Source organism: Poromitra crassiceps (assembly GCF_964638095.1).
Source record: "Poromitra crassiceps genome assembly, chromosome: 28".
Taxonomy (NCBI): Eukaryota; Metazoa; Chordata; class Actinopteri; order Beryciformes; family Melamphaidae; genus Poromitra; species Poromitra crassiceps.
The window spans coordinates 19,574,696-19,646,784 of NC_139651.1; the positions used below are offsets into that span (position 1 = coordinate 19,574,696).

The 72,089-nt window shown below is 43.1% G+C and overlaps 4 protein-coding genes and 1 long non-coding RNA gene across 6 annotated transcripts in view; 3 read left to right on the top strand and 2 right to left on the bottom strand.

The window, feature by feature from the left end:
• gas2b (growth arrest-specific 2b) overlaps window positions 1–1,243 on the top strand; it is a gene marked incomplete at both ends in the record, with an annotated part of 15,160 nt that extends 13,917 nt beyond the window's left edge. Inside the window, one exon of the mRNA XM_083662190.1 lies at window positions 1,037–1,243. Within this exon, the coding sequence (XP_083518316.1) occupies window positions 1,037–1,243 (207 nt within the window). The remainder of the gene's footprint in view (window positions 1–1,036) is intronic.
• Window positions 1,244–6,232: 4,989 nt separating this feature from the next.
• On the bottom strand, window positions 6,233–27,526 carry tmem276b (transmembrane protein 276b; the record flags this gene model as incomplete). Its single annotated transcript, XM_083662329.1, has 4 exons — window positions 6,233–6,480; window positions 9,485–9,622; window positions 12,223–12,336; window positions 27,127–27,526. 4 exons carry the CDS (start codon window positions 27,524–27,526, stop codon window positions 6,233–6,235), a joined length of 900 nt encoding a protein of 299 aa, XP_083518455.1.
• Window positions 27,527–30,770: 3,244 nt separating this feature from the next.
• Window positions 30,771–44,635, bottom strand: slc39a13 (solute carrier family 39 member 13). Of its 2 annotated transcripts, none has more exons than XM_083662326.1 (10): window positions 44,431–44,635; window positions 41,659–42,018; window positions 39,749–39,856; window positions 38,265–38,374; window positions 36,972–37,094; window positions 36,397–36,486; window positions 33,955–34,005; window positions 33,582–33,714; window positions 32,923–33,028; window positions 30,771–32,789 (listed from the first exon to the last, which is right to left on the bottom strand). In XM_083662326.1, exons 2-10 carry the CDS (start codon window positions 41,972–41,974, stop codon window positions 32,711–32,713), a joined length of 1,116 nt encoding a protein of 371 aa, XP_083518452.1. In that variant the 5' UTR covers window positions 41,975–42,018; window positions 44,431–44,635; the 3' UTR covers window positions 30,771–32,710. The 2 variants fall into 2 exon arrangements, with proteins under 2 accessions (XP_083518452.1, XP_083518451.1); XM_083662325.1 differs by having other exon boundaries at window positions 41,659–42,056; window positions 44,431–44,532.
• Window positions 44,636–51,916: 7,281 nt separating this feature from the next.
• LOC310799736 lies at window positions 51,917–54,426 on the top strand. The gene is made up of 3 exons (XR_014553828.1): window positions 51,917–52,020; window positions 53,181–53,274; window positions 54,274–54,426. It is a non-coding gene; the product is annotated as an uncharacterized lncRNA (long non-coding RNA).
• Window positions 54,427–62,854: 8,428 nt separating this feature from the next.
• Window positions 62,855–69,849, top strand: spi1b (Spi-1 proto-oncogene b). The gene is made up of 5 exons (XM_083662330.1): window positions 62,855–63,205; window positions 63,888–63,975; window positions 65,127–65,335; window positions 67,266–67,422; window positions 68,940–69,849. Exons 1-5 carry the CDS (start codon window positions 63,164–63,166, stop codon window positions 69,251–69,253), a joined length of 810 nt encoding a protein of 269 aa, XP_083518456.1. The 5' UTR covers window positions 62,855–63,163; the 3' UTR covers window positions 69,254–69,849.
• The last annotated feature ends 2,240 nt before the right edge of the window (window positions 69,850–72,089 follow it).

The window sequence follows — 72,089 nt, forward strand, 5'->3', positions numbered from 1 at the left end:
ACTGCCCTACCACACAGGCATGCTGATTCTACTGTGCCCTTACTGCCCTACCACACAGGCATGCTGATTCTACTGTGCCTTTACTGCCCTACCACACAGGCATGCTGATTCTACTGTGCCCTTACTGCCCTACCACACAGGCATGCTGATTCTACTGTGCCTTTACTGCCCTACCACACAGGCATGCTGATTTTACTGTGCCTTTACTGCCCTACCACACAGGCATGCTGATTTGATTCAAAAGAACACATATTGGCTGGCTGGTTTGTGCGTTTATACCTGCGTGTGTGTGTGTGTGTGTGTGTGTGTGTGTGTGCGTGCGTGCGTGCATGCTTGCGTGCATGTGCATGTGTGTGTGTGTGTGCGTGCTTGTGCGTGCTTGTGCGTGCATGTGTGTGTGTGTGCGTGCTTGTGCGTGTGTGTGCGTGCATGTGCGTGTGCGTGCATGTGCGTATGTGTGCGTGCGTGCATGTGCGTGTGTGTGTGTGTGTGTGCGTGCTTGTGCGTGCTTGTGCGTGCTTGTGCGTGCATGTGTGTGTGTGTGCGTGCTTGTGCGTGCGTGCGTGCATGTGTGTGTGTGTGCGTGCATGCACATATGTGGATTAGGCCTGCATGTGTGCTCAGCTGGTGCCGTGAGAGGCGTCGTTTCATTTGGCTTAATGAGATTTGGACAAAGCTATCCTAGAGATCATTTGCCATTCATAGCCACTGCTACACAGGCGGGGGAGGAGCTTGTAAATATTTGATCAGAGGGGGCGGGTACCTCTCCTCGGGGGGGGGGGGGGGGGGGGGGTCATACAAGTAAATTGAGTCTTTGGAGGGGTGGGATGGAGGAGGGGGAGGAGGGAGGACTCAATCACCAAGTCTCCTCCTTGATGTTTACATTATTTAGATTTCATCAACATTTGTCCAATAAGTCAGTCAGGATGTGATGTATATGTTTACAGCGGCTTCGTTTCACGGTGAGCACATTGACTCTGGGGTTAGGGTTTGACCTCTGACCTCTGTGCTGTCTCTCTGCTCTGGTCTTTTGCAGATGCTGAATGAGCGTCATGTGATGGTGCGTGTGGGCGGCGGCTGGGAGACCTTTCTGAGTTACCTCCAGAAACACGACCCGTGTCGAGGAGGAGCGCCGGGCAGAACCGAGCTCAGGCTGTGTCGGGCCAAAGCCAAGCCTCTCACTTTGAACATCTCTCCTGACAGCTACATGGTGGTCGGTGCCCATTACCGCGGCAAGAAGTAGCACACTGCTTCTTCAACTCGCCTCTCTTTCTCCTCGGCTACGGGAGACAGCAGTGAACATTCACTTAACCAGACCAGACTGTACAGAGTCAATGATATCACATCGTTCAAATCAGCGCTACAGACGAGACAAATATTGAAATATATGACTCTGATACCTACCTGCCTATTATCTGAATGGAGTCTCCACTGCAACAAGCCTTCTGTGAAGTTCTAGTATGTCTTCATGTATGTTTTGAGATTCACATTCTTGTCCTTATCGTGAAGCGGTTTGAAGGAAAGGTTTTGTGTTGTAAGCAGTCCTGTGATTGGGGATAAACGATACTATTGGGTGATTATTACTGTTAGAGTACAGTTAGTAAAGATATAGCTTTATATGTTTGTGTACTATAGTCGTTTTAGGGTCTGAAAATGTCGGTATATATGTGAAAATCTGCTTGAATGTAGACAGATATTTAGAATTTTGAGCTTGAGCTTTTATATTTTGGATGCCAAAGCTTCATAAGGGAATATCTCTGCATACAGTGACTTTGAGATGTATCATAATATTTCTGTATTTTATTGGATAATGCCATGATTTGATTTCTATTTGACGTGAACTTGATTATTTTTTCACAAAACTATTTTTGATAGCAGTTTGAAATAATGATGGTAAAACTCGCAGCCTTCAAGACAGATGAAGACATTTTGTGTTTAATAGTAGCGGCGGTATGTAAACAATATACGAATATTGATTGATTTAAAACCCTGCAATACATTATGAATGCAAAAAGGCACTTTTCTACGTGTTGTTCCACATTTGCATCGTGAGCTTCTAGCAGAGTGAAGTGACTCGTCTCGGGCTGAAAGGACAAAAGCCACAAAGCATCACGTCCTCCCTCTAGATGGCACCATGTCCTAAGTGACTAAAGGCCAGGTCTGCCTCACTGGGTGTTTGGAGGACAGAGCTCTCACTCTGTTTTAATCACCTCGTCCCTCTTCTTGGACATATTTTGGAAATGTGCTTTTGGTACAAACTGCCTACTTGGACAAGTGCACATTTCAATCCAATAAAACATTTATTTACCACGTACTGATGTCTGCTCTACTTCAACCTCTATATTATTATTATTATTTACAATGACTGTCCTAAAGTTAATGTTGTACATTAAGTCTGACAGAGGCTTTTATTTCTGTATTTATCAACAGATTAGTTTGCAATATTCTGCAGAAAATAGGAGGATCACATGTGAGCCTCATTGACTCTTTCATGTTTTGTTTCTCACCTCACCTATATCGAATTAAAAACAATTTTTCAACTCAAAATTCGACTGCAATAAAAGGACCATGTCCCTCCAGCGCCCCCTCTGGCGAGTTTAGATAACATTAAAGTGAGAAAGCACAAGTGAATGATGGGAGTACAGCTTTGAAAAACACAGACATTGGAAGCACCAATACAATAGTAATTACATATTTTATTTCAGTAAAATAAATTAATTAAAAATGGACACAAGTTTTTGTATATTGAAAGAAACTAACTGTAATGATATCATGCAAGACTATAATGTCTTTTTTTTTTAGCCCCCACATAACATCCGCAGTGGATTGAACCAGTAGAAATGACTTGTAGAAAATAATAGCTGTGCTACTTCAACAAGCGCCACTTGAAATGGTGCCATTTTGACATGTGGCATCTCTCGTTGCACAGAGCACATTTCACTGGACCATCTGAGAAGATCTTACTACACGTTTGCATACATGATTACATTGTGCTGACTTCATTCGCTCAATTCTCTCTCTCTCTAATGTACATTATATATATATATATATATATATATATATATATATATATATATATATATATATATATATATATATATATATATACTGTATGCTTCATTTGTTCAGTAATCGTGCTACTGTTTGCTACTGTACCAAGGTATTGAACCTCCCTCCAATAAATAAGAAGTCATTGTTTATTATCTGAGCGTTGTCACATATTGGGGCAAAGTCCCATGCGTCCAATTAAATGTACTATTTGAACCAGGGATCGAAATCTGTGCTTTATCATTTGAACAAATACCTTTTTGACCAAGTTCTGCACATGTGCAGTGGGTGGCACTTTATTCGTTTGTTACGACTGTCTGGAGATGATGTTGGATTATCCCACCAACGATACACGACAAAACCTTGAGTAAATTGTGCTTTCAATCCAAATAATACATGTTTCACTTGGAAGGTTCGCACCTTACAGTAATACCTATCTTTACTGTGTATCATATATCACTCTGCGTGTTAGAATCACTTAATCGATGTACAGTATAAAACCAAAACACTAGATAGCATTGCATTTTGTGAGTTGTAGGATATCAGATAATACAGTGACTCAGTTGTCAATGTAATAATTACTTAATTCATTCAAGACCAAAGTTGCTGGCACAGATCTGTTCACATGATGGACTTATCCCAAAGCCACAGCCTGGTCTGAACCCAAACCCAATCCCTTCTTTGTAAAAGACACAACATGCTCTTCTCATCCGTTTCGCTCCTCGTATGTAGTCTCACGACACATACAGAAGAACTACACAAATGATGATCTGCTCACACCTCCATTTTCATGGACTTCAACGAGACCCAGCAAAGACTCAACAAGACATTGAAGATAAAGATGACAGAAGGTTGCCTTTGTTTACTTCCTTCTCTTCTGAAAGAGGAACCCTCACAGGAGGAGCTGATGGTGATGGTGGAGGGACAGATCATCACATACAGTGCAGTGTTGTTGTCAGCACACATCATAACACTTTCATTCACATAGCTGATGACATCTTTCATGACTCATTCCCAAATGGACAAATTACAATTTGTAATAGTTTCATCACACATGTACTGTATGTCATATTGATGTATTATGCAGTCGATTTGGAAATATCCGACAGAGTGAAAAAAGATCCTATTTGCCGTCAGTAATAAGAAACAGCAGATATGAGTCATCATTATCCAAGCAAGCACAATTGCTCCGCCTCTTCTACTCTCTGTCCTCTCTCTCCATTCACTTCTCCAAACCGTGTGAGGGAATACTGAGCAGCTGCAGTGGAGAGCTGTTGTCTAACTGCAGTGGAGAGCTGTTGTCTAACTGCAGTGCAGAGCTGTTGTCTAACTGCAGTGCAGAGCTGTTGTCTAACTGCTATTTCTGTTGTTTCTGTGATGAGATTTAGAGGCTTTTGCAATCTCTCAAATTGAATGGCACAAGTACAAAAGAAGGGAATAGCCTGTCAGCGGTGCTACTGTAGCATCTGTCCAGTCAGTCTACTGGTACATGTGAGTGCTGTCTCCATTTCAAAACGGGCTCTGTGGTCGTGCTGCACACGCGTGTAAGCTGTAAACCTCTCGCATAGCACCGACGTGTTATATCACTATACAGTACCAGCATCCTCCACACGGGAGTTCCTTTTCACTAGACCTGTGCTGATTCTTTCCACAGCTGGGTTATTATGGTGGAGACAGGATGACTTTGGCCTTCTACCGTTGCGCGATGTCCGTGTTACTTAAAGAGATGATGATTCTGAACGCAGCTTGTGCTTCCGTTTTGAGTGGCGTCGCTGAAGTTGTGAAAACGGATTTTTTTTTTTTTAGTTGCTTGTTTTCTGAATATCACACAAAAAGGCGGAGCAACATTAAGGGTAAACAATGGAGCAGGCAAACATTCTCCTTCCTGTTCTCCTCTCACCAGGTTTACGAAACGCTCGTCAGCAAACAACGCCAGGTCTTTCGCTGCTGCAGTCACAGCACATTAATAAAACATTCTCACAGCTCAGCAGTTACTGTATAACGCTTTCTTTTACTCATCAGTTGCTTTCATTTACTACTATACCGTATATACCTGCTAAATACCTTCCTGTTACGGAATCCAAGATTCAACAAATCTGTTAAAGCTCAACTCTGCACACATCTCCACACACCCATACTGGCAGCCATGGTTACCCCTAAACAAACGGAAAACAAACATTCTTATTCAAGATCTACTTTACACAAACAAAGACCTGAATCTACGAGATGCATTTGTACATATAGAATCTTTAAAGAAGCATCAAAAGATTTGCTTTTCAACGCAAATTGAGTTCTCTTTATTTTTATCGTATACTGTCCACCACCCCTGCTAGTTCCGTGTTGTGCTCTGCAGAAGTCTCTCCAGGGGCTAATGCCTGATATCAGCAGTGTGCTACTCTAAAGATAAACAATGGGCAGTTAATGCCATATTCTTTTATAGATATATTTTTTGGGATTACGAACAATAACACAGCACAGACCACTCGACTGAAAGAGGAATGCTGACACGACGCTCTGCTGACACAACGCTCTGCTGACACGACGCTCTGGCCTGATGTCTTGTTTGTGTGCTTGTTCCTTTTGGAGAATTTTTCTCTTGATTCATTGAGAGTTTTTTGGGGGGGCATGTGTGGGAGTTCATGTGCTGGTGTGTGTGTGTGCGTGTGCGTGTGTGTGTGTGTGTGTGTGCGCCTGCATGTGTATCTGTGTGTGTGTGTGTGTGTGTGTGTGTGTGTGTGTGTGTGTGTGTGTGTATGCATTTAAGAGAGCACCATTTTAAGACAAATTCTCTTCAGAGAAAACAGTCGCCTTTAGGACGCCATCAAGTTCGCACATAAAGTCAGGAGTTGGAACAAAAAGAAGAAGAAGGAGTCTTGTTTGTGCTAAGAGAGCCATGCCCCACTTGCCCCAGTCATACAGTAGCTGTTATTCTTTGTGTTCCTTCAGGAACATAGGTCATAGGTCATAGGTCAGGAATAGGTCAATGAAGTTTTGTCATTACTTTGCTTCCTTCCGTCACAACTCAGGCACACTGAACACTGAAAGGGATGGCGATGTGAGAGACGGTGATTTAGACAAAGGTTGTTTTTAGAGTTAAACATCAAGGTTGGAGGGGGTGTGGCTTGTGCGTTCCGTGGGGTGCCGCCAATCACTCGATGATGATGACGGACGCCTCCGGGTCCGATCACACGGTTCCGTTCTCTTGCCTGGGCTTGTGGGCCGTTGTGCGAGTGGGCGTGCTCAGGGAGGGGGCCAAGGTGCAGAGGAAGCCGGCCAGCAAGGTGAGACCCAGCCCCCCCCAGGCACAAAACATGGACCAGCCATAGCCATGGCTGATGTCCTCGGGGAGGCCGTACATGTAGCGCGGGTAGCGGGACAACTCAAAGTTGATGCCGGCCACACACGTGCAGAGGGAGATGATGCAGCAAGTTCCTGTCGGCACAAGAGACAACTGGTCATTTCAATGTAGGATTCTTGCCGCTTAATTATTCAGTTCCAGGCCCGATACTGTACATGTTATGTCATTCCCCTGCAAGACATTCATGCACTCTCTCATGATGGGAACACAGCTAGCTAAATGCTAGCTAGATGCTAGCTAGATGTCTGTAGCTATGGCCAACTTAGAGAAATTGGACTTTTATGTTTGTTTGTGGATGTGGGCATGTGTATGTGTATGTGCAAGGGTGGAAGTAACTAATTACATTTACTCATGTTAATGTAATTGATTAACTTTTGTGCGAATGAGTACAGTCATAAGCAACAGAAACAGTTGTGGAGCCGTTCACAGTAAGAAGAGTAATCGTTAGGGTTGTGCTACAACCCAGGTTTTATGAGTGAAGAATGATAGTTCATACTCATGCCACTCAGCTGGCATCGGCAGCCCTGCTGAATACATTTTATTAGCCAAATTTAAATTTAAAACCACACAAGTCACGTCTTGATTGGCGCTCAGCCTATGATGCGCCTCCCGTGGCCGTAAATGGGTGTGACGCACCTGCCAGCATCATGTTATAGGATGAATCAGCATGTTTATAAAAATACGGATTGGCTATACTTCCGGGGTGCAAATGCCGTTGGTTTTAGACAGCAGTTTATGGTGAAACCATGCTCTCTTTGAACTCTAACTACTCCTTCTTACTTTAAGCTAGGCATTCCATTTCAACTTTAAACGAGTCACCACTTTTAGGACTCAATCTCCTTAATTCAGTTTTAATTTATCTTTTGTACTGTTTGAGAAATCGCAGTTTATGTTTTATACTTTTTTCGACATAATGGGACCCTATGAAGCAGGAACTTAGTGGGCTGTTCTTCTCCTAAATTCACACATTTTAAAAAGGAGACACTTCACACAACTTTAACACTACATACATAAATAATATATATGATATATATATATTATATAATATTATATATATACTAATATATTAATATTATACAGACACTTGAGCTACTTCTGGTTTCACACACACTTTCAAAATATAAGCGATGTGATATAGTTTTTGAGATATTATTGTTTGTTTGGCACACGCACAGAAATTAGTTTCTGCTGCAGTGGTACCCGGAAGCTTTTTTTTCTTCTTTTTATGTCACGCTGATTCACCCTATAGCATATTCAGCCCGCCACTATGCAGTGGACACCAAGGCTGAAATGGTAAGCACTCTTGTTCTTCACTCGTAGAACCTGGGTTGTAGCACAACCCCAACGTTTTACTCCATTTCAAACTCAAGTTCTTTCTCATGCTACGACGCAGACCACCTTCCTTGCTGGCCGTAAAGGGGGCCCCTGAGTGCAACCCTTCTGATCCTCTGCTTCCCTCACTGGGTGGACTGGACGCCACCTTTTCTAGAAGGGAGCACATCTCCCATTCCAGATTTATCTGGAACCCTCCAAATCCTCCAGGTGTGGAGGATAATTGACTTATCCTCCACACCTGGTACAATCACACCTCCACACCTGGTACAATCACACCACTGAAACATAGTGGATGACAAGCAAACTGAAAGACATAACCCTTTTTCGAGACATTGAGGACCGGGGGGGTGTTGGCTGGGGTTGCTTAGTGATTGTGTGGAGCGGTTTTTCACCCTGTTTTTTTGTTAAGAGCACAGAGGCCATGGAGGCCACAGTGGAGGCCACAGTGGAGGCCAGTCCTGGCCGGGCAAACCTCCATGTGCTTGGGTCCTTCCTGCACATTTTCAAGTGTCCAGGAGAAGTCCATAGCTTTTCTCAGCTGTGTAGGTCTCCATGGTGGCTTTGCCCTCCAGATCACGCTGGAGGCAATCCTGGTAGGCCTGCAGATGCTAAAAGCCTCTAGGTAGCATAACCATTAGCTTGACACTAACTAAACTAGTTAACTGAGAAAGCTGTTAAGCTAACTCAATAACTCGCAATTAGCTTTTTTATGCTAAAGCTGAGCATTGCTACTTTAACCAAGAAAGCTGTTAAGCTAACTTAATGATTTGAGGCTATTAGCTGCCGCCAATGCCTCTAACTGGCAAAGCAATTAGCTGATGCTAAAGCTGAGCGTTGCTAGTATAATCGAGAAAGTTGTTGAGCTAACTTGGTGATTTAGGCTATTAGCTGAGATTGAAGTTACCCGGGAAGCCAATAGGCTAGCTCCGTCACACTCGTAGCGTCCGTGAGGAAAGCAGTCGAGTGTGAATGTCGCAGAGTCCGATTCCAATAGCTGTAGCTACTGTAAGGAAGCGGAGAAGCTAGCTAGCTAGCGCCTGCAGACAATAGAGGGTTTCGCTGTCCATCTAATCTTCGCCCTCACCCTTACTGACACCATTTTCATCCTCGTCCTCGACCAAACAGAGGAAGGGGAGGGAAGTTGCACTCCATCCACCGCCTAGCAAGCTCAGGTAGAGCTTTGCTGCGGGAGGTTGCGAGAACCATTTACTACCATTCATTGTGCTAAGCTAATTAGCGGGAGGGCTCATATCATGTTGTCTTTTCTAAAAAGTCACTCATGCAGTAACTCTAACTCAGGAGTACATTTCAAACTAGCTACTTGTTTTTATTTACCTTTACTGAAGTCGATTTTGACAGCAGTATATTTACTTCCACAGAATATCAGCAAAGTAACAGTCGTTCTACTTGAGTCTGACATTCTACTGCTCTTTCCACCATCACTGTGTGTGTGTGTGTGTGTGTGTGTGTGTGTGTGTGTGTGTGTGTGTGTGTGTGTGTGTGTGTGTGTGTGTGTGTCACTCTCTTCTCACTCATGGAGAGAATTGAGTCCCAGTGCAATTGACTATTAACCCTACCATCTCACACATGTTAGCACACATGCTTACACATACAGTGTATATATACACACACACACACACACACACACACAGACACACACACACACACACACACACACACACACACACACACACACACACACACACACACAGCAAACATAGAGTAAGTATGATGTCACAGTACCTCCCATAAGGAAGAGTAGCCCAGCTACATACTGCATGAGGTCATGCTGCTGGCAGCATCCCAGCACTCCAATGACCCAGCCAAAAAGAATGATGGATACGGCCATGCCCACAAAGCCGGCCGTCATTCTTCTTAGATCTACACAGAGAGGTGAACATGTGAACTCACAAAGATCTACACAGAGAGGTGAACACGATCTACACAGAGAGGTGAACATGTGAACTCACAAAGATCTACACAGAGAGGTGAACATGTGAACTCACAAAGATCTACACAGAGAGGTGAACATGTTAACTCACAAATATCTACACAGAGAGGTGAACATGTTAACTCACAAAGATCTACACAGAGAGGTGAACCTGTTAACTCACAAAGATCTACACAGAGAGGTGAACATGTTAACTCACAAAGATCTACACAGAGAGGCGAACATGTTAACTCACAAAGATCTACACAGAGAGGTGAACATGTTAACTCACAAATATCTACACAGAGAGGTGAACATGTTAACTCACAAAGATCTACACAGAGAGGTGAACCTGTTAACTCACAAAGATCTACACAGAGAGGTGAACATGTTAACTCACAAAGATCTACACAGAGAGGCGAACATGTTAACTCACAAAGATCTACACAGAGAGGCGAACATGTTAACTCACAAAGATCTACACAGAGAGGTGAACCTGTTAACTCACAAAGATCTACACAGAGAGGTGAACCTGTTAACTCACAAAGATCTACACAGAGAGGTGAACATGTTAACTCACAAAGATCTACACAGAGAGGTGAACATGTTAACTCACAAAGATCTACACAGAGAGGTGAACATGTTAACTCACAAAGATCTACACAGAGAGGTGAACATGTTAACTCACAAAGATCTACACAGAGAGGTGAACATGTTAACTCACAAAGATCTACACAGAGAGGTGAACATGTTAACTTACAAAGATCTACACAGAGAGGTGAACATGTTAACTCACAAAGATCTACACAGAGAGGTGAACATGTTAACTCACACGTATTGAACACTGAAAATAGCCATAGACAGCTAAAGGCAGGGCCGCGGGAAGTGGGGGTACTGCAGGTGCTGCAGCACCCTCTGGTGTTTTGAATTGGAATTGCAATGTCAATTAAAAAAAAATGATTAAAATGTGTTTTATATGTTTTATACTGCGATATTTAGAGTTTAGTTGAAGACTATGAGCAAAGCAAAGAGGGTGGAGATGTTATTTTTGATGTTTGGTTAAAAATAATAAGATAATAAAATGCTGTCTGTTGTCGTGTAAAATGACCTAAAGGGAGAGCAGTGAGTGAGAAAAGGAGAAAATACTGAATAATGACATCACAACAGTATAATCCTAATGTTAATTTAAAATGAGATATTCCTCTAAATATGGCAAAAAAAACATCCAAACGTCCAAAAAACGTTAAAAAAAATCCCGCCCTTCCTTGCAGCATCCCTTACTTAAAAAGACTTCCAGCAGCCCTGGCTAAAGGCTAATATAACGAACAAAGGCAGCCACTGAAGAAGTCCCAATGGCCACACCCTCCTGTCTATGCCTATTCTGTTATACTATAGCCTACTATCCTGAAGCAACTTCTGAATAGGCTAAAAGAGAGGCAAAAATTGTACGGATGCTAGTTAAAGCTGGAGTGCGTCACTTTGATATATAAATGAATGCCTGTTACAAGCCAAACAAGTTGCCTGGCCGCCTAATTTCCAGTAACCCAGAGTCAGTCTGACGACTAAGGCCTTGGCCACACTGATCCGTCAGAAAATGGACAGAACGGATAGACAGATAGATTTATGTCCGTTGCATGTACAAGTAACCTACTTGTACAGCAGGTGGCGGTAAGCACCTTGAAGGTGTCAGCGACCCGCCTATAAACCGAGAGAAGAAGAAAGCTGGCGTCAGCTAGCTGTTAGCTCTGTGCGCTACGTTACTTATGTGGCAATAAAATGCCACCGAATGACCAGATTAGATGCTGAAATCAGAGGGTGACACTGACTATCACGTTGTACAACAGCGGGATGGTGTACACAGCATTAATTATAGCCTCCTTCACTGCCTCGGCCGCCATCTTTGAAAAGTTGAAACAAATCTCGGAACGCCTCCTCTCGAGACCTCGACTCTGATTGGCTAAACGGACAGTGACTATCTGACCATCCGACCATCCGATACGTCCATCCAGAAAAAGTTCATCCCTCTTCAACTTTCTGTCCATCAAAACGTATGCAAATCTTCTGGATACGTACGCTTCTGAGTACTCCACGGACAGTCGGACAGCTGTCATTGAAAATGAATGGAAGTGAACAGAGAAATGAACGCACACGGACAGACACCACGGATCAGTGTGGCCAAGGCCTAAGAAGACTCTGAGACAGACAGAGGATATTTCAAAGAGCAAAGGAAACGGTCAGGATCTCATTTTCCTGACACCACATGAATATAGCGCACGTACTCTCGCTGCCAGAACCGCCAGAAGGGGGAGACAAAGGCTCTGCACTACAAAAGTTACACACTCCAGCTTTAGCAAAGAACTACTATGAAAGCAGTGAGTGATCACTGATCAGTATACAAGTAGAGAGAGACCAATTGATAGACAGACAGACATACATACATACATACAGACAGACAGATATACATACTGTACATACATACATACAGACAGACAGACAGATATACATACTGTACATACAGACAGACTAAATAAAGATGGAGCACGAGACTTACGGAGTGCATGCCACTCATCCTGTCGTATGGTCTTGGTGATGTTGACGGGTAAATTGCGTGGCAGGATGGAGGAAGAGTAGTGATACTTGACTGGGGTGCATCTCTGGATGATTCCTAGTAAGGCAATGATAGAAAAAGCACAATTATGACAAGAAGAAAGTACTTTGTAGGCTAGAACCATGGCAACCAGGACTTCCAAGCCGGAGGTGCCGCTGCCAGGAATAGAACCCGGGTCTCCGTGTTGAAACGCAAGTGCTTTTACCTCTACAATACCTAGACGCCCATGTCTTTATGTTTTCATGAAAACTTTGTTTGAAGATGAGACAACACAATATACAATTCAATACAATTTCCAGATCTTTGGTGTCAAAGCCTCAACGTCACCAGTGTTTCCCATACATAAAGGAATTTGTGGCGCACCGCCACAAAAGGATTTTGACCGCCACAAAAAGATGTTGACAAAAAAAAAAATATATATATATACTGTATATATATATATATATATTTTTTTACAGTGCACCTGAACGCAACATGCAAGATACCCGCTGAATAAGTGTCCAAATGTTCATGTCATTCTGGCCAAACTTCTGTTATAGCATTTCAGTCTGGAATATGGAATATCTTTCAATAATCTATGATTTAGCTGCTAAATTGTCAAATACCGCCATCTGCTCGCTACCCAGGCACTTATGTATGTACTTAACCTAACTAACTTAACCTAACTAACTATCCGGTGTGCACAACATTGTCAGCCTAAACTCCAGCTGACACCCCAAAAACCTACAATCCGCTACAGAAAAATGTATATTGTTTGTTTATTAACTGGCCCCTCGCCTTCTATCATTTCATGAAAGTGGCCCCCGGGCAAAGCAAGTTGAGTATCCCTGACCTATAGGGAGAAATTTTGTTTGTCATTGTAAACCCACAGCACAGTAATGATGACATGTTCTTCATAGATCTAGCCTTTTAATTTTGCTCTTACGCTTTCTCAAAGTACACCAAATTCATGCATTTTACTTTAAAATGTTTTTAAAAAATCTCACGGGGGGGCATGCCCCCGCACCCCCCTAAGGGGGTCTGCGGTCCCCCACCACAAATACTCCAAATCCTGTGGGAAACACTGCATCACTCTGTGATTTTAGGGCTCTTTCACTCTGAGAGTGAAGCTCGTCTTCTTCTAGCCTTTAACGGCCTTTGGGAGCAATGCTACTGGAGTGTTTCTTCACCAGGGTGCTGATTAGAATCGTCCATGATTCCAACGTGTCTTGAATGCAACATATGGACACAACTTGCTAGCATTGCAAAGTCAGAAACTAACACCAGATTGCAGCTAGCAAGCAGGTTTTTGCATCAGTGGTAATAAAGTCTTCATCAAGTCCAACATCTGAAGCTAACAGCCAGAGGAGGTGGATTACATTCTGATTCTCTGATCACACCCAAAACAAAGATTTTTGGAAGTGTGGTTACAGATATCATACAGTCTTTTTAGTTAACATGACATCAGCACATCATAACTGAAGAATATCACCACTCTGGAACTCCCATCTGAATGTCTTGGTTTCATAATTTGGCAGGCCAAACGTCCCATTCCAAGTTGTCTTGAATGCAGTAGTGTCGTATCTCGCGAGGTAGACGGAAGCCAACAGTTTTGTTTGTTGGCTGTTCTTCACGAAATCACACATCTAAATCACAATCCAAATTGAAATGTTGCACATAATGCACAGGCTTCATACTCTGCCCCTTAACTCCCACAACAACGAGACATAGCTGGTCACTGAAACGGCCTGAATGAACACTGATGTGTATGCAAATACGTTTGTCATTCTAGAATATCAAAGCCGGGGCCAAGCGGAAAAGATACATTTCCCCAGTGGGCTCCGTTCGGGCATCACCACCCACAAACAGCATCACCACCCACCACAAACAGTTTGTCGAGAGGCAAAAACATGTCAAAGCAGCAGTTAACGCTGCCAGCTCAGAGAGTCGAACCCTTTATCAAACTAAAACTACAAAAATAAATAGTCCGATATAGAGGTTGACGCCAAGAAGCGCATTGGACTGTTGTGTCAGCAGACTCAGCAGCACCACCGGTGGAGCTCTCTCTTCTTGAATGTTACACCTCGATAACGGGGGAAGACCCTGGGGGGGGGAGGGGGGGCCAGGTGTGTGACCAGGGTGACTCGGGGATTTAGACACTGTGTGACCAGGGTGACTCGGGGATTTAGACACTGTGTGACCGGGTGACTCTGGGGATTTAGACACTGTGTGACCGGGTGACTCGGAGATTTAGACACTGTGTGACCGGGTGACTCTGGGGATTTAGACACTGTGTGACCGGGTGACTCTGGGGATTTAGACACTGTGTGACCGGGTGACTCGGGGGATTTAGACACTGTGTGACCGGGTGACTCGGGGGATTTAGACACTGTGTGACCGGGTGACTTGGGGGATTTAGACACTGTGTGACGGGGTGACTCGGAGATTTAGACACTGTGTGACCGGGTGACTCTGGGGATTTAGACACTGTGTGACCGGGTGACTCGGGGGATTTAGACACTGTGTGACCGGGTGACTCGGGGGATTTAGACACTGTGTGACCGGGTGACTTGGGGGATTTAGACACTGTGTGACGGGGTAACTCGGGGGATTTAGACACTGTGTGACCAGGTGACTCGGGGGATTTAGACACTGTGTGACGGGGTAACTCGGGGGATTTAGACACTGCGTGACCAGGTGACTCGGGGGATTTAGACACTGCGTGACCGGGTGACTCGGGGGATTTAGACACTGCGTGACCGGGTGACTCGGGGGATTTAGACACTGTGTGACCGGGTGACTTGGGGGATTTAGACACTGTGTGACCGGGTGACTCGGGGGATTTAGACACTGCGTGACCGGGTGACTCGGGGGATTTAGACACTGTGTGACCGGGTGACTCGGGGGATTTAGACACTGCGTGACCGGGTGACTTGGGGGATTTAGACACTGTGTGACCGGGTGACTTGGGGGATTTAGACACTGTGTGACCGGGTGACTCGGGGGATTTAGACACTGTGTGACCGGGTGACTCGGGGGATTTAGACACTGTGTGACCGGGTGACTCTGGGGATTTAGACACTGTGTGACCGGGTGACTCTGGGGATTTAGACACTGTGTGACCGGGTGACTCTGGGGATTTAGACACTGTGTGACCGGGTGACTCGGGGGATTTAGACACTGTGTGACCAGGTGACTCGGAGATTTAGACACTGTGTGACCGGGTGACTCTGGGGATTTAGACACTGTGTGACCAGGTGACTCTGGGGATTTAGACACTGTGTGACCGGGTGACTCGGGGGATTTAGACACTGTGTGACCGGGTGACTCTGGGGATTTAGACACTGTGTGACCAGGTGACTCGGGGGATTTAGACACTGTGTGACCAGGTGACTCGGGGGATTTAGACATTGTGTGACCGGGTGACTCGGGGGATTTAGACATTGTGTGACCGGGGTGAACAAGACGATTACTACACCAGCGTCTACAATGCGCCCCGTGCGTTATCATAACGCATCATTATTTATTACCTTCAGACATCCAGTCCAATTGTTGCCAAACACCTTGAATTTGTCGGATTTAATTGTGACAAATTTGGACAAACAACAAAGACGGTTCAGTTGTAGCCAAGAGGAGATATTCTACCTACAAGGACTGTTATTATTAGAGGGCTTTCTAAGTTGATTAACTGGAAATGAATCTGATCTGAGTGTAAAGGAAGTTTTTTGCTTTATTTGACCACTTTGTCGTCTCAGTGGCCGTTTCCCATTGTTTCCTAAATGTTTGTATCATGGGTCAGAGCTGACGTACAGGTGTGCAGACTGTGACGTACAGGTGTGCAGACTGTGACGTACAGGTGTGCAGACTGTGACGTACAGGTGTGCAGACTGTGACGTACAGGTGTGCAGACTGTGACGTACAGGTGTGCAGACTGTGACGTACAGGTGTGCAGACTGTGACGTACAGGTGTGCAGACTGTGACGTACAGGTGTGCAGACTGTGACGTACAGGTGTGCAGACTGTGACGTACAGGTGTGCAGACTGTGACGTACAGGTGTGCAGACTGTGACGCACAGGTGTGCAGACTGTGACGTACAGGTGTGCAGACTGTGACGTACAGGTGTGCAGACTGTGATGTACAGGTGTGCAGACTGTGATGCACAGGTGTGCAGACTGTGATGTACAGGTGTGCAGACTGTGATGTACAGGTGTGCAGACTGTGATGCACAGGTGTGCAGACTGTGACGTACAGGTGTGCAGACTGTGCTGACGTACAGGTGTGCAGACTGTGCTGATGCACAGGTGTGCAGACTGTGACGTACAGGTGTGCAGACTGTGCTGACGTACAGGTGTGCAGACTGTGACGTACAGGTGTGCAGACTGTGACGTACAGGTGTGCAGACTGTGACGTACAGGTGTGCAGACTGTGATGTACAGGTGTGCAGACTGTGCACATTCTTCCATCAAGTTTGTTTTTATCCACCTTATTTCTAGCTGCCATGATGCCTTATGGGTGCTTCTTCCGGTGTAAAATCCTCCCAGCCTTGTTGCTGACAGCTTGACACCCGTCTGTAATGTTTCAAAGCTGCAGGCGAACGGAGCAAATCACTAATCAGGTCCAGCTTGGCAAAAATCTCCTCGATAAATATCCAGAGTTGCTCAAAGAGCAACAGAAATAGCGGATGTGATAGATACAATTATTACATTCCCTCAAATAATCGTCAAACCAGTCTTATTTATTGTGACAAGCAACCCCCCCCCCCCCCCCCCTCCCTCCCAGCGTCGGAGTTTTAACGAGGAAATGGGCAAGCTGCAACAATCAAGTCAGGTTAAAACGGACCTTGTACCCATAATTATTTTTACAAACATTTTTACATTCAAAAATAAGGTGGATAGACACCATTTTTGCATGGGAAGTGGCATACGCCTCTTTCAGGCCCCGTTATGTTGCGCACACGAGACCCGGAGCCTATTTTTGCATCTTTTTCATCATGATGTTCAATTGTGAAAGTCCTGGTGAAAGTATGGTTATGACAGACAGACAAATAGTGCTCTCATGGTGACGTTCAAAAGTCATCGTTTCAATTAGGGGTGTGTCTGAGAATTGATCACCAAATGAACGGCGACTACATTTAAATTCCAGGCGACCCCAAGGCTGGGAACCAGTGACTTGAGAGCACATTTCCCAGGAGGCGGGGCCTCTCACACCAGGGTGCTCACACAGGTGTTCTGCATGTAGCCAAGTGGGGCTAATGGCCTCTTCTCCTGCCTGAAAACCTTAACCTCAATTTGGTTGGCCCTTCACACACACACGCGCACGCACGCACGCACGCACACACACCAGCAAAAAACACAGATGGAAAATGTTATCCCTATGTCTCACCCTCCCCCCGCTGGGTTGGGGAGACAAAAGTCCCTTCTGAAACAGTGGCTTGTCTTCTGTTTCAAATGTGCAAGTTTGCAGTTTCTTTATAGGCTACATCAAATAAATATTTGATTATGATGATGATTATGATCAAAATGGTCATAATAACACCTCTGGCACAGCCGGGCAAGCAAGACATTCATAGTATTCCCATGATGTCACAAACATGTTTCCTACCAATATGGCGCTACAATACACACAGCCCATTGGCTGTGTCACTTGATTGTAATCACCTGTTAATTGATCACAATCACCTGTTTTGCTCGCACCTGTGTTTATTCTGCCTTTCCGACACAAAATGGCCCCCGTGAAAATTGTCTATCGAGAAGGTTTTGATCACAATCAATCAGTATGATGGACAAAGATGGATCAACAGAGTTCTGCTCTAACTGTGAATGTTTACACCTTAGCTGCAACGACTCCTCTAATCATCTTCCCACATTCCAAAAGAACTGCTCCATCTACTCTGTTTACCTAACATGTTTGTACTGTAGGTGTTTACTACTGGAGATAGACCCCCGTGTCTTCTCTATCTAAAGAAGGGTTTTTAAAAGATATAAGTAGAGAGGGCAGTTAATTCACCTACAGTGTAGCACTGTATGTTTTATTCATTAGAGCGTTGGGGGAGTCGAGAGGGATACTGAGACATAGGAGACAAAGTGTGGGATTAAATCAGGGTCATACAGGGTCTTTAAATCAGGGTTATGTATCAACCCTCCCACTGGAACCCCTGCCCCCATTTCAACACGTCCCTACTGGATTTGGACTACAAACTACACTAACCTACAACCCTTCACTGGCTGTCCCACAACCCATCACACCCCCTCCCCTCCCACCCAGCCTGTTATTGCTGTATGTCCCACACGTCTCTCTGAGGCCATTTACACCTGGCGCTAACATGCGTTTTCTGTGATCAGATTGCAATCAGATTGTGTTTTATCACTTGAAATGCCAGGTGTAAACACCCCCAAAACGCATTGAAGAAGGATTGCAATCTGATCGGCCAAACCGGAGGTGGTCAGGGATGCATTGTGTACACATTGAACTCAAGTGTAAATGCAATGTGTCCTCTCAATCTGGATACAGCAACTTTATGCGGATTGAGAGGACAACCATTTCTGCAATCTGATTGCAATCAGATTGCAGAAAATGCATGTTAACGCCAGGTGTAAATGGAATCAGGCTGAAGTGATCAAATACAATCTGATTGCAATCAGATTGCAGAAACCACATACATGTTAACGCCAGGTATAAATGGCCTCTCTCATGTCTTGTTTGTTGCTGTGTGGTGACGACAAGTCCCTCTCATTTGGTAACACTTTGTAGTACAGCTTCTCACTTTTTTTTATCAGCTGATTTTCTTCTTCTTTCTTATCAAATGTATTGGGATACTGCTGTCTTTGTTACATGCACTTTGAATCCACTTGACACTTTTTTCTTTTTTTTGCACTTATCAATGTCAACACGTGTGTTTTCAGGTTTGTGCGCATAACATTTCCTGAAAATGTAAAATTGAATGTACACAAATTATTTGAAATGTGTGAGTGCATAAAAACAAGATAACATTTGTGAATGTGTGTGACTGGGTTTGTATGTGTTCATCTGTGAGTGGGTGAAGAAGAAACAAAACTCTTACTTTCCACTGCCATCTGTACCCTGTACTACTACTGTACTGTACTACTGTACTACTGTACTACTGTAGTACAGGCTACTGAACAAAGCAGATACTCAGATTAACATCTTATGTGACTAAACGGGCTGAATGGGGAAACATTTCTATGACATTCTTTCTAGCTGAGCTGTCTGCCCAAGAGGATCGCCTGAGCAAGCCTTCACAACCACACCCAGGTTAACTGTCTGCCCAAGAGGATCGCCTGAGCAAGCCTTCACAACCACACCCAGGTTAACTGTCTGCCCAAGAGGATCGCCTGAGCAAGCCTTCACAACCACACCCAGGTTAACTGTCTGCCCAAGAGGATCGCCTGAGCAAGCCTTCACAACCACACCCAGGTTAACTGTCTGCCCAAGAGGATCACCTGAGCAAGCCTTCACAACCACACCCAGGTTAACTGTCTGCCCAAGAGGATCACCTGAGCAAGCCTTCACAACCACACCCAGGTTAACTGTCTGCCCAAGAGGATCGCCTGAGCAAGCCTTCACAACCACACCCAGGTTAACGCTCTGCCCAAGAGGATCGCCTGAGCAAGCCTTCACAACCACACCCAGGTTAACTGTCTGCCCAAGAGGATCACCTGAGCAAGCCTTCACAACCACACCCAGGTTAACTGTCTGCCCAAGAGGATCACCTGAGCAAGCCTTCACAACCACACCCAGGTTAACTGTCTGCCCAAGAGGATCGCCTGAGCAAGCCTTCACAACCACACCCAGGTTAACGCTCTGCCCAAGAGGATCGCCTGAGCAAGCCTTCACAACCACACCCAGGTTAACTGTCTGCCCAAGAGGATCGCCTGAGCAAGCCTTCACAACCACACCCAGGTTAACTGTCTGCCCAAGAGGATCGCCTGAGCAAGCCTTCACAACCACACCCAGGTTAACGCTCTGCCCAAGAGGATCACCTGAACAAGCCTTCACAACCACACCCAGGTTAACTGTCTGCCCAAGAGGATCACCTGAACAAGCCTTCACAACCACACCCAGGTTAACTGTCTGCCCAAGAGGATCGCCTGAGCAAGCCTTCACAACCACACCCAGGTTAACTGTCTGCCCAAGAGGATCACCTGAGCAAGCCTTCACAACCACACCCAGGTTAACTGTCTGCCCAAGAGGATCACCTGAGCAAGCCTTCACAACCACACCCAGGTTAACTGTCTGCCCAAGAGGATCACCTGAGCAAGCCTTCACAACCACACCCAGGTTAACTGTCTGCCCAAGAGGATCACCTGAGCAAGCCTTCACAACCACACCCAGGTTAACTGTCTGCCCAAGAGGATCACCTGAGCAAGCCTTCACAACCACACCCAGGTTAACTGTCTGCCCAAGAGGATCACCTGAGCAAGCCTTCACAACCACACCCAGGTTAACTGTCTGCCCAAGAGGATCGCCTGAGCAAGCCTTCACAACCACACCCAGGTTAACTGTCTGCCCAAGAGGATCGCCTGAGCAAGCCTTCACAACCACACCCAGGTTAACTGTCTGCCCAAGAGGATCACCTGAACAAGCCTTCACAACCACACCCAGGTTAACTGTCTGCCCAAGAGGATCGCCTGAACAAGCCTTCACAACCACACCCAGGTTAACTGTCTGCCCAAGAGGATCGCCTGAGCAAGCCTTCACAACCACACCCAGGTTAACTGTCTGCCCAAGAGGATCGCCTGAGCAAGCCTTCACAACCACACCCAGGTTAACTGTCTGCCCAAGAGGATCACCTGAACAAGCCTTCACAACCACACCCAGGTTAACTGTCTGCCCAAGAGGATCGCCTGAACAAGCCTTCACAACCACACCCAGGTTAACTGTCTGCCCAAGAGGATCGCCTGAGCAAGCCTTCACAACCACACCCAGGTTAACTGTCTGCCCAAGAGGATCACCTGAACAAGCCTTCACAACCACACCCAGGTTAACTGTCTGCCCAAGAGGATCACCTGAGCAAGCCTTCACAACCACACCCAGGTTAACTGTCTGCCCAAGAGGATCGCCTGAGCAAGCCTTCACAACCACACCCAGGTTAACTGTCTGCCCAAGAGGATCGCCTGAGCAAGCCTTCACAACCACACCCAGGTTAACTGTCTGCCCAAGAGGATCACCTGAACAAGCCTTCACAACCACACCCAGGTTAACTGTCTGCCCAAGAGGATCACCTGAACAAGCCTTCACAACCACACCCAGGTTAACGGCACGCCGTGTCAGAATGGTGAAAACTGCAGCTGCAAACCCATAGCTCCACTACAAAAATATGCATCTGTAGAAAACGACAGCAATGCTCTCTCAACCTGACACAGGTAACTGATCAACAACATCTCCTCAGCAAGTCTGATGCAAAGATCACATCTTAGCTGTATCTTACAGAGGAAGATGACAAACTGTGCTAAGCACATTTGATCAATTACAATTGTCAGTTACAGGTCTTTCGCCCCTAGCTATAGACCTTATTCGCTAACCCTGGCGGCAACATATTGTTGACATACCGTCCTGCGCGCACACAGCGCTGCAGCTGACAACTAGTAACAGCCTTATTGTCGTTTCTGTTCCATTACAAAATAGCGATGGTAATGACAGCAATAAAAACCCCACAGTTGTTGTTTGTATGCTGCCGTTAATGCCTGTAGCCTAATAATAAACAAAAGAAAAAATGAGGTGAACAGACTTTGCTGTGAGGAGCTGTCAGAAAGTTTCACCTGTCTCTCCTAACTATCCACACATCTCTCCTGTGCTGCTGACGTATCCTCCGTCTCGCTCCCTTCACGTCTGTGGACGGTAGAGATAGAAACAAACCATGGGGACTTTATTGCTGTCATTACTACAGCCATGTGTAACGCAGGTCACCATCCGAACACAATTGGAACGATACAGGTAACGCTAACAGCAGCTAGCTTCCTATAAACGCTGCTCCACATAGGCTGTCACTTGAGAGCTGCAGCGCTATGTCAACAATATGGCGGCAGTGGGCGTGCCCGTACATGAGTGACATCAATGGAATAAGGTCTATAGCCTACAGCACTGGTTCCCAAAGTGGGGTTCCTTGAGGAGGATCCAGGGGTCCCCAGAAAAAAATGTAATCATTTATTTGGACTATGATTCCATCCAATAACACAATGACAGAATGTATGACTTTTGGTCATGGGTTTCATACACTTTCTGTAATAAAACTAAATAAATATATAATAAATAAATAAATAAATAAATAAATAAATAAATAAATCTAAAAGCAAAAACCATATCAGATGGGGGACCCTGGGACAAAATCTTATCAATAGGGGGCCGTGGTCTAAATGTGTCAGTTTAGGGGTCCGTAGTCTAAATGTGTGTCAGTTTAGGGGTCTGTGGTCTAAATGTGTGTCAGTTTAGGGGTCCGTAGTCTAAATGTGTGTCAGTTTAGGGGTCAGTGGTCTAAATGTGTGTCAGTTTAGGGGTCCATGGTCTAAATGTGTGTCAGTTTAGGGGTCCGTGGTCTAAATGTGTGTCAGTTTAGCGGTCCGTAGTCTAAATGTGTGTCAGTTTAGCGGTCTGTGGTCTAAATGTGTGTCAGTTTAGGGGTCCATGGTCTAAATGTGTGTCAGTTTAGAGGTCCTCGACGTGAAAACGTTTGAGAACTACTAACAGTTGCTTTTAAGTAGCAAATCCCACATCCATGACATCATCCATGACATCATCTGTACCAGAAGTACACAAATACATACAATTCAAAAGGGAGATTTGAGCCACTAGAGCAGGGCTTCTCAAAGTGCGGCCCATGGGCCAATTGCGGCCCTTCCTATCATGGTAACATCAAACTAGATTCAGAGTAGTCTGGACCATCAAACTAGATTCAGAGCAGTCTGGACCATCAAACTAGATTCAGAGCAGTCTGGACCATCAAACTAGATTCAGCGCAGTCTGGACCATCAAACTAGATTCAGAGCAGTCTGGACCATCAAACTAGATTCAGAGCAGTCTGGACCATCAAACTAGATTCAGAGCAGTCTGGACCATCAAACTAGATTCAGAGCAGTCTGGACCATCAAACTAGATTCAGAGCAGTCTGGACCATCAAACTAGATTCAGAGCAGTCTGGAACATCTAACTAGATTCAGAGCAGTCTGGACCATCGAACTAGATTCAGAGCAGTCTGGACCATCTAACTAGATTCAGAGCAGTCTGGACCATCAAACTAGATTCAGAGCAGTCTGGACCATCAAACTAGATTCAGAGCAGTCTGGAACATCTAACTAGATTCAGAGCAGTCTGGACCATCGAACTAGATTCAGAGCAGTCTGGACCATCTAACTAGATTCAGAGCAGTCTGGACCATCAAACTAGATTCAGAGCAGTCTGGACCATCTAACTAGATTCAGAGCAGTCTGGACCATCAAACTAGATTCAGAGCAGTCTGGACCATCAAACTAGATTCAGAGCAGTCTGGACCATCTAACTAGATTCAGAGCAGTCTGGACCATCAAACTAGATTCAGAGCAGTCTGGACCATCAAACTAGATTCAGAGCAGTCTGGAACATCAAACTAGATTCAGAGCAGTCTGGACCATCTAACTAGATTCAGAGCAGTCTGGACCATCAAACTAGATTCAGAGCAGTCTGGACCATCAAACTAGATTCAGAGCAGTCTGGACCATCTAACTAGATTCAGAGCAGTCTGGACCATCTAACTAGATTCAGAGCAGTCTGGGGCCAAAACAAACTTGGCATTTGGTCATCCAGGAAAAAGTGGAAATGGTAGTTAGTTGCACATGTGGCAGATAGCGAAACGGTCTGTGGTCCAAAAAACAGTTCCGCTCTTAAGACAGGTAAGACATAGTAAAGAGATGTGATGCGAGTTTTTGACTGTAGCTATGTAGCTAATACACAACAATCAAAAGAGACAAGAAAACAAATAACACAATAGGATGATAACACTGCAGCACAAAACAGAAGCAAATTGCTGGATAGAGGCGGTGAGATCTGCTGGATCTGGAGGATCTCAGACTGGAAGACTAATTGTGTCAGTTACAGGTTCCAGGCTCTTCTCCTTTGAGAGACAGCCTGGTGATGTGAGGTTCATTTCATAGAGTTTGGACATTTCAGCAGCATGAATACACAATAATTTAAGGTGGAAGGCCTAGAAACCATCCAAAAGAACATTCAGGGTGGTGATCGACTGAAATTGTTATTGCAGAGAGAAACTTTCTATATACACCAAATGCAGGCCACAGTATATCCAGGACTGAAAATTGATTTCAGTCCTTTTTTGTAGTTGTTCTGATATTGGTATGTTGCTTGTATTGCTGCAGATGGATATTATGTTTTCTGTCTTGTCTGAAGATCCATTTTTTGTTTGTTTTCCATATTTCTCTGCATTGTTTGGTTTTCTGCTATACATATTGTAGAGCCATCTAGTGGGTGCTTTTTGTATCTTTACCTGTGAGTTCACTGGCTTTCTGCTCAGGTGTTTTGCAATCATCTCATGCTAAATAGGGGAAACCTTGTGCTGGTGGCCATACCCTGAAGAAGGCTGTTTGTGCCGCTACGCGTGGGTCATGTCCCAGCTCTTTTAACATGCACTAGCTATGTTTTTAAACCTTTCTTAGTGATTGAGTGAACCATCGTCGTCATCGTCATCATCATGATCATGTGATCCCTTCAACTTATGGAAATGAGCTTGAGTTTCTAGCAGTGTAGAACAGCAGTTAGAACCATTAGAGCTTGAGTTTCTAGCAGTGTAGAACAGCAGTTAGAACCATTATAGCTCTGAGAATGATTCGCGTTTTTGGAGCCATTAGTTGAGAAATGTTGCCACATCTCACCAGAGTTACAGTGATCTTTCATTTTGAATCTTATATCACTGAAATATGTACCAGCTAACATGGTTGACATTTCATTGAATGTTACTCATGCAAATTGGGCTTCAGTGTGATGGCTCTAGTAACGGCTCTGGAATGCTAGAGCTAAGAGCTAAAAAGCTGCAATAGGTTTAGCATTTTTCCAATTGATCTGTATCTTCAAAACTACAGGTATGAGTCCTTATCTCCCTGGGCTGTGGAAAGCCAGTGTGCACACCAGTTCATCTGTGAAAACAGCATTAAGATTAGATCTGTAATTGCAGAGATATGGATGACTGAACATTTTAAATGCTTTCCAATGTCAGCGTTATCATTCAACTTAATTATCAAAACCTATTTATAAATAAGCTTCAGAATACAGTTGAAACATCATCCAAGTAGCCGAGTATAGGCTTAGAATAGTAAGTTCATAGAGTATGTACTCAAGATTCAAGATCAACAGAAGATTCAAGAAGTAATATGCACGTACATGTCCACAGACGTCCATTGTATTTTTAACTCACATTCTAATCTAGCATCTCTATTCTAATTGCTTGGAGTTTAATATGGTGAGCTTCTCAGGGGTGTGAGGGCTATACGAGAGATCAGTGTTGGTAAACAAAAATGGCAGCTTATAACGGGACCCTATGGAGGCAGTCTTGAGTGTCTCGCGCTAGCAGGCTGTGCTTTTTACTAGATTCACGTCATTTTAAAAACTGTTCACACAACTTTAACACGATATACATACATTATACATCAGGCCCTTGAGCTACTTCTGCTCTCACCCAGAAGCGATGTGATGTATATTTTTTGAGATATTAACGTTTGTTTGGCACAACTCATACTAGTTAACTGCTACTGTTCTGCATGCCATATCCGGGTTCATGTCGTCACGCTGATTCGTCCTATAACACTAGCCGTAAACTACACATTGTAGTCATGTCACCATATGTGAGTAGCCTATCAACACGGGAATGAGAGGTACAGTACACTTTATAGTTTATACTAGATAATGAAAGATTATACATGGCATGTGGGTTTAATACAAGATGGTTTACAGGCCTACACAGTTGTTCTGATCTCTGTACATTTGTACAGATGTGTATTTTAATATTGCAATCAGATATTGGGGTCTCACAGGTCAAACTGAGCACTTAATAATACTTAAACAACAGCTCACAGGTGATAAAGTGTGTAGGCTCCAAAGACGAAGTTGTGATATAGACAGGACTTAAACTTTTGTTTTTTTGATGAACCATTATATACTGTACGCAGTGGCACACACTGCTGTTGAAAGTGATGATAACATTCTTTGTAATATAGAATTTGGGGTATATTGAGGTATACTGGGGAATATTATAATCTGCTTCTGTCAAAGAACAGCTGTATTCAGAACAGCCGTTCATGTCACCTCTAGTTGGACACAGTGAGCCGTCCAGGAGGCTGCCATCTTTTTGCATGTGGTCCATTGAGACCCGGGTTATTCATGGACCCGGGCACATTGTATGGAGCTAAGCTTCAGCATGGCTTGTTGTGGTGCACAGTGTTTCTCCCCTGCAGCGTCACATTCCAACCGACATCCGGATATTTATCAATAATTCAGCTGTTGCACTGTCAGTTTCCTTATTATGATCTAGCCTACTGTGCAATTAACCTTAATAAGCAGAGCAGCTGACACTGACTGCTCCCTGCCACTCTCCTCAGCAACAGAAGGCTCCCGCAGCCTCAGCACCTTGGACAGCGACATTCACCCGAAAACAACGAGCCAACAGCCCGCCTATGCCAGTGACATTCTCATCTAGTTTACAACCCAAAAAGGTATCAAACAAACAGACAAACAAACATGACACAGCAGGAGGAGACAGCGTTCCTGTGGACCAACCGCTTGTTTCCAAAACATCTAGCATGAAGCTAGGTATGAGCTCATCGTGTGAGCATCCCGGCCTGACAGACAGGCTTCAGATGGCTTTTTACCTTTGTAAATAAGGTCCTCGGTTTCCAAGTCGAATCCTTCCCGGTGACACTTTCTCCAAAGCCCGGAGATGGTCGAGTTAAACTGGCGGCTGCAGTGAGACTCCATGGCCGATGCTGCGGCCAGAAAGTGCCGTTTCCCCCTGATGAGAGCGCCAACAGCTGGGCCGTTACCTTGCCTCTCCACGCTCTTTATTGGAGGCATCTGGAGGGGGAGGTTGTGGTTTGAGATGTAGATGTACCCCGGGTCGTTTCGCTTGTTGGCATAGTTTTTACACCTCTCTCGATGTCTCCTCGCGTCGGTCTCGTACCAGTAGTCGGTGCAGATCGCCATGGCGAGTAGCCCTAACGCACAGAACGCCAGGAAGAGCCCTGTGCTGGTTAATATTTTCATAGCGGCCATCTTCCCCACACTCGATGGAGACCGAGAGCCCAAACAGTCGCAAGAAGGTTCCTCCGTGGCCGTGCTGCTGGTACCCCGTGAAATCAATCACGACGGTACTCACAGCCTCACGCAGTCCGGGGACACCGAGCGCATCTTGCAAGGCCACTTTGGTCTGGACTCGATGCTGCGGTCTATTCTCTATTGTTGTGGTGCCCAGTGAATGCTATGTTGTTCCCACCATCTGTTATGATACAGGAGGAGGAGAGGAGAGGGGATGGATGGCTACCAACGCTGTGAGCAGGCGGGGAGGGGAGGGGAGGGGAGGGGAGGGGAGGGGAGGGGAGGGGAGGGGAGGGGAGGGGAGGGGGGAGTGGTGTAGTTGCGCGCTCTCTCCTCCAGGTTATTTGCGGGATGGGGAGCAAGATAGAAACGTGCTGTTATAGGGGAGTGGTCATTTGAGGCTTTTATCAAACGGCTGTAACACACCAATGTAATGACAAGATCATTCATTAATATCATTTTTTAACCAATAAATAATAGGCCTAACAAAAACAACAACAACAACAACAACTAGATTATGCTACATTTCCTAACGAAAATGTAGACTAATTGTGCTTGCTGTGCTCAATCAGAGTAATTTTTTAGGCCAGAGTAGAAGAGTACTCTATAGACGGTTTTCACCAGCTGCAACCCCACAGCACTTCCTTTTTCTCAGCTTCTTCTTCTGTGTTTTATGGCGGTTGGCATCCTTAAATATTGGTGTAATAGTGGCGACGCCCTTCGAAGCTTACCCCTTTACCCCCCCCCCCCCCCCTTATGGGCGGACCTGTCCACTACACAACACTGTATTTACATAGGCTACCTTACATATTTGCGGGAATGAGAGGGATCTCACACTTGTACTGATGTCCAGCATGACTGGTGACGAGGGAAACATGAGTTTGCAGCAGAGGGGCACTTAGCCTGGGTGGTGGCAGCCTGGAGGTTGGGGTGGCTGGCCTGGGTGTCTGTGCCCAGCGGGGTGGTGCCGCTGGCGGCGCTCTCCTCCTCTCCTCTCCCCTTCTCCTCTCCCCCCCTCTCCCTCTCCCTCTCCCTCTCCCTCTCCCTCTCCCTCTCCCTCTCCCTCTCCCCTCCCCTTCTCCTCTCCTCTCCTCTCCTCTCCTCTCCTCTCCTCTCCTCTCCTCTCCTCTCCTCTCCTCTCCTCTCCTCTCCTCTCCTCTCCCCCTCTCCTCTGGTTCCCCCACCCACCCCGGTCGCCTTTTATACACGTCCCCAAACGGCGCAGGACAACGTGATTGGCTGGCTCAGATTTGAACAGATCTGAGCCAGCCAATCGCGTTATCCTGTGATGACGTAATGTCCTGTGCACCATGACCGGATGGACCATATATGGACTTCCTCCCCCGGACTGGCTCGGGTTACTCTGCAGAAACTACAGTAACAAAATCACAAATTGCTCTGTTTTTGGAGCTCTGCATGTCTGTGTTTGTCTAGTTAATGTTAGCTAACGGCTAACATTCGCTAGTTAGCCAACCAACCAGCAGCTAACATTAGCTAGCTAGCTAGCTAGCTTACCGGAAGCGATATTTTTTCCGGATGATGGCGAAGGCATAACCCACCCCTGGCCCTCTCTGCCTCTGATTAGTGGCAGCGTTATAAACCATAGATATGACTATATTAAAAACATAAACACACTGGCGTCTTTCATGCAGGCTAGCAAGCGTAACTGCTGTCTGTCTGAGTCTGACCCACTGAGTCTGACGGTCTGACTACAGACTGTAGAAAGAGATAAATGCAGGATAGCCAAGCGAATGTGTTTGGATGGAAGTTTGATGCTAGGCCAATCAGAGGCAGAGAGGGGCGGGTTATGCCTTCGCATAGCCTTCGCCATCATCCGAAAGAAAATATCGCCTCCGGGACAACAACGCTTCCTACCCAGCGTGTGCACGTCTTTCCGACAGGGGTGGTTGTTATGGCAACTATCAACAACAACAACTACTAACTACTACAAGACATAAAGACAGAAATAGGCTACCTTGTTAATGTGTCTGTCGGAGACACGGCCTAACGTTAACATTTAATATGAGCCGGCGGTTGTTATTGTTGTCAAATTAAAACTGTCTATACAGTGGTTCTCAAATGTTTTCACATGAAGGACCCCTAAACAATGACCACGGGCCCCGTTTGATAGGATTTTGTCCCACGGTCCCCCATATGATAATAAGATTGATGCTTTTAGATGTTTTATTACAGAAAGTGTATAAAACCCATGACCAAAATACTCATTGTGTTACTTATGAATGGAATTATAGCTAATACAAATTACCCCCCTTTTGGCTGGGGATCCCCCTGGAACCCCCTCAAGGACCCCTGGGGGTCCCCGGACCCCCATTTGAGAACCACTGCTCTATGAACCTATAACAGTCGCTATTATGGTTTGTGAGCTACAGGTAGCCTATTTGATGTTGCTATAGCGCCCCCTATAGGCAAAATGACAATCTTCTCTACAATGAACCAATGGGCTGCTCCCCCTACTTTAGCCAGTCATTAGCAACAACAATAATTATTATTATCATCATCATCATCAATAATATTTGGGGAGGGGGAGGAGTCCAACGATGCCCCAGAATGCATCGACCCACCGGGGAAATGCCCAGTATGCCAGATTAGCAGTCCAGCCCTGGGAGGCATTGTCCTGTTCTCACACACATCAGTCACTGCCAAAAGTTCATGAAAGACATCGAGTGGGGCAGGCTAAATGCAGAAAGACGTAAGAGTGGAGCAGGCTAAATGCAGACATGTCAAAATGCCAAGAGACATTCTCATTCTCAGCAAAGGTTACATTTCACCTTCCAAGTCACAGACAAACCTTCAACCAACATGTCTCAATTTAGACACTCAAGGAGTTGCTCTCTCTGACTAAACTCTGTTTAAAAGACATCTGAATAGTGGACTTTGAGAGTGAAAAGGTAGCTACATGAGAAGCAGGCCACACAATCCAGACATCACGACAGGGAGAAACCCTAAAGTCACTACTGAAAGATTAGGCTATAAAACAGAAAACAAATCATGTTGTTTCTCCAGTAGAACAGACCTTCAATAAAATATATTCCAAAAAGTATAAAAAGTCAGAAATTGCCACCTTAGTTGCTCCCCCCAAAAGGGCAGAACCCAGGATCAACAAATTCAGCATGATGTTTGAGGGAAATAGAGGGTAATAAATAATATCAAAGGTCTTAAAAGATCATACACATAGGCCTACAACTTTGAAAGAAATTATATTTATTTAAAGCAAGTTTGACCATAAACAGACATCTCAAACATACGATGCAAACATGGAAGAAAAAAAAGTTGGATGTTGGTATTTGGGTTGCTAGTGATGGGAAGGGAAAATAAAATAAGCTTCTTTAGATCTTTCCAGAGGTTAATTAAGTGTTGAGTCCTAAGAAGTCAGGGAAGCATCAATAGCCTTCTCTCTTCATTATTATCAATAGCATCCTGTTCTATGGACTGTGGAAATATATCAAAAACGATTCAACATGTCAGTTGTGTGTTTTAGCAGTTGCCATGCTGAAAATGGAGTGTTGTCCTCTGTACTCTATCGTGGGATGTTGTCATTCTGTGTGACTCTGAGAAAGGCTCCCACAGACAAATAGGCTGCTCACAGGCTGATGACTAAGGAAGGCAACCCGCAGAGGAGTCGTTATGGCAACAGAATCTTGCCAAACCGACTGTGTAGAAATTGGACAAGTGTGAACACACAATGAATGCGCCCCCTCCCTTGACTTCCATATGACATCTTAGGCACAGAACCTTTACTGGGGGGGAAATATACAAATAAATGGGTGTCAAATCCCCCCCCCACTCCAATGAAAAAGGCTTTATGGGGCACAAAGGTTTACTAAGAGGTGAGACACCAACTATAATGATATACATCATCCTGAAAAAAAATGTAACTAAGAAGAGTTGCAGTAATATTTATCACCATCATTCTATACAGATCTGCATAAACAAATGTTTGAAAGTCAATTGGACATAGAAAAATATCATGTTTTGAACACAAAAAGTCAAAATGCTAACTGAAAGTAAGCCGCTCCATGGAAACACTTCTTTACATTCTGTATTGACCTTAATACAACCTGAAGGCATCACAGTTAAACCGGGCCCTAACACTTAGAGAGAACCATGTCTATAAAGCTACAGTATATATCTATGTCTATAAAGCCATTTGTCAGGAAAGATAAATAACGGAGGATATCAAATAAAATACAAACCACACACATTGCACGTACATTATATATTAAGTTATATATTGAGTTTTTCAAAAATAAGTAACGTCTATTTGAAAAATTTGACAGTTACGGTCCCAAAATGTTTGTTGGAGTAAAGTGTTATGCAGCAAAATGGAATAGCATCAGTTAGCCATCTTTTTAATTCATGTCATTGTTTATTTATGCAGAGCTTATTACAATTACCCCATATAGTGTTCAAATGGTGTACTGGTTACTGCAATTAGTGTACTGTATACTGTATAGGCAATACAAAGAAAAAAAGAAAATGTGCTTTGGTGTACAGCCGACACTCGTGTAACAGATTATTCCAACTTCTTGGCACTTAATTCATAAGAAGGTAATGGAGTGGAGTGGTGCAAACTATTCAAATGTATATTTTCTTGTCTGATTCTTTTTCAATAAATATGCTGCAGCAAAAACAGAAAGAGAAGATGCACAACAGTAAGAATACTATGTTTAAACAGGTCAAAGGTCGAGTACTCTTTCGAAGAGAAGGGCCTGTAGAGGACTGATAATACCTGTTGTGTTGAGCAGGTACGTCATGTGTACCTGTGTATATATGCATGTGCAAAACAACATGATTGTCTGGTCAACAATGTAAGACAATTTGGTACCATCTATACAAGCACTCTTGATTCCCTCGCTATTTTAAGTATAGCACGTTTTTTTTAAGTGTCCACACCCATTTCTCATCAGCAGGTCATCCTTACAGCCTTCCACTCAAGTGCCGGTCTTTTCTCTTTGAATGTGGTCATGATGGTCGTGTCAAAGACGTGTATGGTCATATCATGCTGAAGCTTAAGAGCTGCAGGCACGGAAGGTACAAGAAGATATGATGCTTTGGCGGAGGAGAGGATTTCTCTCCGGTGCTGGGTTTGAGTGTTAAGGCGAGAGGGTGTTTCCTCCACGGTCAGCAGTCTACAATTGCAGACAAGAGAGCCATGACAGCCACGCCACAGCAGATGAGCAGGATCTGCAGTAGGGAGTGCCTGGTGGGGGGGGGGGAGGGAAAAAAGGTAAAAACAGAAATATTGCATTTACATAATTGTGCAACATGCTTCAATTATGGCCCAAAAACATGAGAATATATTGGAACATTAGTATGAAAAATATCAAACCTACTTAAAACTGGACTCCTTTAGCAGGTCTGGCACCACATTCACCAAGGCAATGTACAGAAAGCCTCCAGAAGTGAAAGACAATATCCATGCAGCAGCAGTGGCACTTTCTAGACAGGAGAGGAAAGACGTCAGTGACTGATGATGGTAAATGTCATTATACTCTCCAGTTAACAACAGGGCTGGACTGGCCATCTGGCATACCGGGCATTTTCCCCCGGTGGGCCGACATGTCTTATGGGCCGGTCAGGCCTATCCACCTGTTTTATGGGCGTGCCAACAGCCCAGAACCTCAACCCAATTGAACACTTGTGGGATCAGGCATGCTGTGTACATGCTAGAGCAGGGGTTTTCAAAGTGGGAGGTGGGCCTCCACAGCCGGGGCTCTAAGCAGTTTCAGGGGAGGCTCAGTGAATTGGAAGTGAAAAAATATGAGTTATTACATTCGCCTAAATGTGTGTGATTTGGTTAAATAGTTAATGTGGTTTTGTGGAATTGTATGGTTTTATCCCACTTTTTCAGAGTCAGAAATTAATAAATGCCTTCAGACCTTTTTATGTATTTGGTGGCTAATAATACAAGAGCGATAATGATCAGCCAATGACAAATTCTCAAACTTTTTTGAGGAGTTTTATTTATATTGTGCGAGTGGTCCAATCTCACCTGTGCCTTTAGGTGACTGGATGCACAGGGCAAAGCAGGCTCCCAGCACCCCGACCAGCGCCGTGTACAGCTGCATGCGTGCAGCACTCCAGCGGTCAAAGCCGGCCCGCAGCAGGATGGCAAAGTCTCCCACCTGCAAAATAATCACATTTATTATCATGCGAATAATAACCAAAGATGGTCAAATCCACCATCACAGGCTCGTGACAGCTCCAGCAAAGTTCTTTTAAATAGTGAAAATGAAACAACTCGGCGAATAACCTCAAACGGCAAATTCGATTTGATGAATTATTCAATTATATTATTATTATAAATGATATTGATTAGTTGATGAATCATTAGAAGTATTTACAGGATAGTTTCCTAATCTCACCTCATGGGGGATCTCATGGAGCAGGATGGCAAAGGTGGTGAGGAACCCAACCTGCAAGAACAGTCTCATAAGTATCGTCTCATCTGGTAAAGACATGTGCTCTGGATAATGCACAGCAGTTATTAGACTACGGTAGGTGTTCAGGACCACCTGTGCATTGCCTGCATAAGGGTAATGCAGTTTGCACTCCTATGTCAGGAATTACGGTAGAAGCCACACAGGTATGAGTCAACTCTAGGTTAGTGCACGCTACAATAATTAAGCTACCTGGAATTAGCGGTTAACAGGTGGAGTTTTAAAAGTGAATGTCGTTTCACTCACTCCAGTAATGTTTTGCTCCCTGTACAATACATCATCTCACTTGATTAGACAGCGACATACTGGAGACATTCATCATTTGAGACAAAATAATGATCTGAAATGATATTATTTCAAGCCAAGTCATTAACGTGCTTCAAAATAACAGTGCAGCAGGACTGTCTGCAATAATCAAGGAGTCATGTCTTTTCAGCACAAGGTGTCGCACGATAATTTGATTAGAAATCTATCAAATCAGCCGGACTTCTTGACTCTGCGGTGATTCGATGTGGAACTGTTATTCAGAAATAACAGAGCTCAGGATAATATATTCACTGGCAAATCAGAATGAAGTGTTAATGAATGAATGAATTAAAGTATTAATGTAGTGCATCGCACAGCTCCAGCCAACCTGTAAGAGAGCCGGCCAGTAACGGCTCTCTTACCAGTAAAGCACAACTTGAACGTGACGTCTCGTCTCCAACGCGTCGACACAGGAGTCGCTCTGTGCATTTAGTTTGTGGCGGCAACATCACGAGGACGAGTGGAAAACAGAAACGACCGAGTGGGAGTCATGTATGTATGTGTATGTTTGAGATATCTAGTCAACTTCCTCTCTGGCACACGCACACATCGTTTCACGCTGCTTAGCCTTATGCCTCTCCAGCTGGACTCGCTCCTTCCCACCGCTAAAATTGTAACTTACTGAAGCGACACAATTCCATATAACCGCCGTTTCCAAGTTGACCTCTTTGAACACGTTTGTAATATAAGAAGAACACATTAATAATCATATGTTTTACCCTGAAAAGGTTTTTGCGCCAATGTAACAGTATCGTGCTATGAAACGACTGGTGAGTTGTGCCTATTTACGGCTGGAGGAATGCTGATACAGCAGATCCACTCCTCTGGCAAGAGGTCTCACACTCTGTGCCAAATACACGGGAGGCGTAATGTGTGCAAAGTCCCAAAGTTGTCACATTTGTGCCCTTTGCTTTCGTGTCATATGATCGCCCTCATCTGAGCCCACTATGCAGCTCTCCTGCATTCAACATGATGCTAAATGCTAACAGTGCATGGCCCACTATGCAGCTCTCCTGCATTCAACATGATGCTAAATGCTAACAGTGCAAATCACTTTGAACCGGCGTTAAGTAGAAGCACTCTTGCCAGCCCTAATGAAAACAACGCTACCCCACCAATGGTTTTGTTTACAAGGCAATTGATTGAATTAGGGGCATGTCCCACTCTGAGATTTATTTATTTATGTATGTATTTATTTATTTAAAATATATATATTGTTGAAGCTTTTTCTTTCTTCTTCTTTTTTTCTAATAATATTTTTTCCCTTGAGAGCCGAACCTGGCTCCATGCTTCCTCCGAGACATGGGCAGTTAGCCAGCCGCTTCTTTTCACCTGACAGGGGAAGCTTCACCGGTAGGACATAGCACGTGGGAGGTTCACACTATTCCAACGAGTTCCCCTCCCTCCGAACAGGCGCCCCTAACGACCAGAGGAGGCACCACATCAGCGACCAGGATATTGCATGTTTTGGTGAAGGGGGTTCCTATATGAAGGAAACCCCCAGGGGGCACGGGGAGAACATGCAAACTCCACACAGAAAGGCCCTTTTGACGACCCCACCCGGGCGGTGGGCACTCGAGGACATGCGGACGGGCACGCATTCCTTCAGCGTTCACAGCGTCCCAGGTGAGAATCGAACCCAGGAACTTCCAGCTGTGAGGCGACAGCGCTTACCACTGCACCACCATGCCCCCTTTTTTTGTTGGAGATTTTGATACAAGGACTGACAGCGTGGTTCAAGTAGACACATATTTTGAGGCTTTACGTTTGTAAAGTTTATACACCGAATTAAAACAGACCTGAGCTATGATAGAATTCCAAAAACACTATTTTCCATTTGCAATTAAAACTGGGATAGGAGAATATATCCCAAATGTAGTTTGTTCAAATCAATTCTGGACTGTTAGAGGAAAAGCATCCACGTTACAAAGTAAACATATGGGTCTAACACAGTAGGAGAAATAAGGCTGGTGCCAATTCTGTGTCTGAATGACAGAGAGGAACGAGGAATCCAAGAGAAGCCATTTTTAGCCTTGGTTCTGAGTTTCACAACTTACTCACCTTTTTGCTGACCAGGAAACTCCCTGCAACAGCCAGTCCATGGGTGAAGTTGTCAATGCAGTTAGCCAGCAGGTTCAGGTATCCACTTGTCTAGAATACATGAAATTCAGCTCTTACTAAATTATTTACCCTCAAAACAACAGGAAAATATTCCGGTTAACAGGAATTTAATGATTTTACAGACCAGGGGTGGCTGGAAAAAATTATTCTTAGATGCATCGCGATGCGGACGATTCTGAATTGATTCACCAATGTCAAAAATTGATTTTCTGTTGACAGAAGGAAAAAGGCAGTGGTTGCAAGCACGATGAAATATTCATCCAAATGCGGAGAAATTTTCTTTTTTTAAGGTAAATAGATAGCCGGAATTACTTTGTAAAGATGGCCACCAGGCTTGCGCGACATACAGCACATACGCTGTGGCTGTAGGTCACTGTATACTGCTCGGACAGTGACGGTAAAGGCATGGTGTACCTTGGTTATGTGGGGGGGGGGGGGGGGTTATGGAAAATGAGCTAAACTCCCGAAAAAGTGGTGTATCCCTTTAAGTTTGAAATATTTTTCTTGCAACACACCTTGATTTTCTCTGATCCTTCCTGCAGGCTGTTCGGTGGCTTTGAGGAGTTCCACGACTCGGTGTGGTGCCCATTCTTGAGTGATGCCACTGGCTTTCCACTGAAAACTGAACTAGACGATGTCTATGAGAAAGTGAGAGAAAACCAAGGCAACAATAAACATGTTGTCCCCACACACATGATACAATCCTCATCTGCGCCAGTCGCTCACAAATACTGTAAAAGTATGAAGGATATAGGGAAATCAGTATGGAGGGGTCACCTGGAAAAATAAATAAATAAATAAATAAATAAAGTAGTCTCTAAGTCAATGGTTCCCAACCTTGGGGTCACGACCCAAAGTGGTTGCCAGGAACTCAAATGGCATGAGACCTTACCTTACATAAATTCTTATTGGTTGTTCAGAAGGTTAAGTTCAGGGCGTAATAGATTGATGTGACTTGAGAATGACAATACAATATTGATTCATTCTGATGACATTTTTTTAAAGGACTTAAAAGAGCCACAACCATCTATAAAGGAGTCACATGCGGCTCTGGAGCGTCGGGTTAGGGTTAGGGTTAGGGGGTTAGGCATCACTGGCCTAAATACTGTAGAAAAGTTCCAGACTATTTTTGATAACTTCCCAGTTCCCTATAATGGAATAACATGCAGTCATGTGTATTTTCACTTGATTTTCCAGACACAGGATACGATCCTTAAATTCCAGCACTAGTGCTCTACAACCTTTGCATGTTTTGAATAGAAGATACGAAGACATATTCACCCCAGGCCAGTCTCCTTTTCCGAGAAGAGCCAACTTCCCTGTTCCCTCATTCAGAAAGCACTTAGGTTGCCATTTAGACTAATAGTCAAATGAAGTGGGGGGGAAACAGCCTGCTGTCTTCTGGATGTGGTCAGGATCAGGATCAGGAAAAGAGTTCCATTTGTGTGATTGAAATATGAGGAAGTCATCAAGTGGGATGAATTGTCAGAACTATCAATCTCCTCCTGCTCTGAGGTAGCCTGGAGCTACACTGACAGCACGACGCCTAGTGACTTACGATCGCTCACTCGTTTGGAAGTCAAATTACGGCCTAAAATAAACAAGTGATAAAATATAAAAGATTTGTGCACCGCAGATTGCATCGGAAAGTCTCAATCCTTTACACCAACTAGGTCTCCAAACGTACCAGTACAGTTATGTGGTTTACTATATTTAACTCATGGAAGTTTTTTTTACAACTGAATCTTTCCATAAGACGAACAGATTTAAAGGAATCACAAGGGCATGATGTCAGCTGAGAGACTTACAGGATCCTCATGGCTGCCCTGGTCTGGGAACATCTTCTCCAGCAGCAAGAAGGACAGTAGACCAATGATGACCCACAGGCCCTGGGTGGTGTAGTGGTTTGATTTACCAGCTAGAGGGGCAGCAGAGAAAGAGTGAGTGACCCACAGGCCCTGGGTGGTGTAGTGGTTTGACCTACCAGCTAAGAGGGGTAGCAGAGAGACTGTGTGTAAGAGTGAGTGACCCACAGGCCCTGGGTGGTGTAGTGGTTTGACCTACCAGCTAAGAGGGGTAGCAGAGAGACTGTGTGTAAGAGTGAGTGACCCACAGGCCCTGGGTGGTGTAGTGGTTTGACCTACCAGCTAAGAGGGGTAGCAGAGAGACTGTGTGTAAGAGTGCGAAAACACTGCAAAATCAATATAAAAAAGTATATATTTGAAGAAATACAGTACTGTCCTTAGATTCATATTTTTCTCTTCAGTTGTACTTGACCAAAGGCAATGGAGAAGGCAGGAGTCATTCAAGGCTAGGGAGGGAGGGAGAGATGGATGGAGAGATGGAGGGAGGGATGGAGGGAGGGAGAGAGGGATGTTGGGAGGGATGGATGGAGAGATGGAGGGAGGGATGGAGGGAGGGATGGATGGAGAGATGGAGGGAGGGATGGAGAGAGGGAGGGAGGGAGAGAGGGAGGGATGTTGGGAGGGATGGAGGGAGAGAGGGAGGGATGTTGGGAGGGAGAGAGGGAGGGAGGGATGGAGAGAGGGAGGGAGGGATGGAGAGAGGGAGGGAGGGATGGAGAGAGGGAGGGATGGATGGATGGAGAGAGGGAGGGAGGGCAGGAGAGATGGAGGGAGGGATGGAGAGAGGGAGGGATGGATGGATGGAGAGAGGGAGGGAGGGCAGGAGAGATGGAGGGAGGGATGGAGGGAGGGAGGGAGGGATGGATGGCTGGATGGATGATGGATGCCTTGGTATCCCTCTCCCCACAAAGTATGAATCAGATTGAGGCTTTTTGCTCAGAACATCCAATCCAAATGTATGTTTGAGACATTGACAGTCAAAAGAATGGACAGGATATGAGCTTTATAGTGGGAATCTACATGGTTTCTTTTGACGAGTCGTGAATTATTAGAACTTAAAGTGCCATAATATTACTTACAGAGCTAGAGCATTGACTGTATATAAATACACTACGGAAAGTTGGAACCAGCAGCTACGTAAAAGGTTCAGAGGGGGGCAGGAACCTGACACTCCGGTGCCATCCACCGGTCACTACTGTGCAAACGCTGGTTCCAAAATGGCGCAGACTCCGGGGCATTTTGGCCTCGCTATAGCGTATCAGCAGGAGGTGGAGATATGGCGTCCATATTTAATATATGTCAGTGGTTTGAGATGGCAGAAGGGGCCCAAGAAATAATAAACAGAATTGAAATGTAAAAGGTTGCGATGGTATTGGTGGAGAGGTTGTGATGGTGGAGAGGTTGTGATGGTGGAGAGGTGGTCCCACCTGAGCAGCCAGAGAGAGCCCAGGCCTCAGGGAGGAGGTGAAGGAACACATCACCGAGGAGACCACCGATGGCAAAGCTCAAAAGCTGCTTCAGCTTCTGGCCTCCAGCTGAGGAAATGTAAAAAAGTCAAGAAGCAAGCAAAACAGGTTACAATGATATAGTGCCATTCATCCTTATAAAAGACTCTGCAACTGTACACTCATTTGACATGATGTGTGTGTGTGTGTGTGTGGGGGGGGGGGGGGGGGGGGGGGGGGGGATCAAAAATCGTCATTTACAGTCAATAGTACTCTCCTTTTGAAAATTGATTTTTTCTTCTACTGAAACATGTTGGCCTACCCATTAGTCTAATTTCTCTATTCATGACAGGCAAAATAATCACATGATACATGAATGAAGACACACAAAACCACTTTATTACCTCTGACTCAGCCTGCTAATACACAGTGATTATAATAAAGGTGTGCCACAGAAACACTGATTCTTTTTTCTTTTTTTTATAACTTCCCTCGGGGTAAGGAGTCAGGACTAAGCTGGTGCCAGGAGGACTAAGCTGGTGCCAGGAGGACTAAGCTGGTGCCAGGAGGACTAAGCTGGTGCCAGGAGGACTAAGCTGGTGCCAGGAGGACTAAGCTGGTGCCAGGAGGACTAAGCTGGTGCCAGGAGGACTAAGCTGGTGCCAGGAGGACGGCCCTGGAGAAGCCACAGCTTGAAATACAAAGTGGAATGTTGTATTCTAGTGGGCGGGGCCTCTCCAGAAACCAGAGGCTTCTGACCTAACTAGCTCTAATGTTTCAGCAGCAAGTCCCACTGCTCTGCAGAAAACACAAGTCCCACTGCTCTGCAGAAAACACAAGTCCCACTACTCTGCAGAAAACACAAGTCCCACTGCTCTGCAGAAAACACAAGTCCCGCTGCTCTGCAGCATCCATCCTAGCTTTAGCTATCAAATCAATCATAGATACAAAAGCATGTTTACCTGATCAAAAAAAGAACACATTGAGAGAAATGCAGACTCTTCCTTCCACTGGCTTTAACAGAATCATATTAGGGTTAAGGTGTTTATTGAAGGCAGATGAGGCTGTGGTGAACACTCAGTCAATGTTTCCTTAAATGGTTCTTGTCTCTCCAGCCCATAAACACAGCTGTTCTGCTGACAAGTGCAAATCAACCCGAATAAACTGCTACTGCATGAAACCATTCAAGCATGATAAGAGTGTAGGTGCCCACCATTCTGCCCGTTATGTTGGCGACTAATGAAGTTCTCATTCAATTAAAACTTAAAAGTTTATTGTAGGTTTAGGATTTCACTCAAATTGCTACTCTTGTCTTAGATTTTCCTCAATTATATTTTTTATTGTGATTCTACTACTTCTGATCTGCAATGGGAAATTCCCTTTTCACACACATGTTGTCAGGGGGGCTTGCCTTGAAGGTGTCACTATTCACTTTATCAACTTACTGCTGCTTGCAAGCTATTATGGTCTTGTGGGAAAATCATCTTGTCATCATCTTTGACTGTGGTAGCCTTGTGTCGATTGCTAGGTGAGCTGCTTTCAAAGTCTCCAATGTGATCGCTGGCTTAGGCTGGACATCTCCATATCTTACCTTCTATACATCTCCATATGAAGAGTTCATTTGCAAAAACAGGTAAACGTCATTCTTAAAATAACACCTGTTTGATACTCCCTGTAATGCACATACAAAACATTTTTGAGGTAATTTATGTGAAAATTACCAGATGAATATGTTTTAGTTGTGATTGATAGTAAAAATGTACAAAAAATAAGTTAATTACAATATAAATACATCAATATCTAATTTGAAACCATAAAAAATACAAACGGAGATACCTGTTTTTGCAAATTAACTCTTCATATCTTACCTTCTATACATCTCCAGATCTTACCTTCTGTTTTGAGGGCAGCTCCAGCTTCGATGGGGATGACAAGCAGGGGGAAAATCCCACTGAGGCCCACTGCAACAGAGCCCACCAGGGAGAAGAGCCAGACGTGAGCGCGCTCGCTGGAGAAGAAGTCTGCTGCTGCCTGGAAGCCCAGGAGGTCGTGTGTCAGGCCGAAGCCCGGCCCTGCGGCGGCGGCTGCAGCGTGAGCCATAGCGGTTTGTGTCATCTTCTGGCTGCTGGACGTGACCACCAACAGGCTAACACTGATGAACAGAGCGGCTACAGCCCAGACGGGCCTCCCACAGCCCCCCGGCTTCATCCGTCCCAAGGTCCAAAATGCACTCGCAGCCAACCAGGACAATGCTGGAAGAGGAGTGAGCGTTCAGTCAGTGAGACTTCACCTGAACCGTTCAGAGACATCATATTAAAAACAAGTATTAACATATTGTTGTTGCCATGTTATTATTGCCATGCACATCTCATGCAAATTAATAGGAGCCCTTTTGTTCATAATTTAGGGGCGGCTTTAGCTCAGGAGGTAGAGCGGGTCGGCCAATGACGCAAGGGTTGGCGGTTCGATCCCCGCTCCCTCCCAGCTGCTGTCGCTGTGTCCTTGGGCAAGACACTTAACCCTCCTTGCTCCCGATGGTGTGTAGGCACCCTGCGTGGCAGCCTGCCGCCATCGGTGTATGAATGGGTGAATGTAGACTATCTACTCATTGTAAAGCGCTTTGGATAAAAGCGCTATATAAATGCAGACCATTTACCATTTACCATTTACCATAATTTAGCCATTACAGGTTAGGCAAAAAAAAGGACAACTATCGAACACGTTTAAATGACAGAAAATGCAGCCAACACTGCTCTGCATCAACACATCCATGCTCTGGTTCTAACCCAGTTGATATGGACCATGATCAGGTTGGGGTGTTATAATATACGGTAGCTTCTAGCTTGCTTGATTCAACACTGGGGTCAATGGACTGACACCTCTGGCTAGTGTCTGTTGGTAAATGTAATTGTAGATGTACATTTAAAGTAATCCTATAATATGAAGAATGACAAGTGTCTGTCTGTGAGTGAGTGAGCAGAATTTTGTTCGGCCGCAGCTCTGCGAGTCTACGTGCGAACGCACTGAATCTTTCAGGAAGTGTTAAAGAGCACCACTGCGGGTGGCCTAACAGAGCCGTATTTTTGAATTAGGTCATTATGCCCGACTAAATATGGCCGCAAAAATGGCTAATTAGTGGCCAAAATGTCTCAACACAGGTTCAGCACCATGGAAACCTCCAGAGTGGAGCAGCACACAGGTGAGCAGAGTTTCAATCAGCCAGTGAACTCTGGCGCAGCACACAGGTGAACGGAGTTTGAATCAGCCAGTGAACTCTGGTGCAGCACACAGGTGAACGGAGTTTGAATCAGCCAGTGAACTCTGGCGCAGCACACAGGTGAGCGGAGCTTCAATCAGCCAGTGAAGTGGACACAATGTAAAGAAAATCCTCTGGGGAGAGAGAGGAGAGGCTGCATGCCAACTCTGTAAATGGCCAGTCACACAGGGACCGGTATTGCGCCAGTTTATAAAGTGTGGTGATCAGCGGATTCTTTTGAAATGTGTGTGTAGTCCAATTGAACTTTGATGAAGGCAGACGATGATGGAACACACTGGTTTTAATTAATACAATGTCTAATTATTATTATTCACCCAAGTGTGAAAGAAGTTTCACTTTTTGTTTTTTGCTAACTTGTATGTACCTTTCTCAAACAACGTGGTCTTTATAGCAAAGTAGCATCAGAGCTACCTCATTTATACTGTGTTTCAAAAAGTTAGCTGGTAGGTAAAAACAGAAGGGTCTTCTCTTCACTACCAGCCTCTCATCTTTCAGTTCATATTGTTTGATTATTGAGCGGAGGTGTGGACTCGAGACACATGACTTTTGATGACTTTCCTTGGACTTTAACACCAATGACTTGTGATTTCACAGAGCCTTTTGACTTGACCTAAGTTGATACCTTACCAAACCCAAAGATAATATACACATTTACATATATTTGTTTTTGCCTGTTGATGTCAGTCACCATTGACGTGATGTCCCTTGGTCACAGAGTTGGCATGCAGCCACACACAGGGTTTTCAATTCATAGTCTACTTCACTGGCTGATTGACACTCCGCTCACTGCCCCCCCCCCCCCCCCCCCAGCACTATTACAAGTTAGCATTAGCCCATGCAACAGTCTACCTTCATCTTTTTTGCAGAGATGCTGCACCAGAACGTAACGGGTAACGGCTCCTGTTTCTGCATGCTTGAACTAGCGTCAAACAACAACAACAACAACAATACTCATGTCGTCGTTAACGTTACCCTGGCTGGATAGAACAAGCGTAGAGTCGATATGAAGCCCTAACAGTTGAGATGCAAAGAAATCATCAAATCAAAACGTTACTGTGCTAATAAACTGAATTATCAGCAAACGGCGCAACAGTTAACTTTGTAGCTTACAAGCTCAGACACGCACACAACAAGTAAAAGTTAGCAAGCTAACGGTAGCTGGCTAACAGAGCCCCACTCACTCTTAGCTAACCTCATTTTAAGCTTGCTAGGATCAGCTACTGTAACGTCACCACGAAACAAATCACAGCCAAACTTAATAACGTTACGCACTAGCATGCGTTGAGAGTGTCGCTGCGTGAGAAATGTTGCTACTAGTAAGCGTTATCTTGCCAACATCACACGATAGTATGCATGTGATGAACGTAGGCTATTTATTTATTTGAACCTTGTGATTTCGGGAGTCTTCGCACCGGTGTGTCCCTGCCATCCAGGCCGGCTTGGTGAAGGCTTCTCCAGCAGGCTCCCTCCCAGCTGAAGACACTGGTCCGCTCGCCTCGCCTCGCTGCCGTGCAGAGCAGAGCAGAGCAGATCAGGGCAGAGCAGAGCTGAGCAGAGCAGGGGGAACTGGCTGTGACACGCTTTTCCCAAACAGCCACGTATCAGGATGGATCATGCAGGAGACCACAGGCTAGTCAGGATGGAGATCCCGCCCAGTCCCCGTGATTTCAGGAAGTCTTGTATTAGCTCTGGGGGCTGGAGGGAGCTGCTGGGCTCCCCTACTTTTTCCTAACCAAAAAGTCCCTTACTGAGATGAGATTGCATCCACAGGAGACTAGGCAGTCTGAGAAGAGTTTTGATGTTTAGTCATAATAACTCTGAGACAGAAAAAATACTTTAATACTTTATGTTTTAGGGATATATTTCAAGTCAAGTGATTTTTTTTATGTTCTCGGTTCTTATGAAAACATGGAGATGTTTTTCTGGCCCAAAAGGCTCCACATTTGGGGTCATCATGATGCTCTTACTCACTCACCCTCAGATGCTGCCTCCTCTGAACTCATTGTTTCTGATGCTCTTACTCACTCACCCTCAGATGCTGCCTCCTCTGAACTCAGCATCCTTCATCCATCCATCCTGAGGTAACCTGTCCACTTCACCCTCATCATCTGAAAACTCTTTGTCTGAGCCCCCTTCAACAATTTTGAGCAAAATTCTCTGGTTATTTTTTTAATTTGATAAAATCAGGTCTAAAAAATAGGCTAAGTTAGCAAGTCCTAGGTATGTCCACTACACAGGACATTGACAGTGTCATATTCAGAGGGTTACATTTATTCTATAGCGCCGAAAACATAATTAATACATTCCACACTGTTCTAAAAATCAAAAATCAATCTTAGCTGTCTCTCCTGCACCCATACAATGTTGTGGTTTTAGATGGCATTTCGAAGACAGGGCATGTGCCATGTCGTCATGACAACAACAAACCCAACCCAACAAATGTGATATCAGTCAAAGCCCAGGATTAGCAGGATGTCCATGTGCACACTGCAACAGGTTTCAGCATGATAGCATACAGGGTTGTTGAAATGAAGAGCAGAGAATCTACACAGGGCAGAAGGAGGATACAGTGATGCTGTAGGACAGGGCAGAAGGAGGATACAGTGATGCTGTAGGACAGGGCAGAAGGAGGATACAGTGATGCTGTAGGACAGGGCAGAAGGAGGATACAGTGATGCTGTAGGGCTGGTGACAAGTGAGGAGTCACAAATCTAAACATCATTTAGCCTACAGAAGCTTGAAGCCTACATCTACTTGTAATTTAGCATTGAACATCCTTCCTACACACACACACACACACACACACACACACACACACACACACACACACACACACACACAGTTACATAGATACTTGGTCCTTTGCATTACAACTATATTTACTGTCAATGATTACAACAGATATACATTTGTGATATTTCCAACTTTTCCCCCCAACATCATCCAGCGTCAAACATGGGTGTTAATTAATTTTGACACCTTGGGAGCAGCTTTCACTGTTCTTCATCAGACACATCGCATCACGGCGTAGCACTGAGTATAGGTGTTCATACATTTATACAGCATGGCTTTCAGTGCGTTCACGTTTTGTACAAACACATAGTGCCCCGCCCACTCCAGATTTGAACCCAGGATTCAGGATGTCCATCCTCCCTCCTCCCACACTGTAGCTAGACGGTGCGATGGAGCAATAGAGTCCTGCAGGGATGACGTATTTTTGTAGGCTTAACCAGAAATCGCCGCCATTTTGGGTCGTCAGGGAAAAAGTCGATGGGGTTGTAGGATGGGGATTTCACTTAAATTCATCAAATAAGGCCTGTGGTTAACAAAAGTTTATGGGAACAAGTTTGCCATCTTCTGACCCCGGTGGGCCTGCTGGCCAGCGCCATGGGGAAAAAAATCGTGGTCCAGTTTGTCTCGCGCAAAATTTATTTGTCTATTTATTTGCAGTTTTGTAGATAAAACTCGATTTCAAAACCAGTGCAATGTAACATAAAATGATGATATTCATAAATATACACTTGAGGACCACTAGGCATTCTAGTGCAAACACTTAAGGGGGCCCTCCCTCAGTTTAGGGCCATACATGGTTGTCAGTAGCCCCCCCAACCCCTCCTCCACCACCCAACCCCTCCTCCACCACCCAACCCCTCCTCCACTCTAGAGCACCCAATTATGCAGAATAGAGAGTGAAAGGCCATAAAGTCCCACAGCATGTCCTCGGATTGTACTGCCCGGCCACCAGGGGGTGCATGTGACAGAAACACATACAGTGGCCTACATTGTTATGCTATGATTCTTGCCCTGACAAGAACCCAGAAAATATCACAGAAAATGTCATGACAGCCAGTGCTTTATATATCCTCTGTTTATCCTTGTAGCCTAGCATTGAGGTAGTGAAATAACAGCAGACCACCCTGACATGCAGCGTTCCCTACCTCAGTGCTTCTCAAAGTGGGGTCTGGGGATCCCCAGGGTCCTTGAGGGGGTTGGGTCCTCAGCAAAAAGAGTAATACTTTATTTTCACTAGAATTCCAACCATAAGTAACAGAATGACAGAATGTATGACTATTTTGGTCATGGATTTCATACACTTTCTGTAATAAAACATCTACATAAAAAAGTGTGATGACCAGGATGGGAATCACACGGAGGCCATGGTCTCCATTGCCCCTCCCTCTGGCCGTGATGCCCTGAGATCTCTGAGGCCACCTTAGCAGTGCCCTGCTAGCTGCCTGCTACTGTGCTACTGTCAGTTGTTTTAAAAGCATCAGTGGTCTCATTTTAATGTAGCTGCCTGATGCAAAGCATGTGTCATTGGCTCATTTTAACACACATTTCAGAAAAATCGCTCTTCATGATGTCAATAGATCAATGGCCTTTTCTTTCTCTCTCTCTCTCTCTCAATTTTCAATTCAATTTCAATTTCAAATAGCTTTATTGGCATGAAAAGACAGTGCTTATATTGCCAAAGCAAATACACATATTAACAGTACAACAATAAGGAAATTATAATAATAAATGAATGTACAGTCGAAGATGTATAATGTACAAACAGTCAAAATTTACAATCAGATATATGTACATATAAACTTCCCAAAAAATGGGGGCATTCTGACTTAAATTTTACAGTTGTTCAACAGGTAAACAAACAGTAATCATCAAATAGAAAATAAAAATAAAATAAAATAAATAAAATAAGTAAAATAAATAAAATAAGAATAAGAATAAGAATAAAAATGAAATGAAATAAAAATAAAATAAAAATAAAATGAGCTGGTGTGTTTCACTGGATGTCTCTGAGGTTGTGGCAGGAGGCAGATATTTAGCTGCCAATATGCAGCAGTTTGGTTTTTCTCCTAATAGGTATTTAAGCTTGTCTCTTTCTGATTGTGTTTCGAATTCTTGGTATTTGTGTATAATTTTGGGGAAGAATGATGCTCTAATTTCTGCATATTTGTCACAGTGTAGTAGAAAGTGTGTCTCTGTTTCTACTGTGTTCTGTGTGCACTGTGAACATAGCCTGTCCTCCCTGGGTAGCCAGGTCTGTCTGTGGCGACCGGTCTCTAGGGCCAGGCTGTGTCCACTGACTCTGTACCTAGTCTCTCTCTCTCTCTCTCTCTCTCTCTCTCTCTCTCTCTCTATTTCAGTCTTTCAGTTTTGATCTCTTGGGTGACACCTATGGCGATGAGTGGTAATTGCAGGTAAGATCCAAACTGTTGCATTATGTGACATTACTAATGTCACATAATGTCACTATAGACTGCAAAGGCTTCCATCAATGGGCCAAAACAATCACAGGTTTTAACTCGTGTCGAGGTAAGGATGACATGGGAGCCACGCTGTGGAGATGTTCTGTAAGGACGTTGGTTGAAGTCCTGAAGTCATCATGGACATCTGACAGACAGAGTTTTGGCGAGTGAGATGTGAAGATAACAGAAAAATATGATTAATATCCGCGCTCTGAGTCATCCCTGTCGGACTTGAGCAATACATAGAGAAAGAGGAACTGTTGTTTGGTGGGATAGGGGCTCTAAGGCCACGTGTGTGTGTGTGTGTGTGTGTGTGTGTGTGTGTGCGTGTGCGTGTGCGTGCGTGCGTGTGTTACAAATGTAATTATTCGACATCAAAGTTAATTAAACAGGTTGAGAGAACAGAATGAGCCTGCTAGTCAAGCAGTTTTTCCCTCTCTAACTTATGTAAAAATAATCCACTGTGGAGAGTTGTGTGTGTGTGTGTGTGTGTGTGTGTGTGTGTGTGTGTGTGTGTGTGTGTGTGTGTGTGCGCGCGCGTGCACGTGTGTGTGTGTGTGTGTCTCTCCATGTGCCTTGTGATTCAGCCTGGTCTAATAATACCCTCAGCCTTCTTGTCTGATGGCTGATGTTGTGGAGTCCAGCGTTGTTACCGGAGAAAATGAGGAATCGGGAATCAGAAGTGAGAGGGCTGGATGTTCCCCTGCACGCATGCCAAGAGGCCGCTCCATGTCTTGCGAAACACACGACGGCCACCGAAACCGCCGGTGACTATCAGCCAGGAAGCTACGGCCGCGTGTGTGGACTGTGTGTGTGGACTGTGTGTGGACTGTCCACCCACACCTCCCAAAGATCTGACATCCTAAAGTGTCTTTTTCTCTCTCGGCTTTCTACACTTGTGTGAAACAGAATGCCGTTTGGTGAAAACATCTCGCTCTTTTTTAGGCTAGCACAAGCTAACAGATGCTTTGTAGGGAGTTTTGTCATGGATATTGATGTAGTAGAGCTGGGGGTTTATTTAAAAAAAATCCATATATTGATATTGAATCGATATTCATTTGAAGGAACTGATGTCGATTCATAAATCCCAATATCAATCTTTTAATATGATGCCTTGTCCTGTGGATGCTTGTCCACTGTAAAGAAGACAGTGTTGTTAAAACAGGTCCCTGGTGGAGATGCCACCTGTCCTAGGAGGTTGCTCTCTTGTGTATGAGCTCGATCACCAATAAGCTCAATCAAAATAGAAGCCATTGTTGTGAACTCTACTGCATTAGAGTTTGTCACCTTCTTGTTTGAATAAGGAAGAAGAGAAGTTATAACCAGCCATCTTGTTTTTTTACTGACATCTTGAACCTGTTCCTATCTGTGTGTGTGTGTGTGTGTGTGTGTGTGTGTGTGTGTGTGTGTGTGTGTGTGTGTGTGTGTGTGTGTGTGTGTGTGTGTGTGTGTGTGTGTGTGTGTGTGTGTGTGTGTGTGTGTGTGTGTGGTCCCACTGTGTTTGAAGGAAACCATCATTGTGCCCATTGCTAAGAAAAAAACCTGTCTGTCTCCTGTCTCTCTCCACTGTTCTTATGAAGTGCCTGGAAAAACTGCTTATATCAGACATAAAACGATCCACTACAGTTTGCTTATTGTTCAAATAGATCTGTAGATGATGCACACAGAAAAATACCTATGTCATATTGCTGTTTATTGATTATAGCTCGGCTTTCAATACAACTGTACCATCCAAACTGGTGTTGAAACTCAGGGGTCTTGGTGTGGGCAGCTCCATCTGTAACTGGCTATTTGAGCCGTACGCTACTGTACGTCCTTTGGCTATTTCAAGGACCCCCTCGAAAACGAGATGGTTCATCTCAAGGGGCATATCCTTCTAAGAAATTGTGAAATTGTGATGTTCTGACAGGCAGGCCCCAGTCTGTGTGCAGAGGTAAAAGACACTCATCTGAAATATTCACCAGGACCGACGCGCACCAGGGCTGCTGCCTCAGTCCTCTATTTCATTGGTTCCCAAACTGGTCCAACGGAAATGTTTGATGTTCACTCACGATAAGTAGGTCACGGGTTGGCTTTCTTCCAGCCTTAAAACTCGTTCTATAAGGAGTTCTTCTAAATGTCTATGGAGAAAATGAATGGGGAACTCGCTTCCGGGGCAAGAAATGTCTCGTGACTGTTCAGCTCTATACGCACTGCAACGCACTTGTCACTTTGGTTGTATTGTAAATTGTATCATATTGTATTTGTGGACTGTGGTTATGTATATACACTGAGTGTATAGCCCTGTATAGATGTGACTGTGTAGCCTACATAGTTAGCCTACATAGTTGTGTATTGGTTTTCTTTACCGTAACAAATCTTCCTTTACACATTCTGCAAAACAGCTTCTGGTTAAAATGTCAGTGCTCCCAATTCTGGATTATGGTGATGTAGCCTACAGGTTTGCCTCCAAAACTCTCCTTCACAAACTGGATGTTATTTACCACGCCGCTATCCGCTTTGTGACTGGATCTTCAGTTAACACTCACCACTGCTGCCTGTATTCTCTGCTGAACTGGCATTCACTCCATTCTCGCAGACAAACTCACTGGTTTTTTATTCATTTACAAAAGTCTCATAGGTAAAACTCCGCCATATCTACAGTCACTTCTTAATATCCACAACACAAATCGCAGTCTGCGTTCCAGTAGCTCCATCAATCTCCTCATACCCAAAGCCCGTACCTCCTTTGGTCGTTCCTCTTTTCAGTTTTCTGTTGCAGATGACTGAATCATCTGCAACCGACCTTAAAGCTTAACTCACTCATTCTGCTCTCTTTCTAAAACTCACTACAATCAATAGTACAAGATCATTGCACTTGCTTTTAGCCATCTGCTTCTTCATGTATGTCCTTATTGTTTTTAGCCATTTACTTTTTAATATGTCACCGTAAATATTGTAAATATTACTCTTTTAGGATTGGTATGACTTGTATAATTGTATTATTTGTTTCTATGTTTTTCTGTATGTCCATTTGTTTTCTTTTTGCCTTTTATGCTGCCTCTTGGCCAGGTCGTCATTGTAAATGAGAACTGGTTCTCAATTGACCTACCTGGTTAAATAAAGGTTAAATAAATAAATAAATAAATGTACACCTTCCTTGTCTTTTCTTTCCTGTCGGTCTGTTGTGATCATGTCCTTGTGTGTTATAACAGGCAGAAGGTGCTGCTCAAAGCAGAAGAACCTCATTGTATTTGTATGTTGTGATCATGTCCTTGTGTGTTTAGGCAGAAGGTGCTGCTCAAAGCAGAAGAACCTCATTGTATTTGTATGTTGTGATCATGTCCTTGTGTGTTTAGGCAGAAGGTGCTGCTCAAAGCAGAAGAACCTCATTGTATTTGTATGTTGTGATCATGTCCTTGTGTGTTTAGGCAGAAGGTGCTGCTCAAAGCAGAAGAACCTCATTGTATTTGTACATAAAGTTGAACTTGAACTTGAACTTGAAGAAAACGAGAAGAAGAAGAAGGAGAAGAAGAAGAAGGAGCTTTACGGTACTACCAACCTAAATTGGTAGAATTAAGGAAGTTTTTAGTTCCCCTGTTAATTCAGCGATATATAGAAAGCCATCATCTTTGAACACATCTTTGGCAATTTGCTTCCACTAGTTCAACAACTCCCTGATGGAGCCCTCTCCAGTTCAGATGAGACATACGGCCCACAATGCTGCTGCTACACTGAAGCCACCGGTAAGACTGAAGCACACTTTGTTCTGCGACTGAGAACGGGGGGCGTTTCCTGGCTTTCCTTATCCACACACTCTTTTATGTTCTCTCATATGCCTTCATGTTTGACTATGACTTTGTTTATTGGAGGTATACAAGATGTTTACTGGAGGTATACAAGATGTCTTGTTTACTGTAGGTATACAGGATGTCTTCATGTGTTTTTTTCCTGAACTTGTGTCTGTTTTGAGGTCATTCATAGTTAACTATTACAGTCAGTGTTGGGGGTAACTCATTACAAAAGTAACATGTAATATATTACCTTTAGCAGGAACTCATTAATATAACTTATTACCAATAGGATTTCAGTAATATTATACCAGTTACTTTGTCAAGTAACACAATTTACAAATCGAGTTACTTTATTTTATTTGATCAAAGCACATATTTAAATAAAGATGCAATAATTTCCCAATACATTTCCTAATCAATTTGTGTGTTTTTATGCAAATAACCAATATAGATGACAATAAAAAAAGGAAAAGGATAACATTTAGAATTTTGGACAGTTTACACTGACTTCAAGACGGTTGAAATTATTTTTCGGGATCGTTCTGTGGCGGCGATGTCATTCTGCTACTGCAGTTATTTTGGTGAAAGTAATGCAAAAGTAGCATAATAAGTAATGAGTTACTCTACACAGACAGTAATATTGTAAAGTAACTTATTACATTTTGAAAGTAACTTACCCAGCACTGATTACAGTACATTTAACTATGTGTATGACAATAGGCTACTTTATATACTATATTTCAATTCACCAGAAAGACATGTTATCATACCTTATATACCATGATTATTGAGTAACATTTATTCAAATTATTTTTATTTTATTTTATTTTATTTATAAAGAGTGTAACTTGAAATCAGGCTATTTAAATGTTTTTTTTCTCATGTGCAAGCCTGAAATGTAGCCTATCAAGTTGAATACAGTAACAAGAAATTACATCGGTAGAATGCTATGGACCATTTCCTTCAGTTATTTAGGGGTGGTATCATTGTTACCGTTTGCTTAAATTATTTGAAGCCTAATAAAATCTTTGTAATATTAATGCATGCTGATTTGCATGTTTCACTTTTACATGCTGTAGGATAAACCAAACCAAATGATTCTTTGCCCGCAGCAGCATGAAGAATGCTACAAGCTGTCAGCTTCTCCTGGATGAAAGCAACTTTTTTCAACTGTATTACCCAAGTCACAAAGAAGACAAAAGAATGGTGAGCAAAGAACGATTACGAAAGACAAACACTGCCAAAGGAGTTACAGAGTGTGGACATCGAGCTGCAGTCATTCTGGTCAAACTGATGTTCTGCTGAGGAGGAGTGCAACACTTCCTGTTGCGACGTACTCTGTATCCTGTTTTCCACAGTCAGTGGTCATGCGTGTCATTCCCCTCTCAGAGGTTCTGTGGGCGCACGGTCTTGTGACCCTGCACGGTGTGTGAGGCTTCTGACAAGACAGGACACTCCAAAATGTCACAGAAGGGAACTTTGGGTGTCAGCAAAAACTAGCTCTTTTAGCACAAGAAAAGCACCACAAGTCAGTTTGGAAAATGTGAGTGTAGTTGTCATCTTGTTACCTGATTGACTAGAATAAACAATTGACCTCTTACATCAGGGAATCCCTTTTTTTAAGTGTCATCTAGCCAAAAGTCGAATCCAGTATGATTTGAGGTTGATTGTAGATTGCGCTGCACAGAGATAGACTCTCTAAATAAATGCATATACTTGTGACACCTCCAAACAGACTAGGGGGCCAGTGTGACTGTGGAAGAGGTGTCAGTATAACTGCTGGTTTGAGCCATCCAAGATAGGCATCTTGTGACTGCAGTCAGACATAGAAAGCTGTGAAGTGCTCAGTCACACCCTGTGGTGGGACCAGGCCAAATAAGCACTCGGTCAGGGCTACTGCAGGGCACAGTAACGTGTGTGTCTTCACAGTATGTTGACTTCCCTTCAATACAAGTAGAGCAAGGATGGCTACTTTATTAACACATTCACGATCATCATTTGAATTTACGTTTCTCCAGAGAGACACGTTGAGTTTCATGCATGTTGATATACAGTGTTGGGCAAGTTACTTTAAAAATGTAATATACTACATATTACTAGTTACTTCCATTTGAAAGTAATAAGTTACTTTACAATATTACTGTCTGTGTAGAGTCACTCGTTACTTATTACACTACTTTTGCATTACTTTCACCAAAACAACAGCAACAGCAGAATGACATCGCCGCCCCGGAACCATCCCAAAAAAGAATGTCAACCGCCTTGAAGTCAGTGTAAACAATCCAAAATTCTAAATGTTATTGTTTTCCTTTGTTATTGTCATCTATAGTGGTTATTTGCATAAAAACACACAGTTTGATTAGGAAATGATTGTATCTTTATTTAAATATGTGCTTTGATTAAAAACAAAATTACTCAATTTGTAACTTGAGTTACTTGACAAAGTAACTGGTATAATATTACTGAAATCCTATAAGTCAGAGGTTCTCAAATGTTTTTCAGCCAAGGACCCCTTACAAGATAGAAAATATACCGCGGACCCCCTCATTCTGATTTGTGATTTTGGGCTAAGCTTAATTGTTTCCACGGTAACGTGCTTGACTTTTAATTTGATAGGTTTGTTATTAGAATGTAATCCATGAACCATTTTAGATTTAAAGCATAAACTATTTTCGTTGAACTATGAAGATTTTGCAAAAAAAAATATATATATATATATATTTTATTACATTACATTTACATTACGTCATTTAGCAGACGCTTTTGTTTTGTCCAAAGCGACTTACAATATCACAATTTGTCAACAGTCCAGAAAACCACTATGCAACACAATCAATGACAGCCAAGATATTTTGATAGACTAGCACCATGTAGGAAGTAGTTTGAGAAGGAATAAGTAACATGTAGCATTTTCTTTTTAATTATTTTTTATTTTATTTTTTTTACTTGAAAACTTTTCGCGGACCCCCTGGCAAAGTGCCACGGACCCCTGGGGGTCCGCGGACCCCCATTTGAGAACCACTGCTATAAGTAATAAGGTATATTACTGAGTTACTGCTAAAAGTAATATATTACATGTAATATGTTACTTTTGTAATGAGTTACCCCCAACACTGTTGATATATGTGCTCAAAACATTTGGGCACAATCAAAAGGCAATCAGTGGAAGAAGGTAGAGCCTCCATGCCATAGTTTAATGAGACAAAAAATAGGACAACGTTTGGATCACATTGGATCTTCATCAGGTCAGATGTTTGGAGCATGACACCCACCCATATATATAACATGGCAATCATAGGCTGACAGGCTCGATGGTCGGCTGGTGTGGGTGAAGCAATCAGGGTGGAGCACATCCCAAACATAATTGATACTAATTGACACATGACTCAAGTCAAGTCAAACCCAGGAAAATGCATATAAATACATAGCAAAAAAGGGCTTGAAAAAATCAACAAGTGTTGAACAGACAAACATTAAAAATATCTGATACATGCAATGTTTCAGCATCAGAATCAGAATCACTTTTATTACCACAGTATGCAAGTTACATATAGGAATTTGTCTTAGTGTCTGTATGCAGCGTAGCGGTCACATCGATATACAGAGATAAGAAGTAGGAAGATAACTAAAGACAATCACAAAGTTGCAAGTGCAATCAAATCGAGTAAATATATACAATATGTACATGAGTGGTGAAGTGTTCTGTGGATGATAAATATGAATTTATGTTGAATTTACATGAGATTTACAGACTGAGTTAAATAGGCGTTAAATAGGCAGTGGATTTACATGAATTTACAGTCGGAGTTAAATGAGAGTTTACCATTGAATGTACATGAAATTTACAGGCTAAGATAAATAGGCATTAAATGTGCAGGGAATTTACATGAATTTACAGTCCCTAACACCCTAACCCTAACCCCATTATGGTTTTTATGGTCTTTTTACATTCATGCGAAAATTAAATTAACAAAATACTATTCCTTTATGTGCAATACCGTGATAAAGAAAAAGTAAATGGTTGTTGGCAGTGTATCGCTGATTTGTTTTTGAGTTGCATCGAACTGAATTGTGTCAAGTTGAGTTATGTTGAGTGTATTGAAGCCATTTAGAAATCAAAATAGTATCTAGCTATACTGTACCTGCTTTTTTCTGTTTAGTGTATTGTCTGTCTTACACAATACGTCCGTGTGCATTACATTTCACCTTTCGTGTTTAAATGCTAGCTTGTTTCACATCAATGTGTCAGTGGAATATTCCTTAACAATATCTGCTCATCCTCCAATAGCAGCACAAGAAAAGTGTAGTGAAATAAAATGATACATTATTGATTGTCCCTTCCTTGGGAGCGTGTGGTCAGCCGCAGAGCAGCAGATCTGGAGCTGCTTGTTAAAGTACACTTCAGCAGGGCGGTGGCTGGTAGCCTGCATGGGCCCTCGCGTTTAACCACAAGGCTACCATGCTAACAAACAAATTCATGCTAACAAACAAATTCATACAAAACAAACAACACAAAAGCCCCAATGGGTCTGCAAGCAGATCACTCTCAACAAGACCTGGACCCCCACTGAACGCCAGGGCACAGACGTGACACGACCTGGATCCCACTGAACACCAGGGCACAGACATGGATTCATTTTAAGGCACCCTGCAAGGAACTGAATCTAAAAGAGAATTTCCCAGTTCCTCTTTTTTTATAATGTCACTGTGTGCGCACAGGGATCATGTGACGCGTGTGTGCATCTCTTCAGCCACTAAAACGACCACACTCGTATACAAAATGAGATCTCAGGGCATCTAAGGTCTGCATTACTACAAGTTCTCAGGGCATCTAAGGTCTGCATTATTACAAGTAAAAGGCAGATTTATCAAAGAGATTCACATTAGATGAGTAGAGATCCTCTTGTGAAAATGCAGGATTTTTTTCTTTTTTCTTTTAAGCCCTAAATCAAAAATGGCGATCATCGGCTATTTTGGAAATTTACATTTCCATGGTTTGACCTACAATGCTGCAAAGTACTGGAGTACTGTAGTAGTGCTACATGGTTTCTGCGACTTTTTTGGGTCAAGGAATTCATAACTGATGTCATTTTGATGATTTGACCTATTTTTGACCTTCAAAACCAAGATGGCCATCATGGATTTTCAGCTCCCGAAGGCCAATTTTTTGAAGTTGTTGTAGACATAAAGCCTTCATATTAGGCTCTAATGAAAGCTCTGCTCATGCTGAGTTGAGTTATAAACTGTAAAACAACAGGTACTGTAAGTACACAGAGGTCAAAAAGGTCAACATTGTGGTTCATGAGAAACAAACCGCTCTATATGGTTACTAATTTCTTCTATGGTCACTAATTTCTCCCTATGGTTGCTAATTTCAGAATTAATTGAATTGAATGATAAAGGTGTATATTCGAATACATCTGCCTACTGTTACAGACATCATCATACCTCTCCATGTGATCAGTGGTCGGTTCTATGGGCACGGGAAGGTGTTGGAGAAGGTGATGATGACTGATCTGACAAGAGGAGGTCCTCTAGATGAGAGTGCAGATGTTACCTGTGGGCAGACCAGAGCTTCCAACTGGCATCAACTGAAGAATAAGTGTACAATCTGTCTGATGACTCATGTTGGATCTTCATGTGGAAAGGAAAAGCTATAGGCGTATTGCCAGCTCCATTACAATCTTCTCAAGCATCCCTCTCCATTTGTAATGGCTGGGAGGCCCCGTTGCCCCAGCAGCTTGCACTTCATAACTGTTCAGAGAGTAGGCTAATGATGAGAGGAGTGAACATGGGCAGACTCAACAAATTCAGATGAAGGCCATCATCCATGTAGCCTACTAATCATTGCAAATTGTTAAATTCCTTGTAGGCTATTGCCATAAAGTGGATATTGATGTAGGCTACAAATGTATGCCGATGTATTCCAATAAACAACTTTATAATTCAATGCAATTAATTTAGAAATTAGTGGCCATAGAGAAATTAAGCCCTATTTGCATGGGATAAGTAGGCTATCTGGGGACCTCTGTCAATTTGCAATAGCCTAATTGTCCATGTCCGTCGCAAGTAGTAGGCATATAGCCTAATAATTCAGCCGCAAATTCGCCTACCTACCATATTTCGCCAAACACAGAGCTCCTCTGATAATTAGTCCCGTGCGAATCGGCATATCTGTGATTTGGATCCGTAGTTTAGGTTTAGTTCTGTTTTCTGTGCATGCGCCCTTTTCTGATATTTTGCGTCACGAATTATGGAGGTGCGCTGTCAATTATATAATTAACGTTTTAGTGTCACTGTCTGCGCATCCCCCAACAATGTTCCTGCTTATGCATTGTGCCTTATGACATGTTTTTGTGAATAAAACAAATTAGTTTTTCCTTAAAGAGCCTATTCCTGTCACGCTGACGGCGTGAGCTGCAAGATCTCTGTTATCTATGCAGAGTTTCGCACTAGATGATATCCTACTGATATCTATCGATCTATCTACCTGCGCGTCGCTGGAAGCGTGCTGACGTAGACGGTGCGTCTGACCACGTGACACTATCTATCCACTACTTTTCCATAATAAAGAGCGTTAGTATTCCTGGCTGTCACGGTGTCACCCTGACGGCGTGATCAGCTGGGACATCTGTTATCTATGCGCAGTAGGCTAGTCTCTGATATCCCAACGACAATCACGACAACAACAAAAAATAAGTATGGCTAATCTAACCCAACATAATAGATATAAGAACATAAGAGGAACCTCAAGTTTAATGTTTGAATTTATTTGATTAAATTTTATTTAAATTTAAATTTTATTTCTTGAAACTACATTTTTGAATTTGGCCTGTAAGAGGCCAAAACTGCCAACATTGCTGCCAACCTGACAGCCAGTTTACTGGCCTCCTGAGTGATATACTATAGGAGCAAGCCTAATATACTTTGAGTAGGCTACAAAAATTCTTCAGCACTACAAAATCAAATGATATATGTCACTAAATGCAATATAACCTTTTCCAAGGGTAGCCATGTATAGCCTACAATTTCTGTGACATCAGTTCAATTTGTGTATTTTATCGAGTTTGAACAAAAGCTTTCATTTTGAAAAATTCTGTTCAGAAGTCCAAATGATTCTGCTGCTTACTTTATCCAGCCAGCTGGAGGCTGCAACTTAAACCACGGGGATGTCAGTACATTTGAGTAAAACACAGACTTGGCGTATCCCGTGCGAATGTACCCCCAGAAACGCAGACGTCGGGGGGTAATTTCTAAATCACGAGGTCCCCAGGTAATACTAGTCTCGTGCGAATAGGGCTTTAGTGACCATAGCGAGCGACGGTTTGTTTCTCATGGACAACAAAAGTTGACCTTTTTGACCTCTGAGATGAGCTCTGTGTAGACCAATGTTGTTTTACAGTTCATAACTCAACTCAGCATGAGCAGAGCTTTCATTAGAGCCTCATATGAAGGCTCTACAACAACTTTGAAAAATTGACCTTTTGGAGCTCAAAATCGGTGACTCAATGTGGACAATTTAATAAAGTGAAAATAATTGTTTTCCTGGTTTGCTAAAGATGTTGTTGATGCCATAAAAGTCATGCTTATCTCCTAACTTGTGATAAGTTGTGATAAGGAGCTCCAGTATGTCAGAGCCATGTGCTTATCTGACATGACCAACACCTCTCCAGGTGGTCATGATGGTCATGACCACCTGGAGAGGTGTTGGTCATGTCAGATAACCACATGGCTGAGGTATGGCCGCTGCCACTGATCACATGGAGAGGTATGACGATGTCTGCAGCCTCAGAACAGCACCTTGTACTGCTATAAAGTGGATAATGATTGATGTACAAATGTATGCCGATGTATTCGAATAAACACCTTTATCATTCAATTCAATTAATTTGTACAAATACAACTGGCCCATTTTTGGATGAACTAAATATGTCACCGTTTATTAACTGTAGCACAGGATTATCCTTTGTTTGGCCGCTTTAAAAAAATTGGGACATAAATTAAGAGTATATTCTTCTCCAGGCCAGGCACCACTACACCACTGGAGATAATGGTGGAAAAAGCATAATTTCAATCCATTTTATTTTGACCATGTTTTCTTCAATATCTCCAAGTATTAATAGCAGACATGAGGGTGAAGTAATGTATTTCTTCTTGTATTTCTTTTAAAGGTTAATTTTTAAGCACAGTAACTAAACACAACGCTGTCAGTTATGTGCACATGAACAATATGTCACCCTTCACTTAAAAGAAGAAAAATCACCCAGTGTCGTTTAGATGCACTGAAAATAGTGCTGGTGGAAATAGTGCTGGGCTTGCTATGTATTAATATACTCGGAAAATGCTGCTGTAAATGTCCTCAGTTTTGCTCAGGCAGCTGTGATTAACATGAGGCCAGGCGGGGTAGCAGGCCACAGTCTGTGTGGTTTCAACAGCTCCTATGATGCCCTAGCATCAGTTTAGCATGAAAGCTAACTGATCTACTGATGAAAAGCCTTTACAATGACATCAGACATAAGTCATACATCATAGAACCAGGAATGCCATTTTAACGGGACATTGATGATCTCCGTTTGTACAGAGGGCATTCTTTGTTTTATTGTATGTTCATATTGTTATCATTATCATAATGAGTATGATTATGTTATCATACTCATTTAGAGCATGAGTAGAAAATCAGGCGAGCACAATGCATCTAGTAGGAAATATTTCCAACAATCTCTGCTGCAAATGAGCTCAGTCAAGGACTCCTCATCATGAGTGTTCCAATGAATATGGTACATACTGTACATAGTGTACTGTATATATACTGTGTACTGTACATAGTGTACTGTATATATACTGTGTACTGTATAATAGTGTACTGTATATATACTGTGTACTGTACATACTGTAGCTACTGTATATATACTGTGTACTGTACATACTGTACTGTATATATACTGTGTACTGTACATACTGTACTGTATATGTACTGTACATACTGTACTGTATACTGTGTACTGTACATATACTGTGTACTGTACATACTGTACTGTATATATACTGTGTACTGTACATACTGTACTGTACATACTGTACTGTATACTGTGTACTGTATATATACTGTGTACTGTACATACTGTACTGTATATATACTGTGTACTGTACATACTGTACTGTATGTCCTTGGTATTCTTGTTTTAAAGTGGATTGGTCCTTTATAGCTGAGGGCTCAGCAGCCATGGGCATAAAGTGACCGCGGTTAAACATATCTTCAGTCTGATTTTTATCTTGCAGAAAGTAATATTTTAAGCACCTGCCCTTATCAGAATGCTGCAGTCTTCCTCTTAAGCAGAGAGCAACAATGATATAAATGAAGCCTGGAAAGTGCTGTTACTTTTCAACAGATCTTTTTGGGAGAAACAGATTCTCTAACAGTATAACACACTAACCATGACACAATGTTTACAGAACCTTTAGAAAGTGATAAAGCTTTTCATTTTGAAGGTGATTCTCCACTCAACATGAGAAGGTTTGACAGTAAAGTAATGTACTTCATGCATTCTGAACCCATACATGATCTATATATAGAACATTATACTGTATCCACACAAACATACAAAAGACATCAAAGGTTTTTGACTTTGGATTTTGTAGTTTCTTTATCGGTTTGGTGCAGACGACTGTATTTCCCCATAGGAATTGTTTAACAGTAGGCTGTCTCCTCTTCCTGATAATCATATCTCCATTAACTTCTGTGAGGTTACAAAACAGATAACTTCATCTAATCTCCAAGCACCCTGTGTGTGTGTGTGTGTGTGTGTGTGTGTGTGTGTGTGTGTGTGTGTGTGTGTGCGTGTGTGTGTGTGTGTGTGTGTGTGTGTGTGTGTGTGTGTGTGTGTGTGTGTGTGTGTGTGTGTGTATGGACTTGCATTTGTGCATGCGCAAGTGATCGTTTGTGTGTATAATTCCCTCGATAACACTTTTTGGTCATTTTGCATCAGTATAAAATTATGTCACCTATTCACCTTATGTAGCCCCGCCCACTCGAGCAGTTTGTGTTAGGACTTCCTGCTCAAAGCAGAGATGGTCTCTCTGGTCAGTGACTCAAGCAGGCTGTGGGGGTTAAGCTCCGCCACAGGAAGTGTAAACACAATAGCTTCCGATTGTGTTTACACTTCCTGTTAGTCTCTCAAGCCAGACTGACTCTTCTAGGTGAGTAGAAGTGAAGGATGCATACATGCAGTAGGGTAGTTATTTATGTTATGTTAATATCACATATATTGTCTAATAAAGAAACATTTCTGAATCCTGTTTGTGTTTGTGTTGTAAATTTGTGCACATCCTCCCATTTAATTATGACTAAATGTATCTATCGGTATTTTTCATAAGTTCATTACTAAAAGGGTTAACAAATGCAAATATGTTCAACTTTGGTAGAAGAGTGTGAGCAGTAGATGATCATATTATTGAATTTGAAGCCATGTCAACACAGTAAACTCCCTCTTTCACAGGAGATAACTGATATAAAAGAGCTATGGAATCTAAGGCATGTTGTAACTTAATTGCCAAATATTTTAAAAGCAAAATAAATGAATAAAATTGACCAAAGCTGAAAAATAAACTTGCTTGGAACAAATATGTGGCAAAGTTGATCCTCTTTAAAAACACCTTTTTTGTGTGTGGAGAGACTGCATGCTGTGAGGAGACACTTCATTACGATTGGCTGCTAAGGGAGGAGACAATTCAGAGCAGATAAATGTGAGGCTTGATGTCTCCTCCTGACAACTCATCAATGGCCAGGAACCTTTAACAGACACACTCCACCGCTCCCACCCACACACACATCTACACAAGTCAAAAAGTGCCTTTTTCATTTCACACTCAAACGGTGGGCCTTGTATATTTCACAGCTACAGGCCATTTTACTAGAGGCACAGCTACAGGCCTTAAACACCAGTGAAACTCAAGACGGGCAGGAGGACATTTTCGTTTTTGGTTCAGTGAGAGGAAATTTTGAAACATTGTGCAATGGCGCAAACGTTTTGAAAGATTGTGAGAGAGTGTTGCCAGTCAAGAACCTGAGAGTCGGTTCGTTGGAGAAGAGGTCCCCATGTTGGATCCATACAGAATGGAGAACTACATCATCTCGCCTGTAAGTATTTTTCTTTCATATCAATCTCTTTGCAAAACACCCAGGTGTTCAGTGTGTTTCAGTGTGTTTCAGTGTGTTTTTCTATATGACACCGTGTGTCCTTTTGTTTGTTATCTTGCCTTCTGAAATATGGAAGCTGAAGTTCTGTAAACCACAGTTTTGTATCTGTTTTTGTCGTGTCTCATAAGCCCATACACCATTGGTGTGTGACACGTAAATAAAGAAATCAACCAATCAATCACATTTTTTTTAGCTGTTTCTTTGAATCATGCAGCACGTAGTTAATAAGATGGAAAACATGTATGCAAAGCTGGATATTTCTGTGTACTGTAGTAGTAGTAGTAGTCTCAGAATCAGATATATTATGAGATGTTTGCTTCATTATAACCGTAGAATAAATACTGCATAAGGCTACTTTATACTTTATACATGTCTAATCCTCACTGAACCTCACTGATCCTCACAAAAAAATAAAAGAAACATGCTTAATTTTGGTCACTATCAGATCATGTTAATGACACATCTGATTCACAAAGTTACATATAAACATATTCATAAACAGGATGATTCATATTTCCTTTGATAAATGACACACACGATTCATGTGATAATGTGGATAATTATCACATAAACAAAGATTTCTGATCCATGACAGTTTCTCTGTTCTTTTTCGCCCTTGCAGCCCCCAGAAGAAATGTATGAACCTGAGATCTACCGACAAGTGACAGAATATTATAGTCCATATGTTTTAGATGGAGATATCCAGCCAGGTGAGTTTCACATTTAGTTTAGCATCGAAATCCCTTTATTTGCTGTATTAATTCTAAATACCACTCAAAACCATAAATGGAATTTCACAAATGGAATTCACAAAAATAAACTGAAACATTAACGCTGTATTCACATGTTTCCATTGATAGCCAATTCAGTCATTGAATTCATTAGATGGAGCAACGTTGTGGTATGCAGTGACACGGTGCTTGTCTTTATATGAGACATAAAAAGCATGTAAGTTGTGCAGCTGGAGCTCCACCACATAGAAGGAACACAGGAAACAGATGCCACTTCTGTCCGCCGCTAAAACTACAGACATAGAATAACTTTCGCCCCTTGGGGTTTTGCTGTATCAGGAGAGCTCCTTTACTTTCTCTTGTAAGCAACTGTTTTGAATAATGGCACCAAAACAACCAAAAAAGAGAAAAAATACAAACAGATTCGTTGGCCTGCAGCAAAAATTGTCCATAGAAAGAAAGGTTCAGCTGACATTTTAATCAAATGTATTAGAATCCTTAAGTAATTTAAATTAGAATAGTTACATTCATGATCAGTTATTATAAGTGAGTCATATTTTCTCTGACATGTACTGACATATTATGTTAAAGGATTATACATAATAAGATACAGATGTATAATGACATTATCATCCAGTTTGATTTATTCGTTATGAATACAGTGCATTTCATTTCTAATATGATGACAGTACACCAGCATAGCATCAGTTGCATAATTTGCATGTGACATTTGTGTTCACCTCTGTTTGGTTCAGTGGTGTTTCCATGAGAGAGCTTCATAGATATTTATAGAGAGCTGTTGACATTTCTTATTTCATAATTTGAACATTTTCAGCAGACCAATGAAAAGGGGCACAAATAAATAAAAAAAGAGTTGTTCTAACAGTGGCAGTGTGGCAATAAACAGGAAAGAGCTTCCTCGATTATTCTCCTCAGCGCGGTTCAAGAAACCTCAGAGGGAGTGAACAGAACAGCCTATGTTGTCTTGAATGTTTGTATGATTCATGTTTTAACATCCATTATTATAATCAAATTGTTCTAGGCTTCGTGAGGACATTCTTGTGACTTTTGGCTCACGCTGTGCGTATACAATTAAACATTTGATGATATTTCTCACCACCTCTGTTTAGAACACTGGGAGTATCACCCTCACCACGTGCACCCTGTGGAGTTTGAACACCTCCAAGAGGCTCACTTCACAGAGCTGCAGCCTCACTCTGTCAGTTTGCAGCCTCTGCACCCAACCGCCCTGATCCGACATGACGGCGCCATACGATACGACATGGAGACCCTGATGGACCCCAACCTGGGGGCTCACGCCCATGGGTTACCGCAGCCAGTAAGTGCCTCTATCACCCCGGACACACACACACACACACACACACACACACACACACACACACACACACACACACACACACACACACACACACACACACACACACACACACACACACACGCACACACACACATACTGTACTGCTGCCAACACACAGGCAAAAAACACACTTTATGCATTAAACAAACACACAACAATCTATATCATAAACACACACACAAAAAATGCAGTTAATGCAGAGAATAACACATGGATACATGAAAGGCCCAGGGGCGGACTGGCCACCTGGAGTACCGGGAGCTTTCCCGGTGGGCTGCTGGACAATTGGGCCGACCACAAAAGAAAAACATGGATGGAAACCCAACTAGTGCCTGCGTGCATGTGTCGCTGTTGTAACGTGATACCAGGGAGGGAGGGGGGAGAGAGAGGGGGGGGAGGAGAGAGAGAAGGCAGTCCCTCCTCGCTTGAGGGGAACTGCCGTTGTTGTGAATGTAAAATCACATGTTAAATTCAAGACCCCTTTTTCAGACGTTTTTCCAGGAGGAAAAAAACAGCTTATCGGCAGTGTTGACAGACTTGCGGCCCACCAGCAGTACCTCCACGGCCCACCAATGGGCCGCGGACCACAGTTTGGGAATCAATGATGTAATGTATTTATTTTATAAAGCTATTGTTAGCATTTCTGCATGCTGCATGTTGCATCAAGTAAGGTTTTCTTGACCATTGCATGTGATAGTATAGGCTAACTACAAGGGGTCCAATGGCTTTGGTGCTGAGATATAAATAAATAAATAAATAAATAAATAAATAAATAAATAAATAAATAAATAAATAAATAAAATTTAAATAAATAAATAAAAAATTAGCATGCTTCACCACTCCAGTTGTGAACCATTGAACCAGAGCAGAGGTTATTATATGTTAAAGTACTTTATGTTTCATGCTGTGCTCCATCGGTTTTACAACTCCCTCATCACTTATTTGCAACTGACACTTATCTATTTTGGTGACTCGTCTCACGGGTGAACTTCACTTTGATTGGTATTGTGACTGGTGAAACTAATGATACAGTCCTTTCTGATGTGTGAACGTGTTTTCAGATAAGCTTAGGCAATTGAATGGGATAGAGGAAACTACAATTCTTTACATCCACATCTTCTATGCTTATCCTATGCTTCATAGTATAATATGAAATATAATGCATCACTCACTGTAGCATTGGGTGTAACATTGTCTGCCCAAACATAACAGTTTAGATGCTGGGTGTAATATTAGTGAATAAACATTTGTCATATGCAGAAGACACACAAACAAAGACTATAAAGAATTGTTTGCTGCTTACAAAAAGCTTTTATTATCTGCCATCCAACCCAGTCGATTGTTTCTGCTGTTTGCGTGTTTTGAATGCCTTGACAAAGTGTTGCCCACCCAGGCATTATAGTAGCAACCACAGAGCAGAGTGACAGCTCAGCAGAGACACTCTTTGTCACTTCCAGCGAGATGATTGTATCACAAACTGACACGTCAGAGTGTGTGATCTGCAGTATAAACCATCAGTACAAACAAGGGCCTCACTGCACGTTTGAGAATAACAATGTACGGCGAAACAAATTAACAGTTTGAGTGTGAAACACGGCTGCATGAATTGCATGAATGTTATTTTGGATGTACAAAAGCATCTACATTCATAATGTTGATTTCATTTTCCTGGTTGTCCTGTTGAAAACGCATGTATTCTTATACATCATGTATTCTCATACATCATGTATTCTTTCCTATTAAGCATGATTTTCTTTGTGTGTGATTTTGTATTCCCTCTCCTGCTGACAGGTGATTTGTTACATTGAGGACTGCGATAGTGTTCCTAAAGCGTCACAACGGTCATGAGTCTGTTACTAACCGACGATCACATTTGAACGCTGTGTTCCAGATCCAGTTCTTCACTCGCGCGCCGTACCCACACCTGTCGCCCGCGCCGCGGAGCTCCGACGATGAGGAGCACCGAGCACGAAGTCCCGTGGAGCTGGAGGTGTCTGATGAAGAGTGTCTGAGGGAGAGAGTCCCCTCCGTCACAGCTGCAGATCTGGGTGAGGAACCAGATTCACAGCAAATCATATAGACCAGGGGTTCCCAACCTTTTTTGTGCCAAGGACCGGTAGATACATGGAAAAAAAAGTTGCGGACCGGTTGTCAATTTGAATGGTTTTAGTTACATATATATTTACTCACCAGGTGGCGACAAAGGGTAAATAGCAGCCTTTTGTGTTGTACTGTATGTAGCCTACAGTATTTATGTTTTTGTTTCAACTACAAACATGAATAAACGTCAACTTGAAACTATGTTTCAACTGCCACACACAGCCTATAATATTATAGCCTATGTTTATTAAAAAAAAAAGAATTGACCAGGCTCGCGGACCGGTACCAAATGCGCTGTGGCCCGGTACCGGTCCGTGGCCCGGTGGTTGGGGACCACTGATATAGACTACCAGTGATACCTTTGATCAATTATTACAGTGATAGAAAAAGTACTCAAATCCTTTAGCTTAAGTAAATGTACGTAACAATACCAATGGAGAAATACTCCAGTCAATATAAAAGTCTTGCATTTAACATTTGACTTCAGTAAAAGTATAGCAAGCTAGGCTACTAAAAGCAAAAGCCACATGCATACCAAGCAAACGCAGACAACACACACATGTTGGTTTGGTGTGCTTTGTCTGTCTGTCCTTGTTTGGAATTGTTTGGAGACGTTCGGTCAGATCCGACATGTTCAATCCTTGTTTGTCCGTGTTTGATGAAGTTTGGTCAGTTTGCCATGCTTTCAGACATGTATCCATGGCAACGCAGCTTGCGTATGCCCAACTACAATTTTGAAGTCAGGCCTTCAGTTTGAAAGCCTTCAAATAGAACGCATGATCTTCTGGTGTAGCAGCTGTGGCATCAACACATTTGGTTTTAATCGGAATCAATGGAAGCTAAAACATTTGTTTTTGTTTTTTAATCTGACATTGCACAAAAAGTAATAATCCATCAAAATCAATGTTGTTGCCAAACATTGACATATCCCAGACTGCGATAAATATATAAACATATATAGGGGGCGGGACTAGTGAAAATGGGTCGTAGCTAGGGATAGAACGGTCGTAGAGAGTTGGGGTTCAAGGGGTGGGTAGGGGGAGTGTCTAGGGGGATGTGGGTGGTGAGGGGGGGGCGTGGTGAGCAAAGGGGGTGGAGCTAGGGGAATGGGGCCGTAGCTAAGGATAGGACGGTAGAGAGTTGCCGTTTGAGGGCTGGGAAGGGGAGTGGCTAGGGGTATGTGGGCGGAGTGAGGGCAGGGTTCATGGTAAGATCATTCTTTATGTTGAAAACGATTAGCCGTGTTGTTGAGGGACCATTCACAGCTGACATATACGTTCACTCCAGACTAGATTCAAATGAATAAATAGCTCTACAACTGGAAAAACGAATCCAGTCATAACGGGGCCTTATAGGTTGGTTTGAATGTGATGGAATAGGCATAGCCTACTATCAGTGAATGAGTCAACAGCAAAGTAGCCTCTCAGTTCAAAATTAGTAAGTAACTGTTTGATTTTCCCAACAGGCAATAAAAAGAAGATCCGTTTGTATCAGTTCCTCCTGGACCTTTTGAGGAACGGTGACATGAAGGACAGTATCTGGTGGGCGGACCGAGACAAGGGGACATTCCAGTTCTCGTCCAAACACAAGGAGGCTCTCGCGCACCGCTGGGGCGTCCAGAAGGGCAACCGCAAAAAAATGACATATCAGAAGATGGCTCGCGCCCTGCGCAACTACGGCAAGACCGGAGAGGTCAAAAAGATCAAGAAGAAGCTCACATACCAGTTCAGTGGTGAGGTGCTGGGAAGAAGTCATCTAGAGAGAAAGACATACATGTAAGATAGCAGGGAGAAGACACATATCAGGAAAATCATGAGCCACGTGTTAATGTGGGTGCTTAAGTTGTTCCATCAACTTACAGTAGCTGATCTTGTAAATAGCATTATTTGAATTATAACACACATGGCTGCTGTAAGATATGCCCCTGGAGGATATTGGCTGATATGACATGATGCATATATTTTCCACAGAAATATGGAGCTAGAGACAGAAATGACTCATTCTGTGTTAACGAGCAATTATGGCATAAAGGTCATTATGACCTGTTTCTCTGAAAAAAGACTTTGTAAAATAAAATGTTCCTGCGTAGCAAGATAGCCACTAGATGTCCTCAGAGAGCTCATAGTTCTGACACTGCAGTCTGCCATGGCATCCCTCCTGTATGCACGGTGTTCGACTCTCCTCGTGTTGGCCTCGCTCAAGTTCTCTTTTGGATCCCACGTGGCTATACCATGATATGTATGTATGTATGTATTATTTACAGCAGCATTTAATATTTAAATCAGCAAAGAACCACAAATAGCAATAATATGGTCTGACCCTCAGAGCATTCACTGTGATTTTGGTTACCTACCAGAGAATATAACACAATTATCAGTATTTTATTATTTGCATTACAAGAAAAAAATAAATGTTTTCTGCAAATACATCATCTGTGTCTTACAGTTAAGAAATGCTTGAATGAGATTGTAATCATAAACATGTGCTTCCTTATAGTGATTTTGAGAAAGATCCTATAGGTGAGTGATATCTGATGCAGCTCACAAGTTTAAAAGCAACTGAATCACCCCTCTCACTTTTCACTGATTATTCAGATAAATGTGGCAGTGTGGGGATTTTTCTCAATCTTCAGGTACAATCCTTTCCTTTACATCTCCTCAAGCCCGGGTCAATCCCACATCACATACATAAGGCTGAGGTTGAAGTGGGCTGTCACCCAGTTCTTATCTGCTTCTTTTCCCTGACACAGCACAGGCTCCAACCCTCCTCTCATCAGTGTTGAGCTATTCTCAACCAAAGCTTTTAAAATGCCCTTGAAGTTTTAATTTTGACGGTGGTATGCAGTGTACTCCAGTTGTATTTGTTTTTATACTGAATGTTACACTTTATAATAACTCCACACTATTTAAGCATTGGTTAAGTATTAGTAAATACTTAATTCATAATTTCTAAAGCATTGTTCATACATTATTAAGCATTTGTAAGGAATTCATAAACACAGCAAAGCTATTTATAATGTATTTAACAATTGTATTTAACCTCATTTATAAATGCTTTGTAAGGTATACAGTAGATAGTCCTCACTTTAGATGAGGTCAAACAAAATACTTAACAAACAACTACTAACTACCTTAACTAACAACTACTAACTACCATAATTACATGGGACATGCCTAGTTGGCCCTGGCCACACCGTGAAATCTGATTGGCCACCACATCACTGACATCACAGTCTTTCAGAGGCTGTCGCCGACTCATCAAGCTAGCGTGAAGAGCCTGGTATCATATGAAACTAGAAGACCTAGGCCAACGCTCCAAATTTAGGCTACATTTTGGCAAAGTAAAAACTGGCATGGCCATTTTCAAAGGGGCTTGACCTCTGACCTCCAGATATCTGGGAATGGGTTCTGTGGGTACCCACGAGTCTCCCCTTTAGGGATAAGGTAGCATTTTTCAAAGCCTTGACAGGTATGCATTTACATAAAAAAAAAGTTTTGGCAACTGGGGTGGCCAATACCACCCCTATCGGCATGCCCCATGTTATTAGTTAGTAGTTGTTAGTTAAGGTAGTTAGTAGTTGTTAGTTAAGTTAGTAGTTGTTAGTTAAGGTAGTTAGTAGTTGTTAGTTAAAGTAGTTAGTAGTTGTCTTTTGTGTGACCTCATCTAAAGTGAGGACTATCTATGCTTTACAAAGCATAGATAGCATTTATAAATTAGATTAAATACAATTGTTAAATAATTATAAATTGGCTTCTTAATCAGGAATAAAACATTTATAACTGTTTATGAATTACTATATATATATATATATATATATATATGTGTGTAAGAAGTTGTAATTAGGCTGTCTGAAACCAGTTTGTTACATAAGTTCACTGGTTTTGCAACCTTTCTAGGTACCTGGTTATGGATACTTTTCGAGGAACCATCAGGGGGAACCTTTGTTGCTTGATGGTACCTTTGTTTGATTAGGATATCCCATAATACCTTGCGACCCTTACAATCGACGAAGAAGAACGAAGCGAGCGCGAGCACGTCGCCCACAAAGCCTACCGCATCAGAAAAAAATGAAACAACGTTCGTCACTTTCTTTTTGTTTTTATTCTAGAATAGTCAATAACCTCAACCTTCAGTGCAGTCAGATGTTTGTATCAGGAAAGTCACTTTTGAACAATAGTAGGAAGCACCTTACATGACTCTGTTGTGGACAGCAGCCGGGCTAGTTAGGTTGCTACTAGCTAACGTTAGTTTGGTTAGTTTAGAAAACCCGCTCCGCGTGCCCCAAAGCAGGACTACACTGTACAGCCAGGAGGATAGCAGCATGGCAGACCTTCAGCTTCAAGTGTGAGTGGAGTTCATTTTAACCGTGCTTTATTCAATGACAAGCTGTCGCTGCTTAAGTAACGTTACAAATGTGTTGGTGAAATGCAACGTTTTCGCTATAGCTTGGTTTCACGCTTTTAATTTGAAGGCGGAAACGGGAAATGGTTTGAGTAGATTGAATTGACACTGGTCTGTCAATTCTATCATTTCACACGTACCATTTCCCTTCTTCGCCTTCAAATTAAAAGTGTAACACTGAAACGTTCGCCTGTGAAGCCTCGACCTGTTTGGA

Coding starts and splice junctions, on each gene's coding strand:
- slc39a13 (XM_083662326.1), bottom strand. CDS start 41,974: ATGAAGCCGGGGGGCTGTGGGAGGCCCGTCTGGGCTGTAGCCGCTCTG. Junction 38,375..39,748: donor GGCTCTCTCTGGCTGCTCAG/GTGGGACCACCT, acceptor CTGCCCCTCTAG/CTGGTAAATCAAACCACTAC. Junction 33,715..33,954: donor TCCATGAGATCCCCCATGAG/GTGAGATTAGGA, acceptor ATTATTTTGCAG/GTGGGAGACTTTGCCATCCT.
- spi1b (XM_083662330.1), top strand. CDS start 63,164: ATGTTGGATCCATACAGAATGGAGAACTACATCATCTCGCCT. Junction 63,976..65,126: donor AGATGGAGATATCCAGCCAG/GTGAGTTTCACA, acceptor ACCTCTGTTTAG/AACACTGGGAGTATCACCCT. Junction 67,423..68,939: donor CGTCACAGCTGCAGATCTGG/GTGAGGAACCAG, acceptor TTTTCCCAACAG/GCAATAAAAAGAAGATCCGT.